Here is a 72,089-nt window from a genome sequence, read left to right on the forward strand (position 1 = left end):
ACAGAACTTATTAAAATAAGTTGAAAATAGCTTGTAGATTTATCCTAGATTACTCTCATAATGTTTTTTAAAAGTTATAGAAATGTTTATGCTATAACTTTAATTCAAACATAAATAAATTTTATTAAATATCTAAACTTTACATTCCATCTCATCCTCTGTAATACACTAGGCTAATAATATTCATTGTTTTATCCAAATGGAAAAAAGAAAACTAAAATAGGATTGATTTATGACCGTTAAAGTCAGACCTTCGAGAAACCATGGCTAACATTAAATGTGGGAACTTTTCATCAAATGAGTATCTTCCACCACATCTCAAATTTACCCTTTTGTATTTTTAGTTCTAATTGATATTGCATCTTAATTTTGTAACTTTTTCCTCTTACCACAAATTACAAATTTGAAATTACTATTTTTAGCTTTTATAAAATAAATAAATTTTAGTTTTATTACATATGCAAAACTCCTTGATTTTTATGTTCATAATATCTGAAAGTTTTATTTATGGTGGATAATTGATATATGTGAAAAATAAGTATTTTAATATTTATTTATAAATGGGTGAAGTACATGTATTATATTATCGGGGGTATTAATAGATATTCAAACTCGCAAAAGGTTAAAATTAGAATTCAATTTATACTTTATTAAATTAAATTTAACTAAAATTAAAATTTAATTATATTTTATTAGATTAAATTTAATTAAAGTTAAAATTTATTTTATATTTTATATTTTTTGTAATTTTATTTTAAAAATTTATAAATTATATTTTTTTAAAATATTTGCAGGTATTCACAAATATTATAGATTCAAGTATTTTTTAAACGGATATCCAAGGATCACGAGATGGATAACGAAATGATTTTTGTTTTTGTTGCGGATCGAATAACAAATAGATACTATCTATACTCAACCGGATTCATTGTCATCATTACTCATGCTAGATATCATTATTATCACATGATTAAAATAAAATAAAGTAAAAAAATATATAAGAGATTACATCAAACTTATATAAAAAAAATTACACTTCACACAAATACCAATAATATCTATAAAAAAAAACTAAATAAAAACATAGGTGGAAAAAATTAAACCACCTATTTGTTCTTTATCATTATTTCCTTCATGAAATTATTTCAAACTTTGAACTTCATGTTTCCAAAAAAAATTCAAACACCAAACAGTATGAGATTAAAGCTCACTAATCAAATTTCTCATCATATTAAAAGATTTATTATTACTTAATACTTTCACAATTCAAGAAAGTCCTTAAAAAGAAGGATTTAAAATTAACTTTTTCTAGTTTACTCCTAGCAAATTTTCTTAAAATCTTCGATTTCATCAAGTCCTTCAATCTATTTAAAAATTAATTTCAATTCTTCTACCTAACTAGCTTACTATGCCATGTAATTAAATTAAGTAACTTAATTAAAATATAAACTAAATTATTGAATAGAAAATTAATAAAAGAAATTGTGAGGGTTGTGTATATTTTTTCAGTAATTGATGTCAAAATATCAAAGTAAAAGAGAACATATTATATGATACAATTTCTTTGTTTGAAAAAGCTTGCTTGTATTCTGAACCTCTCATTTTTTTTAAATAGGTTACATAACATATATTTACACGAGAGATTGGAGAGATATGCAATAAAGAGAGATTATACGAGATTCTCTGTTTACAAGTCACAAAATCCTAACCACTGTCTAAAAGATATAAAATAATCTATTAAAGACACAATAAAAGAAAAAGTTGCTTGTATTCTACAACCCTCCATTCTTAAATAAATGACATAACATATATTTACATGAGATGTTCCAAAAGATATTCAATAAAAGAAGTTATTATTAAAAAAAATTCTATTTACAAAAAGTAATCGTGGGATATTCCTAACAAATATTATAAAATAATCAATTAAAAACATAATAAATTATATTTATGCACATCAACAATTGATTTATCATTGTTCATTTTAGACTGTATCCACATTCCATAGTTTAACGATCTAAAGAATACATAATTTGCATTTCTTTCACAATCCATGAAGGTGCAGGAAAGAATCTAGGGTGGAGGAAGAAATAGCCCATACCAAGTATTGAAGAATTAATTTGGGCCGAATCCATTGAGATCCAAATATTTTTACAAAGTAACTGTAATACCATGTGTTTTTTTTTATTCACAATTGTACAGATCTTAATAAATGTTAAATGCTGACAAAGAGTTCACAAATTTTAGGATTATCATATTAACAACTTATTTTTAATAATTTTTTAACAATAGACTATGTATCACTATTTTATTGGTTTATATATTTAAAACAGACCAATCACAGATTATCGTATAATTCGTTGAAGAAAAGTTGTCGAAAAAAATATTAAAAATACTTTTTCCCAAATTTTAAACACAAAAGAGAGGCATTGCTACATCCCTATTGAAGTTTTCTGTGTAACCTTGGCATCGAATTGAAGAACTTTGTCACCAGCTCTTCCTTTACACCTTTTAATGTTTTGGATCAAACCCATTAAGACTTTTAACTTAGCATTAATAACCTCACCTATGGCTATCATAATAATGGCATCTACAGCAACTTGCCCAACTGCGCCAAAAGCTCTCTTGACAACAACATTTAATAATTAAAAAAGTTAAGATATCATTTCGAATAATATCAGTACCACAAAAGGGTTTTTGATTTTCAATTGATGAAAATCAATTGTTTGGGATAGTTAGTTGAATTGGTGAAAGTCCAAACATCATTTATAACAGACCAACAAAGTCCTTCTGTAAGAGATAAGAGGCTCTCTCGCTTTCAGTCTGCATCGTCACAGTTTTTTGAGTATACGATAGGTTAATGGATAATAGTTCCCTTATTAATAACTAGGCAATTTCATTCAAACTCCATCCAATTAAAATAGTGACTCATATATACTCAAACAATATCTATATAAGCTAGCAAGTGGATCTTCTATATATAATTCATTGTGTTGCATAATGGCACCTAACTTGATACATGTTTTTGTATTGAACTTTTGAAAGAGTTTTCAAATTCTGCTTAGCAGTTGAGGCAGAAAGTAATTAAAGCATGGAACAATGTTGCATTGACTATAAGTAAAAGTCATCCATGAACTTTGACATCAATCATATGATCATCCTATGAGAAACAAAGAAACTAAGCAAGGAGGCAGCAGCAGCCATGTGCCCAATGAGGAATTAAAAGTATAGAATCTCAAGCCAGGAATAATAAAATGAGAGAAAGAAACTGAAAGCAGTTGTAAAATCTTAAAGACGAACTTAGAACTACCCTTATTAATCCTAAGCATAGAAAGACCTCACTGATAGAATCATAACATATTCAGCTTCAGTTGAGAGTTGCAGGATATCTGTTGATGCAGTCAAGCCAAGGGTTCCTTGAAGGCTTGGTGACTCTACGCATGGAACGCCACACGACACTGTTGCACTTGAAGCCAGACCCAAAAGCAAGTTGCCAAACACGGTCTCCTCTTCTCACACTCTCTTTTGCTTCCATGTAAGCCAGCTCATACCAAATGCTGCTGCTAGAGGTGTTGCCAAAGCGCTGCAGTGTCATCCTTGATGCCTCCATGTTCTTGTCGCTCAGCTCCAAGTTCCTCTGAAGCTCATCAAGAATGGTCTTGCTTGCAGCATGCACACAGAAGTGCTCAAAAGCCAGTTTGTAGTCAGGAATGTATGGCTTCTTCATTGATGGAGAACTCCCATCAGTTTTGCTCCCAAATAGGTGCCTCCACACAAGGGTCCCAAAGAACAGAAGCTGCTCAGAAAATGGTAGCACCAAGGGTCCTAGTGTGGTGATGTTGGTCTTTAGAGCATCACCACCAATCTCAATCAAGTCTTTGCTGATCTTTAGTCCCTTCAGTTTCTGCTCATCTTCTTCTTGGTATACACACCTAATTATGTGACAGACATTTATTATCAGTCACCAAATAAGAAATGCTGCTTTTCTTTCATCAATGGTTATTCGTTGCCAACAATAGAAATAGGATGAGAAACTTGGCATGTTCCATTTTCGTTAAAGTGGATTTTCCTTGTGGGACACTTTTTTTGAAGGATGGGTCCAATGTCTTTCCTGAGTTATTAGCTTGACGGTTGGAGGATGGAACTAAAATGTCAACCCTCTTTAAACATACACTAATGTTTTTGGAGATATTTTTGCTCAACCTTGTTCAACATTTTCTTAAGTAATAGCCACTAGTTTTGTCAAGTTGCAATCTGCTTTTTCAGTCAGAATTGGTGTACTGGGATGATGTTGAACTTAATATGGGATGCAAACTACTTAATTTTCTACTAGTAAGTCCACTATAAAGAGTTATCTAGAATTGGTCAACATAAACAGAATATCTGATGACAAAGGAGGATTAAATCCACAAATTTGATGTGATGTTTGACTGATATATTTTTCACTATTGCATTTTTTTGACACCAGATTACGTTACAGGACCTTGTGATGTGAAAAGTATTATAGAAGCTCTTAAAAGTCCAAATTTAGACGGCAAAGTCTTAATGATATATATATCCCAACAACCTTATGTCTCTGTAATTTTGGTTAAATGCATTTTCTATTCACGGGTCCACATCGAAAGTTTGAGTATTTCCTAAAGATTCAACTTAATAAAATAAATTATCTTATCTTGGAAGGGGATATATATATGGCTCTACATGCTTGTGTTTTTAAAGAAAAAAATTAAATTGAAATGTGTTCATAAATTGTGTAATGACATGCATTTTTTGAAGACAAAAAATCTGCAAAAATGTTGTTTTTACAAAGTTAATTAAGAAGAAGAAAGAAAAACAAAACTTGAAATGTAAACAAACAAATGATAATGTAAAAGAAGGCTTATGTTATCTTACTTTTCATTTCACAGGATTTTGTTTGGTTACATAAAAAATAATATAATTAAGAACAGTAAAATTTAAGTCAGTAAATAATATCTTAAAATTGGAAAAACAGAAGTCAGCGATCAGTAATTCCTGCATAGTCTAACGTATGGAGAAAACTCAGCCAACATAACAAACCTAATAGTTCAAAACTATTCCACTCTCTTCAGTATAATTTGTTTAAAGAGATATTCATTTCTATATTTCAATTCACGCAAATCTTTGAAAGCAAAAGGAGAATGAAAATCAGAAGAGTAAGAAGGTGAACCTGAAGCTACGGTCATCAGCACCCTTATGTGTTCGAACAATATGCTCAAGACGGTACTTGGCTCGGCTGTAGTCCCGGCGGCGGTTGGAGAGCAAGACGGCGGAGCAACCCATGCGGAAAAAACAGTTAGGAATGAGCATGGACCTGTCCTTGCCCTGGTACCAGTTGTAGCCCACCATCTCAGTGCTGACCACCACCGCGTAGTTATTAGGGTTTGCTTGCAGAATATCCTTAGCCAAGTCAACGGCTATGACCCCAGCACTGCACCCCATTCCTCCGAGGTTGTAGCTGAGGATGTTCCCCCGCATCTTGTAGTGGTTGATGATCATGGCTGACAGCGACGGAGTGGGGTTGAAGATGCTGCAGTTGACAACCAGAACGCCCACATCCTTGGGTCGGACACGGGTTTTCTCGAAGAGCTCGTCCAGGGCTCCGAACATGACCATGGAGGCCTCTGCACGACCCTCCTTCATGGTGGCGGTGTTCTCGGAGGAGGCCATGACGGCTTTGGGGATGTAGGTTTCATCTCCGATGCCGGAGGACATTAACATCCTCTTTTGGAATTGAAGACTCTCTTCGTCGAACTTCCCTGATTTTCTGGCCACTTCCATCAACTCCTCCCTTGACACCTGCCATGCCATGCAACGTATAATCATCTACTTCATCTTTTTCACTTGGATGCAACTGAATACCATTTTTTTCTAATATTTTCTTTTTCCATCAAAAATCCAGTTTTATTTTGATAAAACTATGCACTTCATTAAAGATTTTCAAATAAAAGTATTTATTATTAAGGTATATTATCTTCAACATGTACAAGATTCTTTCTTAAAAATTAAATTGTCTTATTTTAAGGTATCTCTCCACAAATTATCTCTTACATTAATTGTTTTTCTTGAGCACAGTACCCTTGATTGTTTTGTATTTCTTATAGTCAATAAGCAATAAATGTTTTAAATTGTTAAGATGATATTAATTTTTTTTCTTGTTAGTATTTTTGGAAATGACTAACAAAAGTTAATTACTTGTTTTTGCCACTTCAAACTTTTGATCTTTATCCTTTTTATTTTTAGTTTCAACATATTGATTGTTTCACACTTTTTAAATTGTACACTTGTACTTAGTTAAGTGATTAAGACTGTTTTTCAGCTGAGTATGGGTACTTTGTGTTTCAAGTTACTTTTGTAGAATATAAAATTATTTCATGAAAAGATAAATCAAATGGTTAGAAATTTGAAATAATATGCAAAATTATTAAAGAGATAAATTAAACATTTTTTAATTTACGTTAAAAATCTAAATTTTCAAATGGAAATGAGAAGGGTGATGAGATCACCAATCATATATTAAACTTTCCAAATAAATTTATTGTTATTTAACTAACTTTGTAATTGATGTTATTAGTTAATAAGTGCCTTTAATACATACACATTAGAGAGGGAGAAACTAGTAAAGATTTTCCTTTGAAAAAGAAAGAAATCTGAAAAACAAAAAGTAATAAAGGCGATTCAATGGTAACTAATCATTTCCCATAAGAAGTTGAGTTCAACTCCTCTTTAGTTATGTAAGTAGTTTTATACGAGTTGTTTAATTTTTGAAGTATTAATAAACCTCTAAGATCCAACTTATATAACTTTTTTATATGCAAAAATAAAATAAAAATAACATTACTACTAGTCATCGGAATAGTATATATCATTTAAAACTGTCAAACGACCAAGTACCAAAGTATTTAGATAAACTTTGTTATTATTAAAGTTATGATTAAAATCATAAATATTCTTAAAAAAGCTAAACAAACATTTCTGGAAAATTTTAAATTCAAATTTAAAAACTATATAATAGTTTTGAAAACCTAAGACAATTAAAGTGGTAATTATTTCTTCACCTACCTAAAAAAAAGTAATAATCTCTTGTTATTTTTGTAATGAATTATAATTAAACTCCTATAATTTTGTTTTATAAGACCATTGAGTTTGAATAAAATAAACATTTATTGTAATGAGATAAACGAAAATTGAACAGGGTGCAGAAGAATTTAAGGTGGCCAATGAGCAGTGTGTTTAGATAAACGAAAAAGAAGATGGATGGACCAATGATGGTGAAAATTCTTGTGGGTATAATCAAGCATTTATGAATGAGTGTTTTATATTTATATGATAATACAGTGAAGGAAAGGAAAAACATACCTTGAGTTCATCATCTGGTTTAAAGCATGCAAAATCAATGAGGTAAATGGGTCGAGGGCGTGACATGAAGTAAACAGACAAAGTGAAGACGAAGACCCCAAAGGAAGCAAGAACAGTGGCAAGGTCGTAACGCGCATCTTCCCAAAGCTTCTTCCAAAGGTCTTCTTTGCTGAGGCTTCCAACCTCAGCACTGAAGACCACCAGAAGAACAGGTATGGTCAACAAGTATATGCCATGGTTTATCAGATAATGGTAACCCAATTTAACGTACTTGAGGTTAACGGACTGAAGAAAATCCGGCAAACGCCTCCTAACCCTGACGGAGAAGGTCAAGGACCCAGCGTTTGGCCCAGAAGACTCAATCCCACGGTTCACAATCTCCGCCGAGAACAGATCACGTTCACTGGCCATGATCGATGAACAATGATCTATGATGATGATGATGATACTGTGAGTATATATATATGTATATACTCACAATTTATGTGGGATTGTGATTGTGTAGATGTTTTATATTTATAGTAGGAAAATGGATGATACACGAGGTGGGTGAAAAAGAGTTAATGCTAACACCTAATTGATGTTTGTGTAGTTGAGACTTTTCAACAGCCTTAATTTCTTCATTTAATGTAAGTGGGTGTCTGAGTTACATTACAGTCCTGATAACCAGAGGCTTTTTTCCTTCTTTCTTTCCATCTTCCTCTTGTGCAAGGAACAATAACAAAATCAAAACGGAAATTTTCTAACATTTATGTCAATCAACTTGTTTCTCTACTCTGTTCTGAACAATCAATGTTAGATCTAATTGGTCACACCAGCTGGCCCTCCACGTGTACACATCTTCCTCACCTCGTCACTTACCTTTATGCAAATACAAAGATGTTGACAACACCTTCACTCTCTTTCCATCAAAAATTTATCACAGTAACTTATAAATCACATCTTATACTCTTACTTCTATGTTTTTTCAGTACTTCTTCATCATTTCCACCATTTTTGTTTTCTTCTTGCTCTCTGCTTAAAGTACAATCAAATTTATAACTAGACGTTCACATTTTCTTTAACCTAATTTCTCATCATCTTTTAAATATAACACCTAATACTCTGTTGCTTTTTAAATTTATTACATTCAAAATATAATAAGAGTAATTTTAACTATATAAATATATATATTTACAGTTGTGACAGAAATTTAAATGTGCCAACGCTAACCTAGCGTATGGTGGTGATGCAGGGGGCGTTAATGGCGCCAGCAAGAGAATGATATGAAAGTCACGGTTGAGATGGGAAGTTAATAACGTGTGTGATGGATTTATTGGCAGTTGGTATATACTTCAATGACAGAGGTTTATATATATATATATATATATATATATATATATATATATATGAAGAATAATATATTTTCTTTTTCCTTTTAGCAATCATGCATAATAACATTAAAACAAGTTGATCAAAGTATTTTAAAGATTGAAAAGTCTTTAATTCTTTAGCTTTGTTCGAATGCGTGCTTTATTCATTTAATTAAGCTAAAATTAGGTTACGTGTGATATTTATTTTAAGTCAATCAAATTAACTTTTTTTCTTAAATAAGCTTTAAAAAATACTTTTAAGAACATAACTAATATATTAAAACTTAATCTTGTCAATTGTAAAAGTGATCAATCGGTACGTGTCTAAGTCGTTATAATAAGAAATAATTAATTATTTGAAATTGATCTCAAATATATAATCATTTACATAATAATTGTTTTGAAATTGATTATATTTATTAAAATATAGTTTTGTATAGCAAGTTTTTTATATATTTAAAAAATAAGCAGTTATGAAGTTGTTGGGTTATTTTGAGAAAGAATATACCGGAAAATTAATTATTAAGAGAGAGTTTATGGTTTTCTTCTTCACATGTTACTTAATTTTTTTATTTTTATTATTTTTATTCAACGTAAGATTTTTTATTCACTCAATTAATACTCATCTGAACTAATAGTACTAAGATAAATTATTGATTTTGATACTAATTTTTAGAGTCTCTTTGAGAGAAAAATACATAGAAGATTCATTATCAATAAACCTTAAACAAAACACATGTAAAATATTATGACACTGTATTTAACCTAAAATCTTACAAAAGTAAATTTTTAAATTCTTTTAATTAAACATTACTCTACTTTTTTTATTTCTATTCTATAAGACACAAAATCATGCTTAAATACCTAATATATATATATATATATATATATATATATATATATATATATATATATATATATATATATATATATATATATATAACATGTTTTTGCTAAGAATTTTGACTTGAATTTTTTTTATATAGAAAATATGGCATAAACCTTATAAAAAATATATATCACTACCTATATGATATGTTTCATTAACCTTTTTTATAACTTTGTTTCAAACTTTCTATACGTTTAGGTTGCATATCCTAATACAATAAATTTGAGTATATGGTGTTGTAATAATTAAATGTGTCACCACTGAAGTATGAATGTAATCCAATATTCAGGATATTGGAATAATTCTATTAAGTTTGAGATTAAACGTAAATTTAAATAGATTCAAATCAATACAAAGTTTTGTGTGTGAATATTTTCTTAACTTGTTATTTTATTTAATTTTTTTATATTGATTTGGTTTGATTCTACTTGCTACTATTAATTAATTTGTTTTGTCGATGTATTTAATCATACAAATGATTTAAATATAAATTTAGTGCACAACCTATATTTTTAATAATAATAATAATAATAATAATAATAAGGACGTTTCTAAAATAACACAAAGAATAAGAAGAGAAAAGGTACATAAATGTAGAAATGCAAAGAAGAAATCTTTATTATTATCACTGCAAGTATTCAAAAGGAAAGGTTTATAAACAGACATTATTTTATATATGTAGTAAAGAGAAAAGCTTTAAAATATTTAAATATATTTCCTTAAAGTATCACGTGGAGATAAATATTTAATTTAAAAAAGAAAAAAACAGTGATGAAAAATATAGAGGGCAAAAACAAGACACAGAAGATAACTGTATCCCGACAAGACAACATGAGAGGCTGTCTTTAGAGTGATCTGTAACCTAAAATAATAACGCCTCTTTAAGATCTGTGCAGAGCAGAAATTTATTGTGCTTTCTGCATCTCATCTAACTTCTCTTCTCTTCTCTTCACGCCTATTTTTTATTTTCATTCAATCTAAACTTTTTCATCCAACAAAGATTTCAGCTTTATTAATTGGAAAATTTTTTTTAACAATATTTTTTTAACAACTTTTTACAACGTATACGTGACAGTTTGTAATTGATCTGTTTTAAATATTTTTTAAACATAAATTCAAATAGACCAATAAAATCATAACATGTATCCCATTATCAAAAAATGTTATCAAAATATTATTATCCTTATTAATTTATTGTTTTTTCGTTAAAACACAGGAATCCGTGAGTTTTAACCAAAACCCATACAAGTTGCGTCAACTTTTTCTCTTTAACAGCTTAAAGAACAACTGTCAAGAGAGGACAATAATATTTTCCCAACATTTTTTCAATAATATTTTAATATTATTTACGTATTTAATTTAAAATTATATTATAATCAATAATAATAATCATAAATATTAATATAAACTAATGATCAACATTAAAATATTATTAAAAAAATTTATTGTTAAAATATCATTATACATCTATGGTAAATATATATCAATACATTTCCGACAAGGCTGTCATTAACGGATAAATTGGATATTAAAATGAAATAACTACTCTATTTATGAACTGCTAAGTAAGTATTTCAAAAATCAATATACCCATTTCATAACAAGTAATGTATTATCCATGGATAAATGTATCTAACACAGCCTTGAAAATAATAATTAATGCTTACACATGCTTTTTGTCCTAATTCTGCGGCATTGAAGATATTTTTTAAAGATCTATGGAAAAAATCAATTAACTACACACATTGTATTATAATATGTATGTATGTATGATATAAGGGACAAGACACTTATCAAGTTCCTCGTTGACTTTAGTATTCTCCGTATTTATATAAGAGCAAAGTATTATTCTCCATGAAGGTTATGTCTCACAAAGACAACAAAAAAATAAAGATGATTTATATCATTACAATAAAATTTTAAAAAAAATTATTATTTTTAGTCATAAAAAATGATTAATCATTGTTATAATGACTAATTTAAATATTAATTTGTGAATTAATTTTAATTTTTTATTTATAATACAAATTATTTTAATTACTAGTAATTTTTAATTTATAAATTAATCATTATAATAATTAATTTTTTTATTAAAATTAATCATTATTCAATTTTTTTTTCTTATAGTACGTAAAAAACACTAGCAAAATAAAACTGATTTATATATATAAAACATTGATAGAAAAATAAAGAATATCAAACTTTATTAAGTTAAAACATTTAATTTTTATACAACTTTTCTTGCGTGACTTCTTAGAAAAGTTGTATTACTTAATTGTTTTTAATTTAATGATATCCAATATATTTAACTTTTTTTTTCTCTTAATAGATTTTAACCTTTTTAATGAGTTTGATAAAAAATGATTTTAAATATATTTAAACTTTGTAAGGATGATTTATAAGACGGGTTTTACATTCATTTATATACTAAGTTTTATTTTTAATCAATGTCAATATATTCTTTCACATTAAAACATATGTATTTGAAATGACATAGATGATCGATTCAATAATAAATAAAACAATATACCTATAACAAATAATTTTTTTTAATAAAAATAGATTTTAATAATTTTAATATCATCATAAAAATTAAAATTAAAATTTAACTCAATTCTATCATGTAATAAATTAAAATTTACATTTAGTTACTTATGTAACATAAATTCCCCTTAATATTTAAAATATTTTTTAATTCTTAACTTCAAAATCTTCATTTCAATCATTCAATTATTATATTTTGTAAATTATTATAAAAATAAAACTAAACTTTTTTTTTCATTAAAAAAAATGTCAAGGTAAATATTTTATAAATATTATTAAGAATTATAATCTCATATTAAAACATGAGTAGGGTAAGAAAATGGGTTCACTTAAACTGTTTGTATCGATTTGTTATTAACTATTAAAATTAAGACGAAATAGATTAACTTGTTATAACAACATGAATTAAAAATTTTAATATGTCTTTGAGACCATCAACCTTGTTTTTAACTTTTATTTCTTAAAAATTTATATTATATTATATTATATATATATATATATATATATATATAATTATGCATTTGCTCTAATTATTTATTGTCAAGTAATCAAATCAACACAACAACTATAACAACTATATTTAATTAAGTACACTACACCAACTTGTTAAATTAATGTGCCATTCGTTATCCTGTCCTTTTAATAATTTTCTTTTAAGAAAATTCCTTCCTACATTTTTTAGATTGAAAGTTTACTTTTATTTTCTTAGGTCGCATCAACTAATTTATGCAAATAAATGAGAAAGTTAAGATAAATAAAGTAAATATTTTTTTTATTCTAAAAAAGTATATAAAACAAATCCATTTCTCTTTTTTTTTTTCCAAATATTTTTCTTAAAGAGCACAAAAGGTCAAGAGAAAACTAATTTGAGTATAAAATCTTAAGTTATATAATTGAGAATACTTGTTGTTGATTTTTTATTTAGATATAATTATTTTCATATTTATTGATGATTGAAATATTTGATTGATTGTGACATTATTAAATGTTTAAATAAAGTTAGAGAATTTGAACTAATTGGATCAAAATATGTTTAATTTGAATTGAAATTATGTTTGTAAATACGATTTCAGTTAAAAAAAACTGAATTCATGTATTTAAATGTATTGATATGAATATTTTTTTTTTTAAATGACCCATTTCAATAAATAAATAAATGACCAGTTTCACGAGGCAGACCACATACTAGAAAGAACATAATCTTAACAAGAATATTCATGGTTTGAATTGAAGCGTTGCTAACAGCTGAAGTAAGCCCAGTAATAGCGTTGTTGGGCCTTGGCCTTTAATTGTTGCGTCAGGACCCTTGTTCTTACCAATTTCTATATATATTGTCTAATTTAAAATGATTTTGAAATTTTGGGTAAAATATACAAATTAATACAATAAGCTAAAATTATTAATGCTGTGATTTATTTAAGTATTCAGAATATTGAATTTATAGAAAATTCAACGAAAAAAAAATGAATGAAACGTAAAATTAAGTTTTAAAATAAACAATTAGTGAAAATTTGGCTCAATGTATGCAATCTTGTTGAGTTGTATGTACTCTTAAAATCTTTAATTTCACTTTTTTCTAATTAATGTTACTTTTGGCTCAATCTAATGTTTTTGACATCTCTAGATTGAAGTAAAGAGTTTACAAAGACATTTTGGATATTTAAAATTTTGTAGTTAATATAAATTAAAATTGAATCATAAATCTAAAATGTCATAGATATTTATCCATTCAAAATCTGAATAAATTGTATTTAGTTTTGGGACTTTTCCATAAAATACATCATCATAATTCATAATGCAATAAAAATAATTTATATAAATATTTTTCAACCAAAATATATGTTATAAATGCAAATATATCAAATTATAATAAAAATGACTAAAATAAAATGCATGTAAAAAAGAAGAAAGAAACACAATTACAAATGAGATTTTGTGTAAGCCTATTTAAATGTGGAAACTTAGTTTGGAAACAAACTTTGATTGATTCAAATGTGTAAACTTCAAAACCATTCTATTATAATGTTCAACAATATTAATAATAGACATTTGCAACAATTTCCCGTGCAAAAGTCCTCTAACATCCTGTTTTTTCTTCTTCTAGAATCGATACAATTCAATTTTTTACATTTTTTTCTATATAAGACTGCATCTCTTGCATTAAGTAATAATATACTTTCTTTATTTTATCCTTATTATTCTCATTTCCATGCTTAAATTAGATAATATTTAATGTTATTACTATTCATTTATCAAGGTTGTTAATAATGAAGATAGCAAAGAGCGAGAAACAAAATATAAAGATTTCATTAACAGAAAAATTCTTCCAAATAAGTAAGTCTTAATACTTTTTTTTTTTTTAAATGAGAAGTTAACTTCATTCATTTTAATTTTTTGAAATTTTATTTTAACACACTCGAGATAAATAAGCATGATCTTTGACAAAGTTAAATTATAATTTTTTTTTTCAGAACATACAATACAATTTTTAAAAATTTAACCAACCAACTTTTCTTCCTTTTTTTTCACGTTATTAACTAATTGTATGTTTGTTGCAGTTTCCAACCCATATAATCTATGGTAAAATTACTTCAAAACACTTAAATTTTATCATTTTTTAAAATATAAATACTTTGTTTCAAAACACAGCATAAGAAGAAACAAGACTTAATTAGTCGAATAATTCCTACTTTGTTGATCTTTTTTTAAAAAAAAAAATTAATGTTTTCTAACTTTTGAAAAAATATCTCTCAATTAAGTCATTTGTTTTAAGTTACTATAATGTCATGTGTTCATTTTATGGTTTTTTATTTTTTATTTTAATTTTGTTCAATAAAATTTAATACTTTTTATAAAAAATTTGTTTTCACGTATCAAATTTATGATATCATGTAAAAATAACTTGTTACATGTTAATATAAGTGTCATTATCTTAATTTCAATTTAGTTTCTATATTTGTGTCACGATAACAAATGTAAGTTATTTTTATTCAACAAAATTTTAGAAATTAACTAACAGGATTTAAAAACATGTATATACTTTATGAAATGCAATTTGATTATAAAATTAGAAATATAAAATGGTATTTATAAAGAGTAATTTTTACAAAGTCCATGACACGATTAAGTGGCACTTAATGAGAAGGTCGGTGAAGAGAAGTATAAAGAAAAGGAAAATGTAGTATGTATTATATAATAGAGAAATGTATGATTAATGACTTCAAATCATGCATGGGAACTCAAAGTCTGTTTTTCGACACACTATTTAGTTAATAATGTTGAGTTATTGGAAGAATCACGTGGTCGGATATATGCATGTCACAGTCCTAGATTATAAAAGTCAATTGTTACCAGAAATATTCTCTATCTCAACATAAAAATTTAAATAATTATTTTTAAAATCTACCTTTTAGATTTGAAATTAAATTGTCCCAAAAGTAACTCAAAAGAAAAAACAGGTTATTAAATGGTAATCATTAAATTCATATTATCCAACTATTTTTGTTTCATATTGTGAAAGGAAAATAAAATTTTAACACCATTTTTTGACACCATTTTGACACAGCAAAGGTATCAAAATGTGGTTGGACGATTTCAAATTAAAAAAAAAACTTTGGTTTTTTTCTTCCAAACATACCCCTGTCTCAACTTTTTTAATTTGAAATCGTCCAATCACATTTTGACACGTGTGCAATGTCAAAATAGTATCAAAAAAATGGTGTTAAAATATCATTTTCTATTGTGAAATTTTCTTCCTTTCCGAGTGAAATCTCGCAACTTGAATTCATGTTTTCTCACCGCGTGCTTACCTTTTGACTTAGTTTTCCCTATGCCATGCATAACTGCTCTGATTTTTAAAAACATTTCTTTATCTATAATATTTTAATATTTATTTATACAAAAAAACCTCACATATTTTCAATATTTCCGTCTTACTAATTATTTTCATAGAATTAATCACTCTTAATAGAGTCATATATGAAGGCTAGATACATTTTCATGCATAGACTCGTACGGAACTATCACTATTAATGTGCTACTACAATTTACAATGAGCATATAATAAAAGGCATTGTAGCTTATACTAAGGACCTCCAATGTTGATAAAAACGTTCCACACTCTTGTAAGTAAGTAAGTAATAATAATAATAATATTATGATTGAATTTTGTTAGTTAATAGTAATAATTGTAATATGATTGAGTTTTTGTTGCTTATTCATTCAAATAATTTATAATTTCGTTTGATATTATTATTAAAAATTAGAAAGTTGCTTTAGTTAAGTGACTAATACCTATTAGATTTAGTGATGTTTGTTAAGTTAGGTAAGATTTGTAAATACATTAATCTATTATAAAAGAAGATCATATTGAGTTAAGTTAAATTCTTACATTTTTTTTTATATCTAATTTATTTTACTCTTGAGCGGTTTTAATTAAGTTTAACAAATTAGATCAATATTTTGAATTTTTTTATATGTTAATAAATTAAATCGCAATAAATTTGTCTAAACTAATTTAAAATACAGAAAAAAAACATGATACAATTTGTATATAACACACGAACATAAAAGCGAGTTTCGAATTAAATCTTAAATAGTCCGTATTAAAGTCATATTAAATCTTAAATATATTATATTAAAGAAGAAAAAAAAAGATAAGTTAAAAAATAACTTTACTAGATGAAAAAGGTAACTAAATACTAGAATAGTTATACTTTGACACATTTTTTACTTTAACATTCAAGTTACACACAAGAGGTTTCACTGATAAACTTTTTCGACAAATCAAATTACATAATTTTAAAAATTACTGACATTTTATTGTGTCAAATAAACGTAACTGATACAATGAACATAACTGACACGTGTCAGTCATTGTACTACCATCTCTCTATATATATATATAAACCGAGCAGTCCGAAAAATATTCTTACATTTTTACTTTATATATATATATATATATATATATATATATATATTCAGTTTTATAAATATTAAATAAAATTATTTAAAAATATTTTTAAATAAAAACTTGGAATACTTTTCTAGCATGAAACATAATTCAAAATACAGTTAAATGTTAAAACATATACAAATAAAATTAAACTACCCGAAAACAAAATCAAATAATTAATACGTTTAAATAATTGATAACATCCAGACTAACATTTCTAATTTTACACAAATAGTCATCACATAATTACATGTGAATAATACAAATTAAAAGTTAATTAATGTGACCTATAAACTTTAATTTGTTAATGAATGTATACGCTAAATTTTATAAAAATATTATGATACGTGAACACTGTAATGTGTTGCATGGTCTGATATTTCTTTAATGTTTTGTTTCGTACGACGTTATTTATGTATTATATTTACATTAATTTATTTTCTCTTATATATGTGAAAGCATAAGATAACATATGACTATAGATGTGATGTTATAAGAAGCAAATTGGTGACATGGCAAGATGATTCGGAATAATGTTATTTATGTGAAAGTAACAAAAGAGCTAATAAATAAGAAGAAATAAAGGATATGTATGATGATGATTTATTTTTGGAGGTCGCTTTTGATGCAACACATGTTTTCTTACCGCGTGCGTATCTTTTGACTTCCTTTTCTCGCCATTATCTTGTACTAAACTTTCAATGTTTTTCTGGGACCATACAGAAGCAACACTTCTAAAACCATACAATAGTTTCTGCATACTACTTTCTGCTACGTGGACTGCATCCTACTTCTAAAGTTCATTATTTATTTTGGTCTAATAAGTTTTTAATTTCTTAACTTTCAGTTGAATTGAAAATAGTTTCTTTTCATAACTTGATTTAGTTCTCTAATATTAATGTTACTATAGAATTATAACTGATCGATTGGACACAAGGACGAACTGGATAAAAAGAATTAAACAGTTGACATGCAAGAAAGCATCGTTTAATCCTGACAATAGTTGAGTTTCACTTTATTCACATTTGAATTACTATATATCTATATAGAGAGATTTTGATTTAAACATCGTATATTCTGCATGTCACTCTTCACACCGATCGGTTACACAGAACAACGGAACGAACGTTGGATGGACACAAGAATTTAAGAGTTATTTTCGTCCTGTTTCAGCATAAACAATTAGTATAATTGTCATGTATGAATGCATGTATTCTCATGGTAAACCTTCCACGTTAATAAATTCTTATCTAATTCTTGCAATCATATCAATATATTTAGTTACTATATGCAGACATCGAACGAGATTGATTTTAAGATTTGGTTAGTTGATTCCACAGCTTCATCAGTACTATAAAATATTAGTTGCTTTGTTTTATCTTCAGCTATATATATATAATCCTTAGTACTGGTTTTCTTGGGTGATTTAGTATTCTTTAATGATACCTGTGATATAATATACTATGCTGATATATAAACATGAAATTATAACATATACGAGTTGAAGAGAGATCAAGAAAAGTTGTGGACGAAAAATATGAAGAAATTTTGATGAAAAAAATCCTATTCAGTGAGCAAAATGATTGCTAGCTACAGGTATAGGTATAGGATTAGGTGGGGTAGGTTATGATGTGAGACATATTAATTTTCAGAATCAAATAAAGATATAGATTAAAGCAGTGTCTAGAAACTCTTTGACACATGAACAACTTTGTGAAATATTGATTGGGTGGTTTGAAATGTGCAATAAGAATTATGTAGTAATCATGCAATAAATGGTGAAATGAAGACATGTATAAAACATGCAATAAGAATTAGGAAAAAGTTGTTAAATAAACTTTTTTTTATAACTTTTTTACGTACGTTTATCTAATAGTCTGTAATAGGTCTGTTTTAAATTGTTTTTAAATATAAATTTAAACAAGACCAATAAAATAATAATATATATTTTATTGTAAAAAAATTATTAAAAATAGTTGTCAAAATATCAACATTGTAAAAATTATACTAATCATGATTGCATAGAAGTGGAATTACAAACCTAAGTCCACGTTTGTGTCAGTTTGTTTATGTTACTTTATTCTGGGGAACTTTTTTGGGTGGCCATAGATATTTCCGGTAGTGTTTTTTGACATGTTGGCACCAAAACATGAAGATTAACAGCATAAGGTTCAACACAGTTCTCTTGTCTCGATCAATCAAACTTAACAAATCATGAATTTAGCGAATTTGTATCCAATGATAACAAGAGTCAGTGATGAAAGGAACTATAGAAAAAGCGGCGTCAAATTTTTTCTTAGTTCTAAAATAGAAAAAAACGGATATGTGGCAGATGAACAAAATAAGAAAGATATATATACTTCCAATTTTATTTAATATATAAGTATAATATATTTAGTGACTTTTATAAATGACTGTCTTAACATTAGCACAAATGATTTTTTTTATTGGTTAAAAAATGTATTTTTTTTTACATTAGCCATACATGCCTATGATTTAATCCATTTCCGGAAAATAAACTTTACGTAACATGTAAATTTCATTAATAGTGTAATGCTATTTTGATAAGCATACCATATAAAATTTTAATTAATTAAAATCCTACATTTGATATGATTTATAACTTACTATTAATTTTATTCTATAAATTTAATTAATTAATGAGGTTATATTAATTGATTTGAACTGTATATTTGATTATGATATAAAAATCTCAAGTAATGCTCACAAAATATTGAACAGACTAAATCAAAAACTCATTTCTTCTAAAGTATGTTATCGCTTAACCACATTGTCAAAAAAAAAAAACAAAAAAACACTTAACCACAGATAACTAATGTCAGTGAACGAATTTTGCATTTTCTTTTTCACACAAGAGTTCTTTATTTTATTATATTATATTATCTTGCTATTTTTCATGTTGGGTTAATCGAACGAGTCAATTGTATCTCCGAAATCTTAGAATGTCCAATTTTGATTTAGTTTATATTAATTTAAGTAAACGATCCATTTATTCACTTTATGGTCGGTTCAAGATTTTCTAACAAAATGTCAGTCTTATTTTAAGAAACCCTATGGTTTCAACGTATATGATCATTAGAAGTTAGGGGTAAAAACATTTCGGTATTTGATAATGATATAAAATAAATAAATTTCAAGAACTTTTTTCATATAACTTCTGTACGAATTGAAAATTATAATTTTTCTAATATTACTTCTATATAATTTTTATATTAGTTATAAGATTTTTAATAAAATATTAAGTGTAACTAACTATTAAGAAGAAGTCATTAAAAATATGTTTTTTCTTTATTAAGGAATAATATAATAAATATAGTAAAATTGTATGGATTGTTCTAACTGTTTAAGAAAAATTGTATACAACTATTTTTTCATAAAATATATAAATGATCTAAAACAAGGAACCGTATCAAAATTAGATTTAGATAAAAAAAATACATTATCAACGCAAAACATTTGTGAATAAATAAAATCTTCATTATCAATGAAAAATTCGTTGGTAAAATGAATAAAAAAATTTCTACCCAAATTTGGTTTTACTGTCAATATATTTTCATTTTTTTTATATAAAAAACACCACAATAAAATGCGAAAATAGAATACGAAAATAGCCATTAAAATCACTGACGATCTTCTTGTTTTCCTTCTACTGTGTCCGTGTTTCAACCTTTCTGACGAGTTCCTCTTCACACCTCTCTAGCGATTGCGAATATCATTGATGTCTTTCTTTCTTCTCTCTTTTTCTCTCAGATATAAGAACACGATAACAAATTAGAGTGGTGGCTTCATTCTCTATGCAAAAACATATCTAAGATCGTCTTTCTTTTTTGTGATTTCCATTCTCTTCGAGTGATGGTTCCTAATGGTTTTCATTTACCTAAATAAACTAGTTAGATTTGTTGATGTAGTGGTTATTAATGGTTCGTTGGCCGTAGAACTCACAAAAGAAAAAAAATAAAAAAAATGAAGAAAGAAGAGAAAAAGAAGATGATCAAAATGGCAATAATTACTGACAAATTATATCGACAATTTTTTTCGTCAGTAATTATCCATCGATAATTACCGGTGAATTTTACCGATAGATCAGAATTTGTCCATAAAATTTATCGACAATATTTATCGACGATTTTTTAATGTGGATAAATCATCAATAATTTTGATTTACTAACGAATTTTATGCATTAGAAACAAATTTTAGCCATCAATAATATTAATTGTTTTTTATAATGTATCAATTTTAAATGTAAATAACATGTAAGTATTATAAGACCCTTATATAAAAGAAAAAAGAAAATGTTAAAAATAATATGATATAGTATTACCTCTAACAAGTAAAGTATGACGATCTTAATTTATTCTAATATGTTTTACTCATCACATAATTGTAGATCGATTCACATATATCTAAACTAAATTATAAAAAATTAACAAAGTTTATTGTTATTTTTTTTAATCTCAATTTAAATATATTATAAAAGTAAAAATTTATGGTAAATATAACAGTTAAAATAACTTTTAAATTAATTGTTTATTATAAATATAAATTCATACTTCTAGAAAAATTTTATTAGCAAAATAATAAATCAAATATTCAAAATACAAAATATGCTACACAATAATTAGAGATTAAACAAAAATAAATAAAACCAACCCATACAAACCATGAGTTATGTTATTAATAAATTTAAATATTCAGTTAGTATGTTACAAGTTTTTTATCTATTAGAAATAAAGGAAATTTACAATATATAAATAAATAGATATCAGTTTTATAAATTAAATTAAATTTCAATTTCAATTTTTGGTAACCAACCCATACCCCATATGTCTCATATTGTTATCTCTAATTTCTTTTCACTCCAATTCAGAAAAGTTTATTAGTATTTTGGACACTATATAAGTTTTTCTATTGTGTCCCTTAAAAAATGTTAACAATTATTAAGAACTTTTACAGTCAATATGTCTTGATTTCATGATTATCTCTCACACATAAAAAACTTTATTACACGATCTCATGCACAATTACATCATAAGGGACTCATTATTCATATAGCCAGAGAATATCATGCTTTTAGAACAAATAGCATTCATCAACGCATTATTGTTTACTCAGTCTTGCTGCATTGAAACTGATTTAAGAAATTTTTTTGAAGTGATTTAGATGAAAATAACATATATTTTTTTCTTTATGCAAATTTATGCAACGTTAAGTGAATTTTAGGATAAATTAAACTATCATTTCTGTATTATTAACTATCATCATCATTAAAAGAGTAATTTCCATGATGACAAAGAAATAATATACCATACAATGATTATGGATTAAAGCGGTGTGATATGACATTTCTTAAATTAGTTATATTAAAAAAAATGTAAAAAAGTGTTCTTTTATGCATATTTAATCGAATATAAAACATACAACTTTAGTTTTAGAAACCCCACTATACTGTACGTCCACTTTTTAAGTTTACTGAAAACCAACATAGAAATTTTACTAGTTTTTAAATCCACTACATCTATATCAATTACATAACTAAGTATAATGAATGCTACATGCATATGTATAAGCTAAAAACACACCCATGTGAATGATATATAGTATTAAGCAATTTGTACAAATGTGAAAAGAAGAAAATGTGAGATGATTATTCCAAAGCAAAGATGTAAAATCTGTTTCAAGTATAATTTAAGGTCTTGTTTTGTTTTGTTTTAGAAGTAAATGGGTTTATGTTTAGTAAGTTTTGGTAATTATAGGAAAATCTTCTTTTAACAACACTTTTTTAATAACTTTTTGATAACGTATATATGACAACTTGTGATTGGTTCGTTTTAAATATTTTTTAAACATAAATTCAAATAGACCAATAAAATGATGACACGTATTCTATTATAAAAAAATTGTCAAAAAGTATTGTCAAAATATGATTATCGTTTTTTAAAGGAAGGGATCAAATAATGTTACGAGGAGCACTTTCCGAAAGTGGAGCCATAAAAAAGATAGATCATGAAAAGGACCAGAGAAGTCTACATATCTCGTGCGAAACCATTTATTTATTTTGATAAAACAACAATTGACTCCTTCTATCTTTTCGACAACTTAGAATTACCAACATGTCCTTATCTTTTTTGAACCGACCAATATATAATTCACAATGCCAAATTAAGAATATCTATATGCTATATCATCAACAACTGATTTGTAATTGTCATGCATTTTCAGTCACTTTCTTCATTTAAAATCCCAACCAACATCATTCCATGCATGACCTAGAATTTTTAATGAAGTTCAAGTTCAGTATCATCATCAAAATAACTACTATCTTGTGTATCCTATAAAGGAAGTAGAAGATGGATTGTCGCCGCCATAGATATAGTGTTTGCAGAGATAATGGATAGATAAAGTGCAGAGAAACAATATTTAGAAACAGTGTGTGATTAAGTGTGAAGTGTGTGGTGTCCACCAACAAGAGACATGAGCTCAAAACGAAACAATTTGTTTGTCAGCGTCGTACTCCACAATATCCACCACGTGCTTTTTCTTATTATTATTATTATTATTGTTTATTACTGGATTAGAGGTGTAGAATAAAGCAATTAAGGTGGCCCTACCGCGTTGTCTGATGATGATGATACCTTGATGTTCTGGGTGTTACCCATCATCTCCATGCCTCTCACACTCCTTTTACGCTCCTTCCCATCAACACGTTTTCATGTTTAGACCTTCAAAATCAAATCAACCCCACGCACTGCACAACCTAAGTATATACATATACATATATAAGACCACTTCCTCGTCCTCCTTTGCCGCCGCCAATTCCACTTCACATGAACATGGAGAAGCATGCGATGTCTGGTGGTGGAGATTGTAAGAGTGGCGAAAAGTTATACAAAGGTGCGAGGAAGAGAAAGTGGGGGAAATGGGTTTCTGAAATCAGACTCCCCAATAGCCGAAAACGCATATGGTTAGGGTCTTATGATTCTCCTGAAAAAGCAGCACGAGCCTTCGATGCTGCCCTTTTCTGTCTACGTGGTCGCCGTGCCAATTTCAACTTCCCCAACACTCCTTGCAACATGGACACCAATGTGCCTCTGCCTGTGCCTGCTCTCCAATCTCTTACTCCACACGAGATTCAAGAGGTTGCTGCTAAGTTTGCAAACGAGGACCCATTACTACTAAAACCTCTTGCACAAGAATCTCATGCTGATGCTGCTGCTGCTGCTGCTGCTGGGAATTCTTCATCATTTCGAGGGAATTTGTGTAAATCTGACGGCACAGTAGAGAGTAGTTCTATTACCTGCACGCCCACCACCACTACCTTATGTTCTACTATGCATGAATGTGATGGATTGGTGCAGGTGGATCATGGGGACATGGATTGGACATTTTTGAAAGAGTTTGATTACTCCAACGAAGTTTTCCCTGTTGGATCCGACTATGATCTCTACTCTGAGCTACACAAGATGCACTCAACTTCAGGTGAGTTATTGTATTCCACTCCACCCCCACCTCCTTTTGAGGGTTACCAAGAATTGACCGAAGCTGAAGAAGATCCTTTTTCTCACCAGTCATTCCTTTGGAATTGGAACTTTTGATATCACTCTCCCTACCTTGCTGCCGGACAATCATAAATAAACATCCTTAGTCTTTGTATATATATTATATAAGAAGTTATGTGATGTTTCTAAATAACAATAGCAGGGACAGGAATAGGACACGACACATGCTTTGTCAGACCATATATCCCTTGTCATAATTAAGTATATATGCTTATCTATGTGGCTGGAGACTGGGTTTTTCTTGTGTAATCTGTTCCATAGATTGTCACAGGCTACCTAGCATCCATCCACAGATGTTGTCTTGCATGTTTCTCCTTGGCAATAAGTATTTATACTTTATAGGATGTTTTTTTGTATACTGATATATACAAGTATATATTTATACCTAAGTATACACATGCGATTCATCTGTGATCTATTCTGCCTCTCATCTTCATATTTCTCTGTAAAATTAAATCTTAGAGGATTTGTAGTGCTTAATTTTGCTGTACACAAGTGTATATATAACAGTAAAGTAGTTGATATTAGTTTGTGTTCTGAGCAAAAGTATTTGAGGATATATAAAGGGAAGGCAGCTTAAGAACATTGGGACAATTCATATGTTCTTCACTGCTAGGGATTTCTCTACAATGTAATCTTATTGGGTCTGTCTTTTTTCTATTTATAGGTAAATTTTCATTTAAATTTCATAAATGGCATTTCAGGTAACTGCTGAAAACATATATATTCAACTTTTTGAAAGATAAATGGTAGTTCCCACACATATTTCATCTTTAATTTGGTACACATCTTGAATTATATTCTTATAAGGGTTTATATAATTGTGTTGTATTCTCTTAAAAAATATACATGTATAAAATTAGGGTTTCCATATTAGAGGTCTGACAGAAAATGTTTGTAAGTTACATGTGGGAGTACAAATAGTTATTATTTTTCTTTAATAATTTGTTACAAATCATATTTTATTTTACAAAATTTGTAAGTTACATATTGATTTGTTACAGATCAATAATATGCAAAGAAGAATATTAAGATTGATTGGTTATTGCTTGAGATGCAATCTTTGAATAGGTTTGTGGAGAAACAAAGGTTTATAAGGTTTATCATAAATATATAATGATTGAATTCAAGAGGGTAGCCCTAATCTTGAAAAGTTGTTAACTCTGTAATTAGAATTTTATTTTGATAAAATGAACAGAATATTTGCTTCTGTGTTTAGATACAAACTAATTAACTACAATGTTCTCACTGATTTTTATCAATTGGTAGCCTTAATTGTAATGAACTGTGTCATGAAAGGGTATGTTAGTTTTTACCATCAAGTTGAATTGTCTTTTTAATGAATTAGTAAGATTAAGCCAGTTAAATTGGGTTCATTTTTTTTATCAACAATTCCTGATTTATTACTGATTTAATTATAAATATGATAATACTGTCTTCATTGAGAGGAGAAAAAAGAAGAAGGAAAGTTTATGACATTATGATACTACATAACAAGATTAAATTCTCTGAATATTGTGTTTTATATGTGTAAAAAATAAATAAACACCATTATTTATAACAAGAAATAAACAAACCGTAGACAAATATGAAATTTTACTAAAATAGTGTAATTTAAGTTCTAATTTATCAAGTGGACATATTTTTAAAAACAATTACTTATATAAAAATACAAGTTAAAAATAAATATAAAAAAAACACATTATTTCAGCTTGTAATATTTTTTAAAATGGTTTGTTTTTAAAATATTTTTTATGATTATTTGTGATTTATTTGTGTGAATGGGTGTGTTCTTTTTTTTTTTAATTCATTTTGTAAAAATTACTTGAATATAATGTTGCAATTTTTACTTTTATTTATTTCACAAGAATTTTATATAAAATAACTTAGTTAGTTAATGAAATTAATTTGTTAATTGAATATAATTGAAGAAAAATCAAATCAATAATGATGAATTTAAGTCTTTATTGTCACAAAATAAATTCATGAAAATAAAATTTAAAGAACATCAACAAAAATATTGAATAATAACAATAAAAACAGTTATTTACAAAAACTAATGTCATAACATGACCTTCTTAATTTTCTTTTATATATTCTGTATGTTCTATATTCCAGAGAGAGATAAGGTGAATGCAAACTGATGTTAAATTTGTGATTAAACATTATTGTAAGCAATAAACTTTCCATGGCAATTAATTCCCAATAACTGATCTCTCATTTTGATTATTTTTTAAATTATGAAGCAATCTTGTTAGTTTTCATAGTAAAGGACGGAGAAAAAGATTTATAATTTTTTCTCGTAATAAATTTTCAATTTTATTTAATTATTTTGAATATTCTTATGTAATGTTGTTGTTTTGGAAGAAAAAAAGTAGTTAGTATAATCGTTTTAATAAATTAATGATATATATCATTAACAATTATTGACAAAAATATGCTCAGACAAATCACAAAAATGTAACAAGTCATTGTAATATTATTATCACAATAAAAATATATTAAATTAAAAAAGAAACAAAAGGACGTTAAAAGTATTATTAAATAAATGAAAAATTGGTTCTTATAAAAGTATTTGAATTCGTACAAAGCCGTACGAATGGTAGGAAAAGCCGGTGGTCAATGACAGACTCGTGTTAACTGCGCAGAGTCTTCTTCTTTCCTTTTTCAATGGTTCTCACAAATTTTCTTTTCATCAATAACTTCATAATATTTTTAACGGTTAAACATTGTCTTAAATTTTAATGAATATTGGAATTAGTTTTTTTTTTTTTTAAATTTGGTTTAATTTAGTCTCTAACTTTATAAATATATAAATTTAGTATTTTTAATCAAATTTTATTAACTTTATTTGATGTTTCGAATGCGTTTCTCAGTTAATATTGAAATAAAAATGTGTCAAATAGTGTAAACAATTCAAATATTATCATGAAACGTGTTTCAAACATCAAATAAATATAACAAACTTTAGTTAAAAGGACTAGATTCATACATTTCTAAAGTTGGGAGACTAAATTAGAGCAAAGTTTTGAAAAGGGACTAATTCCAATTTTCACTGAAAATTAAGGGACCAAAAACATATTTAACCCTATTTTTAAACTGAAAATAAATAATTAATGTTTTCTATTATAAGAATATTAAATTGATTTGAGATTTAGGTCAGTCAGATCTTATTTTATATGAATTTCATAATACTACATTATTTTATATGATTAAAAAGTTTATTTTAATACAAAGGTCTTATTAATATTTTTATTATTTTGTTATTATTCAAAGTTTAAAGTATAATTTTTGTGAATTTTTTTTAGAATATTATACATTGTATAGGACATTTTTATTCCTCACATAATCAAACAATTCATTTTTATTACTTAATATAAATTATCCAATCAAATATATTATTTGAGAAGGAATGTATAACTGAAATATGAGTTGGTATTCCAAATCAAATTATACACGTTAGATTATTTCTTGGGCGACCCAATAATTTCTCTTTCTGAGAGAGAACTCTAAAATTTCTTGCAATCACGAAAAAATTATTTAAAAAAAATTATCATATTTATGATATAAAAAAAAAAAACTCATTTTGATGCTATTCAAACATTCTTTAAAGGGAAATATGTGACATGAAGTAGTAACATGTGTGTATTGATAATTAACATTTAAATTTATGTGTTTAAAATTTTGAGTGAAGTAGATTTGTTGTTTTGTTCTTCATGAGTTCTTCGAGGATATTTAAGTTTGACCTCTTCCTTTTTTCCATTAATTCTCATGAAATTTCAACGGTCAAATATTGGGTGTTTTCCCTTTCTAGGTGATATGGAATGTTAAGAACACTAATTGATAGAATAAAAATTGCATAGTGGACTTTGAACAATTTCCCATACAAAAGTTGACACGAAATTGCTAATGTAACATGTTTCACAAGTTTATGCTTTTTGTTTTGTTACTGCAAAATAATTATAAAACTTTTCACACTGGTAATCTTCCAAGCCAAGAATGTCACCATATATAGAGTAGGAATGAATCATAATAAATATATGTATGGTACAAAGTCTACCATAATATTCTTTAATTATTACAAATAATTGGTTTTATAATAACTCACCTTATTTTTATACAAGACATTTATTCTTTATTTAATGTCTTATTATACCTTTCTTTATTTAATGTCTTAAGGGATTCGTAAATGAATAGGTAAAGATTTAAGTATATTGAATCGTATAGATTTATTATATAAGTATTTAATATTATAAAAAATATAAATTTTAAATTTGTAAAGACAAATAATAAAAAAATTAATTTAATAATGAAGGTTTAATGGAGATGGAGATAGATAATTAAAAAGAACCATGTATTTCAAGTATATAAAATAGTATAAAAAAATGTGTAGTTTACTTTAAGAGATTCTGATGAAACACAAAGAAGTTTAAATGAATAGTGTGAAGAAGCTTTTATGACATTGTCTTCTCAAATAACTTAAAGATGTTTGTTAAAAAAAAAGTGATAATAATAATATTTGTAATATGATTTATTTAGTGAGGTCCTTTGTTGTTTGTTTAAGAGAAATTTACGTAATTCAATTCATTGTGAATAATGAAAAAATTGTGTTAAATTCTTAATCCTTCTATTACACTTATAATTCTGGTTGGATATTTTTTTGGAAAAGGTCGGTATACGTGTTTATAAAATTATTGTACTTTGCTGTGTTTGATTAGATTGCTCCGAAAGTATATTTATTAGTTTCATTCAAAACTCTTATTTCTAAAGTGACATGTTCTTTTAATTACTATTAAATCTTAGTCCTTAGCTAACCAAGATTAAAAAAATAAATCTTAAGTACAATGAAAAGAAAAAAAAAATTCATACAATGAATAAATACCCTTTAATTAAGGAAGAAAATTGTAATTTAAAGGAAAATGTTTTTTTAATAATTTTTTTTATAATTATTTTATAACCGTTTATGTAGTAATTCATGATTCATCTGATTTAAATATACGAACCAATAAAATAATAATTTATAATTTATTGTCAAAAAGTTATTAAAAAAAATTATCAATCATGATGATTTTTAAAAGCAAATAATAGTCACATTATTTGAGTTTTGTTATATTTAGAAGTGAATATGACACTTATACACCAATAAATTGTGAAGGCAAATCAATATCTAGGTTTTCATAGATAAAAAAAGTTGCATGCTAAACTAAAATCATAGAATGCTCTCATATGTTTTTTGTTAAAAGAAATACTCGAAGGTTCATGTTTTAGAAAACGACAAAGATATCTAGAACACTTTTACAATCATGTATGATAATTCTATCAAGATTAGAGGTAACAATTCTAATCTCCTTATTTGCAAACATGATCACTTTAATATGGAAAAACACAAAGACATACACAATATGTTCATTCGCTTTTGAATTAGATAAAATGAGTTAAAAGCTTGTTAATAAACAATATGGTAATTTTAATCGTATTGATAAGTGTTAAGAACTTTGTCTAGTATATGAAAACCACAAATAGAAACTTTAAAAGCCTTAACATATCTAAATACTATGTCTGGAAGCAAACCATAATCTAAAAGTACACAAGTTAGAGTTGTAAAATTAGAGATTCATTAAAGCAAAGTCATTCTCCTTTAAGGCTTCTAAAGTTGAATCATTAAAATAAGGACTTTTAAATGATAAAGACGGAGAAGACTAAGAAAAAGAAACAACATTTCTCATCTTACAATAGTTCCTCCAAAAATGAAGAAGAGTAGGAGATTCAAAGAATAAAGTGTTTACGAAAAACAAAATCCCTCATAACAAAGTGGTAAAATGAAAATGAACTAGAATCAAAGACAAACAACATTTATTTCATATTAAGCAGAGTCTAACTACTCATCAAAGAAATTTGATACATGGTAGATTTTTCATGTTGATACTATAACATTTGAGTCTACCATAAGTTTCTTTCAAACGTCATTTCTCTCTTTAAATCTTTTCAAAATAATAAATAAAAGTTTTTTGTCAAAAAAGATTGAGTATATTAAAGTTGAGTTTATTAATGCTATATTCAAAGAAAATTTGTTAGATGTAATGAAAAATTGAATTATAAGCTTAATTGGTTAAAAGAGAAATTCACTAAACTCACTTTAAACTTTTGAAAGAAAGTGAAAATGTGTCTCTTATTTTCAAAATTAAAACTTTAAGAAAGAAAGTCAAAATGAGTCAAAAAGAAATCTTAATGACAAAACTAAGGGTTGTAAAATGGATCGAGTTCATCAATTCTCCAAAATGGGACGACTTGTTGAAATTTTTAACTTACTAACTTTTTTTGGTTTATCTCATCTAGTATGTCAAATTGGTTGTTTAGCCCTTCTTGATTGGTTTGCTTGTTTAATTTTTTTATTAAAAACAAAAAGAAATTAAAATACTGGGTTTTTTATATTATAGTTTTTAAAGATGTGTAAATATATAATACTTTTGTAATTTAAATTATTAATCCTTACAAATTAAGTTTTTAATTATTAATTATAATAGAATAATTTAAAATGTAAATGTAATAATTATTTTAATTTATCTAATTAAAAATATTAATTAATCAATTAAAAGTTTAAAAAATGTTTATATTATCATTTAATATATATATATATATATATATATATATATATATATATATATATTGCTAAATGGATTCATGTGATTTGATGAAGCATGACAGCAAATCGTGGAATATTTTTCGATAAAATTTACGGGGAAATTGAAAATGCTTAGGAGTGAAAATGAAGAAATGTCTACACTACTTGGATTGAATCAGATACAATTTGAAGGGTTTTGTAGGTTCATTGATCGGGGCTTAACAGAAGGGCTTTTTAAGTTTCCAAAAATTGAGGATACAGATCAAGAAATTGAATTTCAATTATTTTTCGAAACATATCAATTATTAGAACCCTTGATAAACGAAAAAGATGTTGTGTATATATATATATATATATATATATATATATATATATATATATATGTATGTATGTATGGGATTTGCTAACTTGCGTACGCTTGTTTTTCAGTTGGTACATTTTAGCAATGTGTACCGAGTTTCAGTAGACAAAAATACTCTTATATATCATGAATTCTAAGTTTTAAGGTTAAGGGTATTTTAATAATTTTCATTCTCAAAATTAAAAAAATAAAAAAAGAAACCCCAAACCCTTACCCACCTCTCTCTTTCCTCTCAACCTTTCTCTTTCATCTCTTCCACTCCAAACTTCTCGCTGTCATCCCTACTCTAGTCCGAATTGAAAAAAATCAGAAACACTTGTCTTATTTTAATAATTTTCATTCTTAAAATTAAACAAAGAAACCCCAAACCTTATTCACCTCTTTCATTCCTCTCAACCCTTTCTCCTTCATCTCTCTCACTCAAACATTTTCTCTGTCATCTCGTACTAGCCCTAACTAAAATAACACTAATTATTAAATAAAATGGTTAGAGAAAAAAAAATACTTACATAAATAAAAATATTAAAACACCTAATTTTTTCTTTATATAATTTTAAATAAAATTTCAAGATTTAGAATTTTTATTGTTTGATTTTATCGTTGAGAATTTTATTATATTTTGATTTGTTTTTTCTTTAGTAAAGGAAAACAAGTTAATGAATTTCTACCAAAAAAATTAAATGGCCACGGAGCAATGTTACGTAGTAGTCTCAAAATGTAAAGGAAGGATGCTCATAAGTCTTGGTGCAAGTTGTGCCCGTCAGCTGTAATATATAGTGAAGATAATGAAATTAAAGAGATTTTGAATGAACTTTTTCGGAAGGTGAATATGTCAATGACTCAACTCTTTACAAAAGTAAATCGTTTAATAATAAGTGTTTTTTTAGTTAGGGCTAGTGCAGAGATGACAGAGAAAATGTTTGAGTGAGAGAGATGAAGGAGAAAGGGTTGAGAGGAATGAAGAAGAGGAGTAAGGGTTTGGAGTTTCTTTTTTTAGTTTTGAGAATGAAAATTATCAAAATAAGGCAAGTGTTTATGATTTTTTTCTATTGGAGCTAGAGTAGGGATGATAGAGGAAAAGTTGGAGTGAAAGAGATGAAAAAGAAATGATTGAGAGGAAAGAGAGAGGTGGGTAAGAGTTTGGAAGTTTATTTTTTATTTTTTTAATTTTGAAAATAAAAATTATTAAAATACCGTTAACCTTAAACCATAGAATTCATGATATAAGAGTATTTTTGTCTAGTGAAACCCAGTACACATTGCTAAAATGTATCAACTAAAAAACAGACGTATGCAAGACATACGCAAGTTAGCAAACCCATATATATATATATATATATATATATATATATATATATATATATATATATATATATATATATATAAATTAAAAACTAGAAAAAATAATACAGACTAACTCGTCTTACAACAAAATTAGTTATAGTTTTTAATGTATTTTTTATTGACGGACGACTCAACTCATTTTTGTGAATCATGGAGAGATCCAAAGTTTCACCATCCTAGACAAAACTTTATTATACAAATAGGATTTTACAAATAAGTGATACCATAGTTTAACTCAACCAAGTTTACTCTTTAGCAAACTTAAAATTAAGTTTGGTTTAACACACCACATGCTCATTGGATAAAACCCACCAATTTACTTAATGTTAAAATGTTATAATCTTTTTAAATTATTTCTTCTTCTAATATGAATATTGAAATCAAATTTTAAATTACTAAAATAACCATAAAATAAATCATCACATTTATACACATAGACGATAACACACACATATATTATATTGAACATTAAATGACAATTTTAAATAACGTTCGAATAAAATTTAAATAATCTAAAATTAATTCAGCATGCTATTAACGTGAAGAGCACTTTCTTTGAACAACAATAACTTCTGTGTAAGAATTTCACAAGTCACAACCCTGTTCAGGAAAATCAGTGGGTTGCTTAGCTTCTGAATTAAAAGGGAAAAATAAATAGGTAAATTACACTTATTCTATGTGAATAGGAAATTGCAATCACTTCAGATTTAGATCACATTTGACATAAACCTCGAGACTACTGGATATAAGTATGATGAACAGTTCTACTGAGTATTGACACTTTGTCATCTTTCACTAGTTAATCTTTTGGCAAAGTAAAAAATCAAGTGTACCTCTAAAAATTGATCTAGCGTGCTGGTTTCCAAAAATTTATTTATATAAAACTCAAGCACACTGAGGTCTTCCTTAAATGCAGGAAAGGCATGGCAAAATTCATTAAACCTTTACTTAACTTCCTCATACAGACCACATTGCAACAGAAGACTAAACCCTTTTGGTTAACATATCAAGATAACAATAGAGAAATCATTGCATCAGAAGATTCTGGTCCATCGTTATTCACACTTGGTATAATGTTGCTAGGAGATACAAGTTTTACAAACTCTTTGAGTTCTGTAAAGCTGCTATGCTCACTGTAAGGTACTTCATACCTGATAAACAAGGAAAGCTTCGATTAGTTAATAGTTGTAAAAATTTAAGAAACGACAGCCTGATCTACTAACTACCATTGTGCACGGCCACTAAATAGTGCAGTGAATATAACTCAAAAATGTACTTATGAGACCAGCGCTTTAGTAAAACAAACTCTATTGTCCAAAGGAAGAAAAAGAAAAATCTTATGTTTTATAAGGACGTAATCCATGTATATGATTCAAGATTCTGACCAGAAGTATTTAATAAAACAAGTAATGAAGGAAATTAAAGTGTTACCTTATAATAGTACCCTGCTGCCATCTTCTTCCGGGAGACTTCTTTTTACCTTTGCCAAACGTCCAACCAGTGGGGGAGAAAGCAACTATAAGATTGTACCGATCCTAATTAAAGAAAAGGCATCCGATGATTAGAAACGTGGAGCTAAAATGTTAAAAGACAAATGCAATTCAGTATAAGTATCCCCCTCTAAAGCTGTACAACCTAGCCACCAATATATTCGATCATGGAACAGCTCTCAAAAAAATATTATAGATAAAAAAAGTGTGAAAAAAAATACTACTCCTTGTTCCGTCCTATTTATAATATTCTTTTAAAAAATCTGTTGTCTCATTCTATAACATATCTTTATAGTTGAATGATGTATTAATTATTCTTCTTAAAATAACGTTATTCAATCGACATGTTTTTACCAAAAGAAATTCATAAATGAACGACAGTTACTCTCTCTAATGTGGTTTGAGAATGTTAGTACTCACAGAAACCAAAGTTTCGTTGGCAAATGTAATTTTGAAAACATAATACACATTGCAATCAAATTTATCATTTGTAACTAATTTAATTAATTTTTATATGTGTCAATTAATAGAAAGGGTCTTATGATTAGTGACGGAGAGAGTGCGTACATCAAGATACGTTCCTTTTACATTGAAAAAAATACCACAAAGTTAAGCATATAGTCCCTCTGCGAGAAAAACAAGCAGTAGCACTCACCTTATATTGACTTGATATTTGCTTCAATCTTTTGAAGCTTGCGAGCGTCCACATAGGGGCAACATGAATGTTGCTTTCATGTTCATTTGAAGTGAACCACTGCATATCCTCCTCCTTAAATTCCAAACAATTTAAAAGACGCAATTTTGCCGCAGTCACGTGAACCTTTTTACTAAGCGCGCGAGCAACCTCCAAGAATATCCTTTCTTTTCCTAAAAGAACAGGCGAAAATAGGGACGGGAGGAGAAAATCGAAAATTTTCTTATTTTTCCTCATCAATTTCTTAGTAATGGGGCAATACTACCACAGAAACACAACTCTATGGAAACCTACCTATGGTATAGCTGCCGATCAGGAAAAGAGTCTTGGGATTAAAAGTTTCTGCTTGAATGGCATCAATGACGAATTGTATTACAGCCTCTTGTTTCGGAAAGTCATACTGCAATGAAACAGAGTACAAATATTGAAAGGAACTATTAGAGTCAAAGGAAAAAGTATATTACGTTATGAACTCGTTTTAACAAACTGAATTCAGTGACTTATAAACTATGTGCAAAGATTTTTAAGAGAAATGGATGTCCTCGTGTTTTTGGAGAAAAGACTTTGGAAAGGGAAAAAAAATCGTGCATTTTGTCACTTTTTCATTTAGTTTAGACTGGATTATACTCAGTCTTTTATCCTTACATTCAATTTGGTCATTTATTTTCAAAATAATTAAATTTAATCGTTTATGTTTTTTAGAATAAGTCAGAATATCATTCCATTAGTTTATAATTAATTTACTTGCGAACAGTTTAAACATTAAAGATTTAGAACTGTAAAAATACACCCATTTTAAAAATATTTTCAGAAAGCAGTGGAGGATTTTAACCACCACTATAATTAAAAAAACTCTACGGTTGCATACTCGATCGTCTGATAAGAATAAAGTATTACCAACCTATTTCTGTAGTAAATTGTTAAGACCGTCTCTGTCAAACATGCTTGTAAGTTAGTATTACTTTATTCAAATAACAAGCGATATCAGGCATACTATTACTCATTAACTCAAACACGTTAGTTTCTTTGGATAACTTTCTAAAGTTTTCACGTTGAACTTTTTTCCTTAAAGCAACTTTATCTAACTAAAAATGAACCAAACTGAACATTGTATGGAAAGCTAACATTACTGGAAAAGATTAAAATCCAAGAAACATTCTCCTATATTTCAAAAGCTTCTTCAAGAAGCTAGCAAATATAAGTGATTATTTCTCCCAAACACCTGAATCAAATTGCATCAAATTGGCAGATTCATGTAATTTTGCAAATGACTCCATCATTCACATCGGACTAACCTGTGGATTGCAGTATGTTGTATCAAGAATTAGAGTATTGATAGGACACATCTTGAGTAAAGGATTAATTGTCATTTCGTCACTAAACCGGAAATCACCCGTGTGCAGCACAGCCTAAATGGAAAACATCAAGTCATTAATCAATTTCAACATAACAATGTGAAATATAAAAAAGCTCATAAGTAAATCCAAGCCACACCTTACCATTAGGAGGTTGAAAGAGAATGATTATGGAACCTGGACAGTGGTTGGCATCAAAGCAAGTCACATCAACACCGGCTATTTCCATCTTTTGGTTCAGAGGCAAAACATGTAATTTATCATATGAAATTCCAATGTTCGTATTTACTAATCTAGCCGTAATGGAGGAGCAATAAATCTTTCCATGATTGAATGACTTGGTAAGACCTTGATAATCTGCAATTTAACGTGATCACAAATGAGAACCAACAGCCAAGGCGTCACTTGGAAAATTTTGACTCTGATGGAAAGGATCCACTTAAAAGGACTGGCACACCATGAACTCCATTAATTATTTGGTAGTTTAAACAAATGTCTCCAATTTAACGTGATCTGAAACTAATTTTTCTTTTCGGATACAAACACCAAAACACCCAAATGCAGTTTGGAAGAAAATATAATCCACAATTTTATAGCACAATAATGCATTTCCACGTTTAAGCACCAAAACTACTTCGTTACTACATTGTTTTCCATGATGAACATCTTCAATCTCCCACTGTGAATATGATTTCCACAGTAAAGTAATTGCATATCCAAATTTTATGACTAAAGTCAAGCATTATATAGAGAAAACAAACCAAAACAATCACTCAAACTTACTAAGCTGACTATTTGTTGGAGATCCGTGTGCCAACTGTTACATCGAATCTACCAAGAGCTAAGAATACGAGGTCCTACTAAATAGGATCACATCTCTGTGTGTGTGTACATAAAATACATATATACATAAACACGTTTGGATCATGAAAACAGTGTGACTCAACAAGACTGAAATTGTTTTATGATAAAGATTAAAAGGAAACATGCAGAAGTAGACTTACGGTCCAAGTGAAAGTGTGTGAGAAACCAGTGGGAACAATCTCCTCTGAGATATTTGAAAGCATCCTGCATGTAATAATGTATTTGTCAGACAGTCGGACCTACATCAAGACTTGATAGAGCGATAATGGTGATAGAATAGCAGAAGTTTCTTGGATGTTAACGTTTATAATTTATTGGCACGAATATTGCATACATATTTTGCTCATTTTCTTTAATTTTCTTTTCCTAGTTCAGAAGGTCAACATTAAACGTGATTGATGTGTATGCTCAATTTGAAAATAGTCGTCCAAGTGGCCAATAAGCATTTGAATTGATATTGAAACCATTTACCAAGCAGCACACTTGATGTAAAAAACAAGGATTTTTCCTTTTTTAGGTAATTTAGAAAAGACTTTCCTTCTTGCTAAGATATTTCCAGAGTCGTAAATGGATACATGAAGGCAATATACACTAAATCAAGTCAAATACAAATTTATCATTTAAACTAAATATTTACCACTCGGAAAGGCGTTCCTTGTACAGAACACCATTTGGGAACATCACGGAGCTTTCTATTTGTTGTCACATTTTTTGATTTGTGCTTACGACCAGAGTCCAAGTCACTGTTTTTCATTTCCTTTTGTTCTCCAGGAGAAGCAGAAACTTTCTTTTCTTTGGAAGCAAACCCCGAAAAATATTCAGTAATTAATTTGTTTGCTGCTGGTTTAATAGAGCCGTCAGTTTTTCTTTCAGATTTGTCACGCTTTAATTTGACTTTCTGGTTTCTAATCCTTACAGGCTCCGCCAACGAACCCCTTTGTTTCTCATTTGCAGTGGCATCTCCTTTTCTTAGTTCACACAGGGCATGCACAATCTTTTTTCTTGGCCCAAATGCAGTGATACCCATGCTTAAGAGATCCTGCAGATACAGAAATAAATGAGGAAAAATATTGGCCAACATTAATCCTCAACAACAAAGTAAATAGACAAACACTTAACACAAGCAAACCGTAGTATATTTGGGATAGCGAAAAACAAAAGCAAAGATATCCTTATATTTCCAATGACAGCCTCATTAAGATAAGCGGTCTTGATGAACACTCTAGATCACCAAAATTGCAAGTAACTACATTTCCCATCAGTGGGGGAGAGGAGAATAACAACTACAAATTCCAATTGTTTACGTAAAGCTGAAAATTAAACAAACAATTCTTCAAAGCATAAATGAAAAACAATGAACTAATAAAACCCATAAATAAATTCAAGCAACATATGCGGCAGAGGTTATGAACCTAAAACTACTGGAATGAATGAGACCAATTAAATGACATAAGTAAACCTCTTCTGTGAGCCATTGCAAGGTGTTCCAATCAACTTCTTCCCTAACGAAAATCACTTCATACTTTCCCAAACCGAGCCCGTGAAGCCAATCAACAACAGAAGCGACTTTTGGCACATGTGGAGCACCCATATCGTCTTCTGGAACCGCAACCTGCACAGCATTTTCACAACTTATAATTGAATTAAAATTATAAAGTTCCCGACTTCAATCACCATGAATGGTGTTACTGTTGTGCAAAGGGTGTGAATCTCACGTTATCGCTTTTGTCAAGACAATTATTGGTATGAAGATGTCTCTGTTCCTCAGTCAAATTCGAAATATCAACATCACAAAGGGGACACCGAACGGAACTATCTACTTCCTCCAACTCGTCGCACAAATTCATCAACAGACCAAGCTCCGAATCAGAATCTGCATCTGTAGCGTTAAGCTCGCCGGTTCTCGAAACCAACAGCTTCGACTCTATCGAGTTGTGAAGATAATTCCCCTTCTGTTTCAGCTCCGATAAAGACGCGGAAGAAGAATCACTATCGTCTTGTTCAGATTGTTGAACGCTGCAAACCGAAATGCAATCTAGGGAGGAAGGAATGAAATCCAAGCTGCAGTTCAGAATTTCGCAGCCCTCGCTGGGTCGGGCGTTCTCCTTGCCACTGCCACGAAGCGCCGTCGTTTTGCGTTTTGGTTTCTTCAATGGCCGTTGATTGTTGTCGACGGAAGCGAGCTCGTGAAAAGCCATTGCCGTTTGAGTAAGAGGGATCTCAAATTCATCTTTCTCGTCCCAATTCATTGTGGAAATAATCTCTTCTCTACTCTGCGCCAGGACTTGAAGCAAATAAGATACGCATTTCAAATTTTTAAGCGGGAATGAGTGATATGAAATGTATTTTGTTCTTGGGCCAAGCCCATGGTCGCCTAGCGCGGGCCCAGACCCAAGCCCATTTTTTTTTCGCGTTTTTTCACATGTGAGAAAGACAAGCCTTCACTGCTTTATTATTTCCTCCACACTGTATGAATCTGTGAGCTTTTTGTTTAACAATGGCAGCGGAAGACAAGTGGTGCGTGGTGACCGGAGGCAGGGGTTTCGCCGCCCGGCATTTGGTGGAAATGTTAATCCGGCACAACGAATACTCCGTCCGCATCGCCGATTTGGAAGACAGCATTGTTCTCGAGCCCGCTGAACAGTTGGGGCTTCTCGGCCAGGCCTTGCACTCTGGCCGGGCCCAATACGTCTCTCTCGATCTTCGCAACAAGGCTCAAGTGCTAAAAGGTGATGAACCTCTTCTGTTCTCTCTCAATTGTAGCAACAATTTTGTGTCGCGCGCGCACTCGCTAATGTTGGTTTTACGAGTAGTGCAGCATTAGAAGGAGTTGAAGTTGTGTTCCACATGGCTGCTCCAAACTCTTCCATTAACAACTACCAGCTTCATTATTCCGTCAATGTGCAAGGTGAACCTCACTCTTCTGCTTGTTTGCTTGTTCAAAGTTTGAATCTGACTGAGATTTTTCCTATGCAAGGGACAAAGAATGTCATCGATGCTTGCGTGGAGCAGAAGGTCAAGCGACTCATTTACACCAGCTCTCCCAGCGTTGTTTTCGATGGCGTTCATGGGATTCATAATGGTGACGAAACAATGCCTTATACACCTTCGGTATACACTCTAGCAACTTTTCTTTTACTTAATTCACAAATTACCATGCGTTTCTCCTCATGGAGCTTGAGAAAGATAGATAATGGATAGTGTGACAACCGGGGCTATATGTTTGTTATAAGACTAGTTCGAGGTGGTCCTAAGCGTAATTCTATTTGTTTGTTTCAGCCTAATGATCATTACTCAGCTACGAAAGCCGAGGGTGAAACATTGGTTATTAAAGCTAATGGGACTAATGGGCTCTTAACGTGCTGCATACGCCCTAGCAGCATTTTTGGGCCCGGTGACAGACTGTTGGTGCCTACGCTAGTTGATACTGCCAGAAAAGGGAAATCTAAGGTAGATGTTGTTTACCATCCTAATGGTATATATTTTAGTGCCTGTATATCTGACATCATTTCTAAGGCAGGAAATGTGTCTATTACAGTTGAGTTCAATGAAATAATTTAACCTCTTGTTTGACGGTTTTTTTTAGCCTATTGACTTGTTTTAGTGTGTAACCAATTGGGCTGACACTCGAGGTTATTATTTGCTGTGCATATTTGGAGTCTTAGTAAATACATGGTACTTTTTACTGTATAAGTTACTAATTCAGTACTAATGAAAATGTAATATTGAATTTTTTTTATTATCCTTAGGAACATCTTGAATATTCAGAGACTAGCCCAGATTGAATGAAATTGGACTCAGACTGCTAACTAAAACATTTTTCTTTATAGCTTAATGGTTGCAAAGCAATTAACTACTTATTAGCAGAAACTGCCTTCATCCTATCATTCATTCTCTTATTTATATTTCCCTTTTGACCAGTTCCTTATTGGCGATGGGAATAACATTTATGATTTCACGTATGTTGGAAATGTGGCTCATGCCCATATATGTGCAGAACGGGCTCTGGCTTCAGAAGGGCCAGTTTCAGAAAAAGCTGCTGGAGAGGTACCACTGAGATTTTGTTATGATTTAGTAACTTCTTAATATTTGTGTTTGTAAATGAAGATTAAAAAGTAGATTTAGAGAGATGATGATGATGTGTTTGAAGCTTTAGGGTATAGTCTCTTCATTTGGGAAAATGAGGAAACATGAAAGAATGTTTGTTGAGAAAGACTTGCCAGAGACCTTTGTTAAATTAAGAATGAATCATTTGCATTCTCATATTAAAGGGGAGGGAAAAATTATTGATTGCAAGTTAGGAAACTTAGCAATTACTGTAGTATTTTACTGCTAACGGATATTTGTTTTATAGGCATATTTCATAACAAATATGGAGCCTATGAAATTTTGGGAATTCGTGTCAGTGGTATTGGATAGTCTTGGATATGAAAGGTAGTTTCTACATACCGTCACCATTAGTTATTTCTTGTTAAGTAACCCCTTCTCTTCTTTTTTTTTTTGAGATTCTCCCATAGTGTAACCAAGGATTCAAACCAATATTTCATGCAATTTTTTAAGATTTGTTTTTACTAATAATTTATGAAAATACCAATTTGAATCTCAGAAAAGGAGTATTTATAATCTTAGATGACCAGTAGTCAAATCGTAATCAAACACCTAGTCTATCTATGGAAAATTTACCTATATTTAAAAATTGAGTAACATAAACTATCTTGAACTGTGGACACTGGGTTGGTCTAGTGGTTGGGATCGTAGGTTCTAACCCCAATGCAACTATCGTGTTAAAAGAAAAAAAAAATACATCTATTTACTCTGTGTCTCCCCTGCGGAATTCATAGTAAAAGGGAACGTGGTGGCAGTTTCAATTTTCAGATTATGAATAAAATTCTTATGTGATTACACTCAGTTAACACTTTTACATCCTTTTCTGTTAGGTTTCTGGGTTTGAAACCTAACTTAGACAACCCACTCACACACTCTCAGCAAGGAAATGAATGGTAAAAGAATGAATATATGTATTCACATCAACAAATGTATGGTACGATCAGTAACCGAGAGCCTAACCTCCCTCCATAGGCCAAAGTCTTGTCTTTAGACAAAGAATACAAAAATCAATCATGCCCCTTGGATAGAATACACACGCTATTTATAAAGTTTCTCTTCTCCTTCCCACTAACTAACTAACTGTCAAACGCCTCTTCCCTCCTAACTGCCCTCTCATTTCCTCTTCCATCTATCCTCTTACCTTATATCCTATCATTACACCCTGCTGCAAAACAACCTTGTCCTCAAGGTTGGTACAGTAATGCTTGTTCCCATGGCTCATCTTCATCATAGGAAGAGACCCCACGGGCAACTATCCTACAATTCAAGCTGGAGGTTTGGGTGGTGGCAATCCCTCCTCCAATGACTTCCATTCTTCTTGGATTCTATTAGCTTCCAGCATTCTGGTCACCTCTTTTCCAGAATCGTAAGCCTTGAGAAAACGGTCTTCGATGTCTTTCAATGCTTCATGCCGCTCTCTCCCTTCAGTGGGTGTATCAAAAACTGCAAGCCCCCTTTTCTGCGTGCTGGCCCTCCTCCTCACAGAATCCATTGTTCTCTCTAGGGCATTGATTCTTCCATCTGCCCTTCCTTCCAAAGCATTCATTCTTCCTTCCCTCACGCTTCTCTCCCCACGATCCAACACTCTTTTCCTAAGGATATGCGGTAGTCCTACCTTGTTTGGATCTGGCAGTACTCGCCTATTCGGTTCCAGCAATTTTCTCACGTTCGGTTTCGGCCATCCTCTCCCGTTCGGCTCGGGAAGTCCTCTCTCGTTAGGTTCCGACCGTCTTCTCCCGTTCGGCTCCAACAGTCCTCTACCGTTCGGTTCTGGCAGTCCTCTCATGTTCACATCCGGCAGTCCTCGCTCGTTCGGTTCCGGCAGTTCTCTCACATTCGGTTCCGACCGTCCTCTCATGCCCGGTTCGGCCAATCCTCTCCCGTTAGGTTCCAATAGTCCTCTCTCGTTTGGATCCGACAGTCCTCTACATTCGGTTCCGGCTGTCCTCTCTCGTTTGGCTCGGTAATTCCTCTCCCGTTAGGTTTCAGCTGTCCTCTCACGTTCGGTTCCAGCAGTCCTCTATCGTTCAGTTCCGGCAGTCCTCTCACGTTCGGATCCAGCTGTCCTCTCCCATTCGGGGCTTGGACGTATTCTTCCGCAGTCCCCGACTACTTACTGGCTGCTACCCTTTCAACGATGGTACCCCCATTCCGTTTTCCAAATCTCACCACTGCCGCCCCCTTCTAAACTTCCCAAGAACGATTCTTGGCTTTCTCCTTCCAGGCTCTGAACTAGTAGCCAGCGCTCCCTCCATACTGATGTCGACTAGGCGCACCTTTTCCTCCTCTGTCACACCTTGCCACTCGAAGAACTTCTCCGTCTTAGAGATCCACCCCAACGGATCAAACCCTTCGAAAGTGGGTAGTTCTACCCTTTTTACCCAATTAGGTTGGCTGTCTCCTCAGTCTTCATCCCTTTCCTGCTCTGAGCTCTCCCTTCCCCTTCTTCGATTCTTGTTAACAAAATGTTGATCTTCATCTCCAGACCCTGGAATGCCTTTCAATCCTTTTTCCGGGTTCCACACCCTTCCGCCAAGAACTCGCAAGAGTTCTTTGGTTTCTTGTCGCATTTCTTGCATATTTCTTCTCCATTCTGCCATGCTCATTTTTAGCTCTGTCTTGCTCATTTTCTGTTCGTTGGTCCTTCTCTCCAAGGAATTGTCTCATCCTTCCATTCTTCAACCCTTTCTTGATCACTTCTTGATCCCTTCTTGACGTCTATCCGGTAGGTCGGACCAATTTGTTAGTTTCCTGGGTTTGAAACCTAACTTAGACAACCCACTCACACACTCTCAGCAAGGAAATCAATGGTAAAAGAATGAATATATGTATTCACATCAACAAATGTATGGTAGGATCAGTATTTGAGAGCTTGACCTCCCTCCACAGGCCAAAGTCCTATCTTTGCACAAAGAATACAAAAATCAATCATGCCCCCTCTACAGAACACACCCTATTTATAAAGTTTCTCTTCCCCTTCCCACTAACTAACTAACTATCAAGCGCCTCTTCCCTCCTAATTGCCCTCTCATTTCCTCTTCCTTCTATCCTCTTACCTTATATCCTATCATTTTCATATGTTTGTTTTCACAGTATGAAAGTTGCAAATTTTGGTTGTCCTTTATCATCAGGAGCTCAAGTTGCTGTCAATTAGGGATGTTGGATTATGGGATTTTTTGTCTTGCTATCCTAACCAGTGGTTATTATTTTGTTATCTATTTTATCCTTAAGTATGACTTCTATATGTTAATTAGAATATTGGCCTCGGTTATTAATCAATCATTCCTAAGTTTTATAATTTCTTGCATTTACATTTGAAACAAATAAGGAATACAATTATGCCTTTTCATTCAGATAAACAAACATGAACATTACAGGGGCATTGTCAAAGCTATTTTCTTGTTATCTGAGTCATGCTATCTTTTGCAGGCCAAGAATAAAGATCCCTAGCGTTGTTATCTTGCCCATTGCGCATTTGGTAGAGTGGATATATAGGCTGCTTGGCCCATATGGGATGCCAGTGCCTCAGTTAACTCCTTCAAGGATAAGACTCGTGACCTGCAGCAGAACTTTTGATTGCTCAAAAGCAAAGGATCGCCTTGGCTATGCCCCCATCGTAAAAATGCAGGTCTCTGATATTTATGAAAAGTAATAATATATTTTAGCATCTATTATTGACATTCATCTTGTTCATGCTGAGAAGTTGGCTAACTTCATGCCCCCAAAATCACTGACAATGCCAAGTTAGGATTATATAATATATTATGAAAACAAGTATGAGATGCTATTCTTAAATAAATGATATTTCAGTGGTGTACTAAGGTTATTAACATCTATTGCTGTGAATATATACATAATCATACTTGCCTGGGTGTTTCTCCCATACTAATGATAACGTATTTTTTCTTGCAGGAGGGCCTAAAGAGGACAATTGAATCATATGCACACTTGAAGGCAGAAAATCAACCTAAAACTAAAAGAGAAGGTCCCTCAAAAGCTTCCAAATATCTTGGAAGTGGAAGAGGTGTGAATAATCAATTCTATGTACTAACTTCTTTGTTGGACAATCTGGACTTCCTTGTATAGGAGAATTAATCTGTTAATCTAACTAACTGCCATATATAAATAGAAACATGGCTGCTGATAAAATAAATAAATAGAAACATGGCTACTGCTCTTCCATTACTGTATCACGTGGTTGGTTGACTTTGATTGTCTCATGAATCTGATTAGATTATGATCAAGAACATTTTCGTAGACATTAAATACATAACATTTATTTTCCACAGGTAAATCGTCATAGATAGAGCAGGAAGTTGTTGTTTGTGCTCACAATCACATCATCATGTACTACGTATTATCCATATGTTTCAATCTTGGTAGTTTCTTTTTTTAATTTGGTATAAAGGGGGACTGTGTCTGATGTGCTAGTTCTAAGAAGCCTGAAACAGCAATTGAACCCAAGTTCAAATTTTGGTGTTAATATTTCTAACGTAGTTGATTATAAAAATTGACTGCTTGTTGTCTATTTACGTGATCAATGTTGTTAGATCTCTTCTACCTCCTATGCAAACACTATAGTGTAACCGATTTGTGCTGGGAGTAATTTTACAGCTTACATTTATTTATCTGCAAGTTGTGATTGATCTGCTAATTTGCAGTTGCTGACACGTTGCTTTGGAAGGATAAAAAGCAAACTCTCATCACATTGTTTGTCTTCATTGCAATATACTTCAATTTCATTGCATCAGAAAATACCATCATTAGTGCTCTGACAAAGCTTCTATTGTTTGCATCGATCTTTTTATTCATCCATGGCATTCTACCTGCAAAAATGTAAGTATACTATGTACTATTGAATATTTCTGTTGCCAATTAACACTGTATGGTACTATTAACTTGTCCAATGATTTATTATTATTATGATAACCCTTAAGTCAATCCAGTTCTTAGAAGCATTGAAGTTTTTTATGTGAAAAAATAAATGGAACTATTGCTATATTTTATGCTTGTGCAGGTTGGGATATACTGTTGAGAAAATGCCCAAGTCATGGTTTCACTTGTCAGAAGATAGGTCACATAAATTTGCTCTCTCAGTGGCCTCATCATGGAATATTGCTGTTAATGTTTTGAAGTCCCTTGCAGAAGGGAATGATTGGGTACTGTTATTAAAGGTATCTGCACCGCATTACCTATATTTTCTTTGCCATTGCTTGCTACTGTGATTATGATGTATAGGATGCATCGATTTTGAAAATCCTATCCCTTTAATATATTATTATTATTCATATAATAAAATGTGCATGGTAATAAAAATATCATTTTCTTTAATATATTTATTTTTAAATTAAAAAGTATTCGTGCTGTATGTCGGTAAACTTGTCAGTGAATTTGTGAAACACTATAGGTGAAACCCATAATTTTGGAACCTTCATTTCAAAATTTCCATGTAAAATTTTTGCATAAAATCAAGTTTTCTGTTTACAAAAAGGAAAAATTTACCTAGTATAAGCTTCTTACGTATCAGAAATGCTGACACATCTTTCCTTTGATGATCAATAGGTTGTTCTCTCTCTGTTCATTCTTAGCTTCCTTGGAGCCTTTTCACTTCAGAACTTGTATACTATAGGTCCTCTCTCGTCCTCTCTCTTTCTCTTTCGTGCGTGCACACACACACATGCATGTGGCGACATGAATTTGCCTGTGCCGAAAATATGTTCTATGCTTGCCTCTATTTAATTGAATCTTTTTCTGCAACCAGTAAAATTGTGACTGGAGGTTTATATATATTACTTGAATTCACAATAGATTTGTGACATTGATGAATTTTGAGTCATGTTTGATTACTTTCTCATTAAAAAAATATCATGTGCAATCAACATTCAGATGTCTGACTTAGTATTCCTGAGGGTGACAGGTTGCATGTTACACCTCACTGTTTTTTCTATTGATTTGTGTTGTTTGAATCCAGAGCCCTGAAGAGAATGATACAAGTTTTGCCTTTTCTTCTTTTTTTTTGGGGTGAGGAATGATAATAATTTTTTTTTCTTTTTGTGGGTTACAGGAGTTACGTTTGCATTTATAGCTTTCTACGTATACGAACAGAAGGAGGAAGACATTGATGGCATATTTATAAAAACACATTCTTTTAGTTGCAAATTGAAATCTGATCTCACCAAAAAGTTTCTTTCTTCAAAGAAGATTGATTGATAAGCTTTTTTTCCTTAGATAGTTGCACGTTAAATGTTCGACTGAGTTTCGTGTATGATTATTTTATAATTGTAATTTAATTTTATATTTGACCAACTTGCAAAAATTTGCTTCTTGGAAAACTCTTGCTTTCGACGTGTTTGTTGGACACTCATGTAACTGATGGAATTTCAAATTTGCAGCGGTTTTCTTTCCTTCTTTTTCTTTTCTCGTTTTCGTTCTATACCTTTTCAACTAAAAGATTTTTGCAACTGATGATGGACAGTGAGTATTTATACGCCTGAAATATATTTACAACGGAATTTTGGGATTGGACTCAGCGTAAGCAGGGGAGCACCTCACTTTATAGAGGAAATTCCTAATGATGTGCCATTCAAAAATAAATGGTTGAAGATATTTCTTCCTACTTTCGTTAAAAAAGTTAGGCTTAAATTCTTAATTGGTCTCTATTTTAAGAAGGAATTTTCAGTTTAGTACTCATTTTTAAAAGTGTATACATTGGGTTATCATGTTTTGCAATTTGTGTGAATTTAGTTCATTTGAACCATCAATTTGGCTTAAAAATTGTAAGTGGACAAGTCATTTTGAGTTGGAGCATGTTTATTAACTGTTTGAACGTTTGGACACTTTCTAATTGGTGTTACAAACTTGTTTGAAGTGTCATTAATTCACTAAATTGACACAAATTGCAAAACATCAATGTATACAATTTTAAAAGCACTGAAAATTCTCTCTTAACATAGGGATCAATTAAGGATTTAAGTCAAAAAATTATAATAAAAAGGTATAAGTCATCCATGCACTTCTTTTTTTAATATTTTCCGGATGTTCCGAAATATATTTCTGGATTTAAAAATACTTAATCTGGTAAGTACTTTTACATGGACAATTTGGATAACAGAACATCATAATTTTGAGACAAATGAAAGTAAATATAGAAGAAATCTTTTGTATGATAAAACTAAATGCATGGTTATGGATGAAACAAATTTATGTTAACTTTTCTTGAAGACTAAATTGTATAATTAGTAAAAATGGTAAGTGAAATATTTTTTTTAATGTATTTGTATTTAATTAACTATGATTATTTATTAATTTAAGTATTGAACATGAACATTGATTGATTAAAGATAATTTAAAAGTAAATAAAATTACTAAAAAGTTATAAAATATTCAAGTAAAGAGGTTGGATTTTATGACTTAAACTCTTAACAATCATCTGCACGATATATCTTTAACGTACTCAAGTATTAATATAATAAGAATAGAAACCTTAATTTCTTGAAGACAAGTTTTAAATCTGATGTGAAAATACTTATCCCTTAAATTGTTCAAACACAATATTTGTATTAAGAAAATATGTGTAAAATGACCAAGAGTTTTGGTTTATATGTAGAACCAAACTTCTTGGTTGTTTTATTCATGCATAGATTTCAAAAAAAAAATTCAATAATTAGACACCACCCAAAAAGTATAGATACTCCATCATACATGTGAATAATGAAGATAAAATATAAAATCAATGAAATATATTTTATTACATAGAAAAAGATATGTAAGAAATTTAGGTATATCACATTCAACCCTAATGAAGTGGGGTTTAACTACTTCTATATGTTTATAACACAAGAGGGGATTAAAATGGTAGAATGGACGAAGAAAGATGGATTCTTTGAACCCTAGAAATACCTCAACCCATATCATGAGTCTAAGTTGCATTCCCACACCGAAAACTCTTCTTTTCTTCAACTCTCAACATTTTAATATAATTAGGCGAAAGACTCCAAACAACAATTCTCTATTCTTTTCCAATCTTCAATTTTCCTACAAAATAATTCACATATAAATCTCGCATATTTTCATGAAATCAACACAAAACACATCATATAAAGATAGATAAGAAGTTTTAATAGGGATGAATAATATATAATCATCCCACTTATGAATTGTCCAAAGTAAAACTTTCATGTTCTCATTGGTATCAATGTCCTTTTCTTTTCTTAAAATCTCTGTGATTTTAGGTTAAACATTAAAGGTTCTTTTATCTCCTAATGTATCTTTGCCAAATACTACCATTTATATGCATAAGGATAAAATTGCCATATCATATGAATCACGACGATGTTGTACTGCGATACAATGTTGTTTTCTAACTATTCCTAAGATAGTTAGTTGTAATAGGCACAGGGATTGAGTGTCAATGGCTACTTAGGAAATTTTATTATATTTTGAAAGTGGGTGTGATTTACTACATTATATGTAGGTATCAAATATGTGGTTATAGTGAGGCAATGTGACACTTCACATTTGAGTTATATCAAGGAAACACGGGTAGGGGTTATAAAGGTGCAATGACGATGTTAGTGCTTTTATAACTTGTTGTATGAAGCAAATAAGCGAAGTTCATAAAAAATGAAACTGACAATACATAGAAGCAATATTGTCTAGGACGAATAAAATGTTTTCACCATATTAATCCAGGACAAACCTATGAGGATATAATGATTATATATGAAAATAATAAATAAATAGAGTAGACGCAATATAAGTCATAATTAACTTGATGAATATGTATCCAACTTATGGAGGTTGTTTAATGTTAAATGTTTGGCAAATGTACTAATAGTTACTCAAGTAATAAAATATCATCTGTTGGGATTGAATTCCTTGAATATTAGATTACAATTTATGTAATTTTGAGCAACTGAAAATTAGATAGAATAACTGGAAATTAGATAGAATGCAAACGTATAAATATAACAAAAACTCCAAAAATATAAAAAATTTAAGAGAATTTTATTTCATTCCTTTTCATATAGAATTTGACTCCTTTCAATTGATGCAAGAAATATAATTATCCACTTAGTTTATTAAGAGTTGTTTATTCTTAATCTCTTAGATAGGTAAACTTATTCATTAAATTCTAACTCCAATCCCTTATATTAATTATAATTTAATAGAATCATGAAGAATAATGATAATCTCAATTGCAAACTAATTAGATATATCAAATTTTTTAATTGTGACAACAACTTAATCTATTATATTCACATTTACAAACAACCTTCAATCTTTTCATTGCGAAATTACTTAGAGAATCAGTAAATAGAATATTCAGACAATTAAAATTAACTAAATATCAATTGTTAAGGTTTAAAAACTATAACCAAAGGATTAAATTTTTTTTTTCTTATATTTATATTTGATAAAGTATATTCTATATACTTAAAATGGAAATGTGAGTCTTTATTTTCTAGACAAACATTTAAGAGTAAAGGTTAATATGTTTAGTTGTTAAACTTTGATTGCGAAATTGAAATTTGTTTTTGATTGAAATTATAATATATTTTGGTTTTCAAACTTTAAAAATGAATAAATATAATTTTTTAAAACTAATTATGTTAAATTTTGTTTGACTATCAAACATATATCTCAACACACATTAAAAGAAAAAAGTGTTAATTAGTGTAAATAACTCAAATATTAATCCATTAAAACAAGAATATATTATACAGTGTAAACAACTTAAAATGATATATAATATGAAATGAATTTTATACGTAAAAAAACATATGATATAAATTACTTTTATTGTAATAGCCAAAACAATCTATTATAACTTTACTTTCTTTTTTACAAAATATTTCATCAAGTAGGAGATCCTTTGTTTTCTTTTATTATTTAGTATTTGTTGTTCAAATAGAGAATTTCATTCTTATGGTCACCTTTAAGTACCATACGATACTCTGTAACCTTTGCATGGATATGGAACAAAACTTGTATTTGATTCTAAATTTCTCCAAACATTATTTTTACAGCAACGACAGTTTATATGAAACTTAATCAACATTAGTATCAAATTTTATTAATAGTAAATATTACAATATTAATAGTAAAGATTATAATATTAAATTTTATGACTAGTATTATAAAAGGAGTTAAAAATTGTATTCCTTTTCTTTATTATGACAAGAAAAATACAATATTACGTTTTATTATATTTATTGAAAAATGTTATTCGATTTTAAAAAAATATATTCATAAAAGATTGTTACAAAATAAATAAATTTTACAATTTTAGCATATATGTATATATTATAAATAAGGGTTAAATATGTTTTTAGTCCCTATACTTTAGGACGATTTTGGTTTTAGTCCCTCTTTCAAACTATAGTACAATTTAGTCCTTCAACTTTAGAAAACTCTAGTTTTAGTCCTTTTTACCAAATTTTTTAAATTTTATTTGCTGTTTCAAACACGTTACATTATAGCATTTGGATTGTTTACACTGTTTGACACTGCTCCAATGTTAATTGAGAAACGCGTTTGAAACAGTAAATAAAGTTAAAAAAATTTGGTAAAAAGGACTAAAACCAGAGAGAGTTTTCTAAAGTTGAAGTACTAAATTGTACTATAGTTTGAAAAAGGGACTAAAACCAAAATCGCCCCAAAGTATATTTAACCCTATAAATAATAAAAATTAAATTTTGAAAAATAGTTGTAAAATTTAAAAATAAAATATTAAATTTAGATACATTAGTAATAGTGAAATTAATAATAAAATTTAGAAATATATATAAATACTTATATATATATATATATATATATATATATATATATTTTTTTTTTTTTTCTTTTTTTTATTTTTATAATTTTCACTCCAATTTAAAAAGTATAATCAGAAAAAAGGCATCTAAAGTATAAAATGTTCCAATTTAATCCAGAGGGGAAAAAGTATCTGCGCCGCACCTGTGTCAAACTGGAGGAGAGAACCCTAGAAACCAAACTCTGCTCTTCATACTCTGCCTCCGTAAGGCTGAGACCATTGTTGCTACAATCATGGCGGATGTCATGATAATGAAGGAGATCGAGGACACAGCACTGCGTTTGGGCGTGGATCTCTCCACTCTTGATCTCGACTCCATTCGTCTTCCTCCCGGTGAAACTTGCGGAATTGTCAGGTGTCTATTTCGTATTTTCCAATTTATATTTGTTCTGGCCGCTGAACTGAAACCCTAGATAGCGTTGTTCTTACGCTTTTTTCTGTTTTTTTGCATCGTTTAGTGATGACGAGGAAGTTTACCAGGAAGATAATCTCGAGTTCGAGTCCGGATTTGGCAACATCGTTGTCGTCGACAACCTTCCTGTTGTTCCGAGGGAGAAGTTTGAAAAGCTCGAAGGAGTGGTTCGTAAAATTTATAGTCAGATTGGTGTCCTCAAAGAGGATGGCCTCTGGATGCCAGTTGATCCTGAAACTGATAAAACCCTAGGGTATTGCTTCGTTGAGTACAATACTCCCCAGGTATATTCGCTCTTTCTTCAATGTACCTGAACAAATTGACATTTAAAAGATTTGTTGTATTGAGTCTTTTTGTTGTTGGGAATGCCAGAGTTGATTGTGCTTTTGAAAGTTTTTCAATGGATATTGAATTGACTTTTTTTATTTTTACATTGGACTTTTTTTAGGAAGCAGAGCTTGCTAAAGAGAAGACGAACGGATACAAATTGGATCGTGCACATATTTTTTGCGTGAGCATGTTTGATGATTTCGATAAGTTTATGAAGGTGCCCAACGAATGGGCTCCGCCGGAAACTAAGCCGTATGCTCCAGGGGTAATGCTTATATATACTTTTCTTCTATTTGCCTCTTATGATGCATGCTATCATGCCTAGACTTTAATGTATCCATGCATAAATTACTGTTTGTGACAGTCACGGTCCTGACTTTTCAATTAACAATTATGGCCTTTTGATACGATGATAATAGGATTATTGAGGCTTTTTGAGCAATTTCATGTAAAAAACTATGTATATGTTATCCATGTTTGCACTGCCTCACTTTTAATTTGGTTCTGTGCATAATTAGGTGGATTTGTGAATACAATTGCTGTACGTGTCGTATGGTTTAAAGTTTGTGCATTATCTGTTTGTATATAGCTATTATCTTGTAGCTTTCACACTTGAACTTCGTGGCTTACTGATATTTCTGGTGCTCTTTGTTTGTGGCATCTCTTTTAGGAAAATCTTCAACACTGGCTCACTGATTCAAAGGCCAGGGACCAGTTTGTGATTCGCGCCGGTTCAGATACTGAGGTTTTGTGGAATGATGCAAGGCATTTGAAGCCTGATCCTGTTTATAAGCGTGCTGTGAGTAAAAATTTTATTTCAGTATCGTGTACTATAAAATATTTATAGTGCCTATCTTTACATGATTGTGGATTGATGTAGTTTTGGACCGAAAGTTTTGTCCAATGGTCTCCTCTGGGTACATACTTGGCCACTGTTCACAGACAGGGGGCAGCTGTATGGGGGGGTTCTTCAAGCTTTAACAGGCTTATGCGATATGCACATCCTCAGGTTTTCTTTGAGATTTATTCTGTGTAATTGTTTGCTTTTTTATGTTGGGTTCCTTTGATTTTTGCCAACGATTATTCATATTAATATTAAACACAGGTAAAACTTATTGATTTTTCACCTGGGGAAAAGTATCTGGTAACTTATAGTAGCCATGAACCAAGCAATCCTCGAGATGCCAATGTGAGTGCTTCCTTTTTTATTTTTTTTTTTTTTTTAGTATTCAGACACCCTTCCTAACTCTAACTTGTTTTGTAGAGGGTTGTGATTAATATATTTGATGTGAGAACTGGCAAAGTGATGAGGGACTTTAAAGGCAGTGCCGATGATTTTGCTGTTGGAGGGGCTGGGGGTGTCACAGGAGTTTCATGGCCTGTTTTCAAGTACTATTTTATTCATGTTTTTTTGTCTGTCTAATGCGACTATATAAGCATCTGCCTGGTTTCTAATTCAGTAATTCATTGGTATCACTGTCTTTACAGATGGAGTGGTGGAAGAGATGATAAATACTTTGCAAGGATGGGAAAAAATGTGCTCTCTGTGTATGAGACAGAGACATTTTCTCTTGTTGACAAGAAGTCCCTGAAGGTTGAGAATATAATGGATTTCTGCTGGTCTCCAACTGATCCAATTATTGCTCTCTTTGTTCCTGAGATGGGGGGTGGTAACCAGCCTGCGAGGGTAAGTTTGTGCGTACTTTAATGGCCATATTATTTATGAACCGTTTTATATTTGTGTTCTTTTTTACATATTTATAGGTAAGTCTGATCCAAATCCCCAGCAAGGAAGAACTCAGGCAGAAAAACCTTTTCAGTGTCAGTGACTGCAAGATCTATTGGCAAAGCAATGGAGACTACCTTGCTGTTAATGTTGAACGCTATACAAAAACAAAAAAAAGCACATACACAGGCTTTGAGCTTTTTCGTATAAAAGAGAGAGACATACCGATTGAAGTATTGGAGCTTGAGAATAAGAATGATAAGATCATTGCATTTGCCTGGGAGCCAAAAGGCCATAGGTTTGCGGTTATTCATGGTGATAACCCTAAACCTGATGTAAGCATTTACTCCATGCGTACTGGTCAGAATAGCCGAGTTTCAAAGCTCACTACTCTGAAAGGCAAGCAAGCAAATGCTCTGTTTTGGTCACCTGCAGGTCGCTACATTGTACTGGCTGGGCTGAAAGGATTCAATGGGCAGTTAGAATTTTACAATGTTGATGAACTTGAAACCATGGCTACTGCTGAACATTTTATGGCAACAGATATTGAATGGGATCCAACTGGAAGGTATATGGTTCATCTAAATGCTTAATGATATTGCTGATGAAGGCAGTTCAAATATTAATCTTGTGTAAAATCTGATTAAAATTTTATTTACCTTAGGCACTAATTAAGTTTTCCATTTCTGGGTTTGCTGAAGAGTACTTTTCATTCGGTTGTTGATTGTTACTAGCTTTTGCTTTTTCTTTGCACTGCAGGTATGTTGCAACTGCCGTGACATCAGTTCATGAAATGGAAAATGGTTTCAATATATGGTCTTTCAATGGCAAGCATCTATATCGGATTCTGAAGGATCACTTCTTTCAGGTACTGTATCATCTGCACTGTTATGCATTTTTTTTGGCAATTATCCCCCTATTAAATAGTGTACATGGAAGAATTATGTTTGAATGTACAATGTTGAATCTATGTTTTGGTAGTATGATTGTGATAAAAGAATTTACATATCTTTGAAATTGTTACAATAATCTTACTGCTAATCTGCATGTTGTATGACGCTGATTACCCTGTGTATAAATCAATCGCCTCTAATTTGTTTTCTTTTATCTTATAGTTCTTGTGGAGACCAAGGCCACCATCTTTCTTGAGCCCTGAGAAAGAGGAAGAGATTGCCAAGAACTTGAAGAAGTACAGCAAGAAATATGAGGCAGAAGATCAAGATGTTTCACTGCTGCTGAGTGAACAAGAACGTGAGAAGAGAAGAATGTTGAAGGAAGATTGGGACAAGTGGGTCAATGAATGGAAGCGAATCCACGAAGAAGAGAGCTTACATCGACAGAAGCTCAGGGATGGGGAAGCCAGTGATGAAGAGGAAGAATATGAGGCAAAGGACATTGAAGTTGAGGAAGTCATTGACGTAAAAGAAGAGGTCCTTCATATTGAGTACGGTCAAGAGTGAGTTTTATAGCTTGACTTGGACCAGAACATTTTATTCTCTTTGTCGAGGTTTAGTTGGGCATTTGTGAAACCCATTTTTGTAGTCTTTCATTAGTTTTTTAATGTAGAAGGAATTCCTTTTACTTCCAAATTTATGTGAAAGACAATTTTACTGCCTCCTTGTGGCGAAATTGTTCACTCATTCCTCGTTCTCTGCTCTAACAAATGCATGAAGAAATATATGTTGATATATATATATATATATATATATATATATATATATTATATAAATGCATGGAGAAATATATTTTTATTTATTTTATTATTGTTGTTGATGTTGTTACTCTTGTAAGTAGGTTTGTGAATATACATGTGATTGAACATTATTTAAAGTTTGTGCTTGATGTTTTGATGTGATTACACTTGAAGTGTGTTTTGGTGTAATTAATTTGAGTATATTACCCAGCATTTAAGATAAGTTTTTCTAAATGTTTGTTAATTTATTGTTAACGAGTTTTAACTACATATTCTGAATAATTGTTTGATTAGAATTGTTTTAGGAAGTGTGTGAATTGAGTTTCTAATCTGAATGAGTTATTGTTAGAGTTTCTAATATGAAATGCGATCTAAATACATTTAGTTTTTCTAAATGAAGAATATCTCTTCATATATTATTGATTATTGAAAAGATGGTAATCATCTTTTGCTAGATTAGGCATTTTCTCTGGGTTTTTAATACTAGAAATTACATTGTTAGATATGATGCTCGAGTCCTTTAATATTTTAAAATGTTTGAGTAATAATACAATAGTTGAAGTTTTAATAAAATAAAATATTAAAATTAAGGGAAAGTTCTTTTACAAGAAAAAGTTGAAAGCATACCTGTTTACAAATAATCAAAATAATCATGATGTGAGTGTCCTATGAGAGTGGATGGTGTCCAACATTAAAAGTAGTACCCTTAAGGTACTTGAGAATATGCTTCACAACTTATCAATGCTTATTCCGAAGATTGTTCATGTACTCGCCTACTCATGGTGTTGTTCATTATTTACGATGAGAAACCTTTCAATTTCCAGATGTTGGGAAACCTAATCAAACTAGAACTTCTTTTAGATTTCTAATTTAGGAAGGACACTTGATAAGATTTTATGTTCCTGCTTTGTTCATAAGATGAACAAATTTAGAATAACTTAACTCCTACTTCACTTCATCATGACCTACAAACACTCATTTATTCACTGTAGACTCATATAAACGATAGTATGTAGGACTCCAAAATGCCTTCAGATTGATTCAGCAAGAAGCATGATGTGTTGATAGCCTCAACCCATAATGAAACGATGTGCTTCTTACTCTTCCAATAAGGTTCAATTCCTCCTTTTCATTACTGTATTCTACTACAAAATTTGTTAGTATTGTTCATTCTTAATCTTAAACACTTAACCCTCTTATCGATATGGTTTAGCATGGGCATCGTTCAATGCTTCAAGTGATCAAAAGCCTCAAATTTTTATTTCATTACTAAAACCTGACGAACATTGTACAACGTCCTTATCACTTCATCATACACATTTACAATTTCTCTTTATCCAAGAAGTCCATATAATAAAGAAATTTACAGTTTATTATTATTTTCCAAAACTATCTTTCTTCGGCTTCATATGTATTATTCCTTTTATGTAACAATTGATTTCTTATTGTATATAAATGAAATCTATTTACAAATTATTTTCAAATGAATGCTCTCAAATAAAATTGATTATAAATTATTATGACAAATAATCAGTTATAAAATTATCAATTAGTAAAATACTTTAATTTTTAAACAGTTTTCTAAACCTTACTCGCTCGCACGTGAATACTACATGTGCTGGTTAAAGACAACCACATGTTTTTTAATAATAAAATATTATATTTAAATAATAACATTAATAATGATGGTAATGATAATAAGTGTAAATAAAATTTTATAGTAAAAATAATAATATATTTAATCATATAGTAATCATATGAGAAAATAAAATTTTCAATTCTCCAAAAAATGGTCTAAGTCATGGACTTGTCTATTGAGAAGTGTGATTCGTCACCCTTTATGTTAGTAAAATTAAACTGTTTTTTTTTTATGGCCAACATTCTGTTTTGAAAAATTCATACAATCTTCTGTAGGCCAGCAAATTGCAGGAGTCTACTCGAAAGCATCAAGAGTTAAAATATAGAAATGAAGCTACTGTAACATTGGACAGAAAAGTGCCTATTGGATAACCATTCAATCACCAACAATCCTATATTACCATATTTTTAATTTAAACAACAACTACTTAAATGCTAATTCTTGTTTAACAAATCTCACTTATAACTCTATAGTTTCTACTAAGTGGTTGGAGCCAAAAATTCAATAACTTTTCTAACATATTAATCCTGTACAAAGTCAATAAGAATTTTGCATTAATTATGATCTCCTAAGAAAATATATAAAAAATATTTTCATCTTATTTATCACATTACAAATTCTTATTTAACAAGTTCTATTTATTTTCTGGTTTCGCATTACACATATTTCCTTATTTTTTTTCCCAAATCAAAATTATAATTTTCTTACCACCATTATTCTCCAAAGTTCATCATGCATACTTTAGTGGGGGCTAACACCTTAGTCGACTCCATTGTCTCACACCCACCTTTTTCTTTTTCCATTATTTATTCTTTTTTTTTTCAATTCTCTTGCAACCATCCATTGATATTAGGCCACTATTAGCTAGTTTTTGGCAACACACATGTGGTGGAGTACTATGTTTACACTCCATCTATGCCACAACTATATATACTTATATATATATATAGAGAGAGAGAGGGGGTGAATTAATTTAGTTAAATAAATAAGTTCACGGAATCTCTTACAATGTTGTGATCCAGAAAAATCCATTCCCATGAGTTGAAGTTGAATCACAAGATCAACTCACTTTTTTTTTTTTTTTTGGTTTGTGTTTACTTTTATGACATCTTGCAGTATAAAATTCATATATTTTAACCTAAACTAATGTATTATAATGTACTGGATGAAACGTGTCTAAATAGATACGACCAGACGTCTCCCTAAGGACGTCCGATCACCATTCTTGAATTAGAACAAGATTAAGAAAAGACGTAATTAAAATTACTGGATCAGTATTATGTCCATAATAAAAACTATAAATAGATGTCAAAGCTATGAGGTAGGTGATTCACATTTAGTGTATATTTATTACTATTATAAAACTTATTGAGTGAACTATGTAGCGTCAGAGAACCTTTGACAGGTACCTGACCGATATTTATTTGAAGATTTGAAGAGATATCTGATGACAAGGTCAAACGACATTCGTAAAGAGAAGAGAATAAAATGTGAGACCAGACAACCAAAAAAATAAATTATAAAGATATCAACGCTAACTCGAATTCACAACCGAAACAATAATCTTATTACCACAAAAGAAGCATGGATTTGAGTTGTAGAAAACATGAAGTCAACTATATATATAAATATGATTGTTTATGGTTTGTGTGATGCAGGACGAATGGTTTAGAAAACGTTATCCCGACCTAGGTGTTTGTAGATTAATAAAACAAACATATAGAGTTGTAGATTTTAACGTTGGCACAGGGGCCGAGTTTGGAAAGGTAATGGTATGGGTGGGAAGAAGACGAGGGTGAAGTCAAGCCACGAGAAAATTTCCAACTTGAACCAAACTACCTTTTTTTGCACTATCTCCAGTGACCACTGTTGAGGGTGGTCCTCTTTCCTGCCTCTTCTTCCACACTGTCCTTTACTACGTGACAAAGACGCATCATCTGTGCAAAGAGGATTTCATGCACAACCTTCCTCATTATTCATATACTCAACCATTTTCCTACATTACAAACTTAGCTTCCCATCCTCACAATTTTTAAACAATATAACATAACTGTTGTTTCAGTAAATCCAATACTTTCACATGTTTAGAAATGGAGATACCGAGAAATTTAACGTTTTCTTTTTCATCTTCTAAAGTGTTTTTACTTATGAAATCATTAAATTTTTATATATCTAGTTTAATACAATCGTGATTATAATTACACATTGAAATATTAAGTGTGAATAGTATTTCTCACAAGTTATAACTCATGACATCATGGATTGTTTGAAAATTCAGAAAATGTTGTATTTGTGCTGTCAATTCAGTAATTAATGTCTGAAAGCACTGCAACAAATTCAACCACCAATAATGTTTACAAGCCCAAAAGGGTTGAGTTATGATTGCTGACAAAAATAAACAAAGGCAGATAGAAAAATAATAAATATAATAAGTCACCACTTCAATAAAAAATTAATAATTGATAGTTATTTTTATTTTATTGAAAGTAAAATCTAAAGAAGAAAAGGAAAAAAGTTACACCTGGCAAGAAAAATGTGTTATAATCTGTCTTAATGTATATTAATAATAATAATAATGTGTTATTTAGAAGAAAAAACAAGAGCAATTTTTCTGAGAAGGTTTATATAAATGGCGGAAAGAGTAAAAGAAAAAAATGTCTTCATATTGTAATACATTATTATTTAATTTGTAAAACTATTAAAATTTCAATAAATTATTGACATTAAATGTTGTTAATTATTAAGATATAATATGATATAGTAATAAAGTTATATTAAAATAAAAACTTAATAATAAAAATTATTTTTAATGTGATAGGATAACCTAATAATAATAAGATAATGATGGCATGACATTGACAATAAATAATACTTAATTTGCGAAATTATTAAATGACATTAGTTTAAATTTTAAAATTATTACAAATTTTAAATAATGCACGAAAAGTGTTAGTTATCCATCAAATTGTAGATACGTGATGAATTAAATTATATTACCATCACAAATTAGGTCATTGTTTATATTAAGAGATGTTACTTAAACAACAAACTATAGGATAATTTTAAAACTATGACAGAAATTTGAAATATAATAAATAAGACGACTAATAATTATATTATATAAATTATTGCATGTGTACCATATCTCTTAATAATAACGTAATATACATTTACCAGTTCTTTTAGGGTAATGAAATATTTTTGGGTAGGTATCATAGCAAAATATCATATGATTAAATGCGTAGATCCACAAATTAAGAATCAATAATTTCATTTATTGAGATGTTAAGGTTAGTTTCTTTCCATGCATATGGGGATTTGGCTTCGTCTAAATATTTATAAAAATTAACAATAATAAATCGATAATTAAATGATTCATATTTTAATAAATATACTTTTGATACATTGCATAAATTTTAATAAATATAAATGTAAGACAAAATAATTCATTAAACATAATCAAATTGATATATATATATATATATATATATATATTTAAGAAAAAACTATTCAATTGAATCATGCAATAGTAGGCATGTGTTTTATTAATGTAATTTCATCATTTTCTGAGTACAGTTATCTTTACAGAAAACATGGTTTCATACAAAAAAAAATGTTATGTTATTTTATTTTCTATCCTTTTTAAAACATTTCTAGAACTAGTTTTCTTAAATATAACAATTAGATTAAAGAATTCTAAAAACATATCAAATATGGAAAAAAAAATCTAGATTGTATACTAAAATTGTTTTCAAATATATTTATAAATTTTCAATTTATATACAGATAATGTTTAATATTAAACACATTCACTTTCAAACAAGTCCTCTAAAAACCTGTTGTGTATGTTAAAGAATCATTAGATGCAATTTTAAAATAATATATACACTTCAAGTAGCAAAAAAAAAAAAATAAAGAATCTTTCGAACTTTTATCTAAAAAAAAACAAAGTCTTAATCTTATCCTACAAAACTCAATAACAAAAAATAAAATATTGAGGAGATATCTTATTTTAAAATTACCAAAAAGAAAAATAAATAAATCACTTTCAAATAAAAAAAGAAAAGAAAAGAAGAGATATATTAGAAAGAAGAAAAGAAAAATACACATTAATAATGTAAAACATTTGTAAACTCTTGTCAAATTATAAATTATCAATTACCATACTTTTATATATTTATACTTCTACAATAATTATTATAAGAGTCACACTGAGTATATTTTCTATGGACAAATACTTAAAACTATAATATATAACTGTTATGTTGGCTCTAAAAGAATAAGTTTATAAAAGTATAACAGTAAATTATTTAAAGTTTAAAGACTATTAACAAACTTATTATGTCTTTCCATTACTTATTTTGTTAATATTTTTTCGAGAATTATCAATAGTTTATACAGTGACACAGATTTGTTGATTTATTTTAAAATCATATTCACCTTTGCTTTTCATGGATTGAAAATGTAACTTTTTTAGAATAATGTGATAAACATTTTTATTTATTTGAGAAATAGTATAAAATAAAATAATTGTAAAGTATATTTGTAAAGAAAATCAAATATAAGAAAAATTAGTATCACATGTAAAAAACTATATATATTAAAGTATATTTTTCATTTTTAAAGTTGAAATATGTAAAAATAAAGATGTAAATGTAATTGGGGCATTTGGAGGATGAGGACATTGAATTTGAAAAGAAGGTTTGGCCGGCGTGTTGGTGAGACAGGTACACACAACACAAGAGAACAGAACAGAACACGGACCACACAGCACTGTCTTGTGTTGTGATGAGCAAAGAGCATGAACCCTACCCAACGACACGGTCCTTAGTTGAAGAGTTTAACCACAACCCAGGTGAGCTATGTCTCTTTCCTATTCCTCACATCTATCTTTAACTCACATTTCCTAAACCTTGCGCTCACTTTAAGAAATGGGAATCCTCCAAACTTTTTCAAAACAAAAGCCTGTTCTCTCTTCTCTCTCTCTCTCTCTCTCTCTTTTCATTTCAATTTGGGTTGAGTTAAGATGAGACTTGAGAGGGGTGTGTGAGTGTGATTCCAGTTACTGCTTTGACCCGCTTTTTCTTCCATATCTCTCTCTCATCCCACTATTTCCTTCAGACATCACATGCATTTGCAATTTACAAAAGCAGGGTTTTTTCCTTTTTAAAAAAAGTACTATAACAAGTAGCAACTATAATGCTATGGGGGGCACTCTTTCCTGCGCCTACTCACGCAGATAAAGAAGATTCATAATTCTGACTGTGACTCCTCGTCAGAGATAACAGAGCACCACATTCAAAAAAATTCCCTTTTCTTATTGTCCCATCTCTGCTCTGCACACACACACAGACACTGTAAAACAAAAACGAACACATCTTCAAAATCCATTCTCTGTCCCCAACTCCACAACAACAGCAACCCCTTTACTCAAGATTCCGTTTTTTTTTTCTATCTCAAAGCCTTTTTCATCTTGTACAAAATTTCAATTTTGGAACTGTTTCTTCCCTTCACGTGATCTGGGTTTACTCCATATAAAGTTCAACTCTTCCCGGACTCGACTCTTTTTTCCCCTTTTATTAATTCGCCCTTTCATTGTCTGTATTGAATTATCGGAAACCCGTGTCATGAATTTTGATGCCTTGCGGGTTTTCAATTTTCAATTGCTGAATGATGGATATATAGTTTCTTTTGTTTTTGGAATTTGTGTGTAATAAAAATCTTGTGGCTGTTATGGGTGGTGATGGTAGAGTTGAAGTTGTGAGTGGCAAGGGGTGTTCGAGGCTGTTTTCATCTTCACTTCCTTCGTTCAGAGGTTTGCAACCATTGGAGCCAATGTCTCCTGTTTCGTCCTCTGTGCAAGTGCCATCATCAACTTCTCCTTTTGCCGGTCTCGTCATATGCGTCACTGGTTTATCTAAAGGTGTGAGTTCATTCATTTATTATTCAGCTTTTCACCTTTGGTTGGTTGGATTTTGTTTTATTTTTCTGGCTTGACACTCTCCACTGCTTTTTCTTTTCTTTGTTTCTCTAACCTTTTTGTTTCGATCAACCGATTACCAAGCCATTGGCTTGATTCGGCATAAGTGTTTAAATAACATCTTATTTTGCGAAAGAATGAACCTTATTCTTTCCATCGAGACGGTATCAACGGGTGAATAGTGGTTATCTTTTTTTGTCAATATAAGATGTCAAATGAAACATATTTGGACTTCTGTAATCTGCCGTTCCTGTTTTATCTTTCACAGTGAGCAAATGTAACAAAGGGTTGAGAAACAAAAGGGGGTCTGTTTTGTACTCTATTTGGTTGGTAATAATCAGTGCATGTTTTCATGAAATCTATCTTCACCTGTTCTCTTATGTTGTCTTCTCTTTTTGGCATGAAACTTTTCATGTAATTGGCTGAAAAGGTGTAGTTTTAGTTATCAGTCGAAATGATAGTAGATATTTTGTCACGTCTTTGTTTCTCTTCTCTCTCTTTCCGTGACTAGTTAAAGAGATATTCAGTTGTGTTGTTTTCTTTCGGTTGGTGATTTTGCAGAAGCAAGGAATCAGGTCATGGAGGCTACAGAGAGATTAGGTGGCCTGTATAGCCCTAATTTGCATCCTCAATGTACCCATTTGGTGGTTCAGATATCCTTTTCTGGCATAAATTATACGATTTTTCCTACATTGTGATAGCAATAGCATGATGCTGTAGTACGAATATTCAATGCTCATTTACATTCTGTTCACATTCAGAAAATATTTTCTTTACTTTCTCGGTTGTGTCAGAACAAAGTGTTGTACCTTATCAATTTCTCTTCTTTATTTAAATTTACTTGTACTGAGTTCAGAAAGATGTTATGTAATTTATTTATGTTTAGTGGATCTACCATATAACATGATCACAATGATTGCTTGTGGCCCTTTATCATAGCATTGGAATTCATCCAACGTTTTGTGTTGATTGGTTCATTGCCATCATGAAATCTTTAACGTGTAGTACAGTTTTGGTGGACGTAAGTTTGGGCATGCACTGAAGCATGGAGCAAAAAATGGGCTTTTTATTGTCACACTGGGTTGGTTTGTGGATAGCGTCAGGAAAAATGGTGATTGCCTTTAACTGTTTTCAATTTGAAATGTTTTATATTTTGGTTGGCTTTCTTGGTGATTATGATTCATCCCTCATGCTGTAGAGTCAAACAATACAGGAACGTGGCAACTTTCATATTTTGCATCTTTAGACCCCTTGTCAGATTGTACTCTCATAGTCTACTGGTATTTAACAAACTACACATTCTTGTAGTGATTGCAGTCAGCAGCGCAGTTTTTTGGTGATTATCTGGCTACACACTTCTTCTCATTCAGAGAATGAGTGGTTGGTTAAGCTTAAATTGATATATATTCCTTTTTATTTAATTTATTTTTTATTTCAAAGAATCCATTGGTTTTGTCATAGCAATAGCATCTAGCTGCACTTGATCAAAATATCATAAAAAATGCAGTAAGGAGCACTCATCTGTGTTGTCTAAGTTCATAGAGATTTTTCACTTTTTCTGACTAATTTTATTTTCATCTTCTTTAGCTCTATCTGGATTGATTTTAATAATTAAGTAGCGTGGTTGAACTGTTGTAACTCGAATGATGTATGAATTTAAATTATGCATGTTTATATTTTTAGTTGTTATAATTAAGTACATTATTGTATCTGCTGCAGTGAGGTTGAGCGAATCACATTATAGAGTGAAGAGTTATGGGGATAACAATGTGCTCATGGAAGACTTTAGGCCGCTTTCTGAGTATACAAATGCTGATAATCATTGTCTTCCGGCGAGAATCCACCAAGTGAAGAAAGCTAATAATGTTGAGGAACTTCAAAGATTCTCTGTGAGAGAGTCTATCAGAAATTCGGACTCAGCTTTGTCTGGTTGCTCCATCTATGTTGATCCAGGCATTTCATCCGAGTTGAGGAACAAGGTAAAATTGTGTTTGAGAACAAATACCTAGATATTTTGTGATCATACTATCCTAGCTATATTGGAAGTCTTTCACATGATATGGAGTCTGTTGCACAATAGTCATTATCACTTCCTTGTTTTGGTTAAGCTAGCGTCTGATTCCAGTGCTCTTTTCCTGGACGTTTATATGCTTTGCATTGTTTGGTAGGTTATTGAGTCTGCTTCAAGAGAAGGTGCTAATTTGGTGGAACAATGGTTTGTTGGCTGCAATGTTAGTCATGTAGTAACTGAAGGGACATCAATCCAAAGATACCTTGGATACTGTAATAACCTCATTACAGTAAGTCCTCCTACATTGTTTTCTAATATTTATCTAATCATAAGAAAGACCGTTTGAAGGGATATAACTTTCTGAAGTTCAAACTGTTTGCTTGTCCTTTTATTTTACCTTTTCATTCTATAGCTGCACAACTCGTGAAAAACATTAATAAGCTATTTAATTGTCATACACTACGTAGGCTTCTGCAGTAATATTTAAATCACAACGAAGTTCTTTGCTATGATATGTTTCAGCCTCTGTGGATAATCAAAACAGCTAAGGAGAAATATGTGCGAAGGCTTGTTCACATGTCTGTTGATTTGGCAAAGCAAGTTGGCCTGATGCTTGAAGACGTTAATAGTGGCATTTCAGGAAAGGTAATTTCTCAATATATCTTTACAGTTTTTAAATTCATTTTTTCTTATTTTTTGTGGTGCTTTGAAGTTTAGTAAAACATTTTCAATCTAGTTTTTTAAACATTGCTATTAGGTGTTAGAACCTTGGTTTTCTCCCTTGTGAAACTATAACATGAATTTTATTGAAGTGCAGGAAGTAATAAAGCAAAAAGCCACTGACTATCCTCTAGACAGTGAAAGTGAAGTCGGCTATGAAGAAAGACAACAAATTGTGAACTCTGCAAAAATTGGAGTCAGAAATCGCCGTGGCCGTCGAATGCAGGTCATCCTTTGATTCACTTCTGTTTATTCTGTGAGCTTGCTCTGGATTCCTAGCTGTCTGTCTTCCTAAAAATAATAGAAAGTCTTGTTCTATTATTTTTCCTCTTCCTAATATAGTTGTATGTTTTAAATGTTAAATTCACCTGAGTTTGTAGCTTTTAGTCCATTTAGGAATCATGTGATCCAAGATAATAATTTGGCACATGTTAGTTAAAACAAGTCTTAACACTAGAGATTTCAATTCTGTCATATGAAACTTGGGCATGACACATGAGAATGTTCAACCCCAGTACTATCCACCCTCTTTAATTTTTTATGCTTCTCAAAAAGGGCAAATTACATTGACACACCATGGGTTGTGAAAAAATAAAGTGATACAAAATTGAGTTGCATAAAAGAAACTCAATTGAATTGCACAAAAAAAAAATTGAATTGTTTTCTAAAAGCTTGAACTGAAATCTTATATTAGTTTAGTTTTAAAAAACTGAATTGTTTATATATAAAACTGTTTGAACTAAATTAGACTATTACTTATATGATTGGAAAATATAACTTGAAAATAAGATGTTCATTGTTAATACTTCAAATAATACAAGTAATTTAAGAAATTGAAAACCAATTTAGAATAGATTAATTTGGTTAAGTTCACTTTACTATGGTGTAATTTAAGAAAAGACAGCCTCATTTTGTTCTACTGTTTGATGTAATTGATGCTTTCGATTTATCGCTTATTTGTAGAAAAGGTTTGACTTCATAAAGCATCGGTATGAAACTTTGAAATCCCAATTAGGTTGGGACCCCAAAACTTCAACAATCATGTGCTTCTAGAGGATGCATTAAAAAGAAAGGAAAATATACATCCTATGGATTGATCACTTATTTGATTTGAACATAATTTTGCAGACTTGTCAGACTCCAATACGTCCTATAACACCCAACAACCTTCTAGACTCTATCTGCTGGTCTATATCTGACTCAACTTCAACTGCTTCCATCTACACAGACTCTTTTAGTGTTGAAGATCCTAGTGAAAATCACGCTTCAATATTTTTCGACGCAAAAGGGGATGGCAAGGATTCAGAAGCTTCATTTTCGAACTCTACTCGTCCTCTGACAGAAAGGTTGTTTATTAACTCCCTGTGACTTGTGTTACACCTTTTCCTTGCGTAGCAAGATATAATAAAATTAATGCTAGTCTTCCAATATTTTCTGAACATCTTCTGCAGTGAGAAATCCGAGTTGATATTCAAAAACCATTTCCTTACTATACTCTTCCCAATTGACCGTTTTTCCGAGATGGGTCCTTCATCGAGAACGTTTTTCAGCCATAATGGCTTTACGTGTCTTCAGGTGTTGGATCATATACATGCTTTTTATCAGGTATAGAGTTTATTCTTTTGTAATACATGCATCATCATCAGCTCTATCTAATAATATGGTTTCTGCTTCTATCTACTTTACGTTATGGTAGGAGAACATGTCAAGGCAGGAAATTGAAGTTGCAATTCATAGTGATTCAAGACATGCTGATAGGCTTCGATCAGTGTACTCAAGTAAGGAAACAATAGCACGTGGCCACGTAATGTTCAAAAGGGTTGAATTCTTGGGTAGTCGAACAAGTTTTGAAATGTTGAAGCGTGTAAGTGGGGAAAACAACTCCAACGTTTATGAGCTATTACTTAGGGCCTAAGGTGATATATCGTTTTACAGGAATTTCCCGTATTGGTATGAATAGCCAAAAATGGGAAATTTTAGCTTGTGAATATATCAATGATAGATTGGGAAATATAGTTGGTTGTTGATGGTAATCTTTTCATTGATACTTCATTGTTATTTTTGTTATATTAGTCATCGAGGAAAGGGAAAAAGGGTTTCTGGTATAAAGTGCGCACTTGGTCTTAAATATTTGGATTATAAGATCCATAGGATGAATGTTCTGAATGATATTTTATGTATACACTTTTCTGCTTTGTGCATTCAAATCAATGATAATAGGAATAGGATTTTAGTAATCATTTTGAGATAGGTTAAATTATAATGTTTTGCTTCAATCTGTCTATTGTTTTTACTGTAAAAATACAAATTTTCAATTTTACTGCATAAAAAATGTTCAAGATGAGAGCTGCTGAATTGTTCTAAAGGGAAAGTTACATTCACCATGTTTAAACAATTAATTTCTGCTGGAGACATTTCTCGATTTATAATATTACAAAATCATCTTGATGTTATTGGTCAAAACTGGAACATACAAGAAGTTCGGTCTATTACATAGGTGTCAATTCGGAGGGAGGGTGGAAGAGTTACCTTTTTATTTTAGTGACTTCATTGATAAAAGAAAATATCGGGTGAAGAAAACATCCTTTTGGAAATTTATTGACAATTTGATTGTATAGCTAGAAATTAAATAATTTTTTTAATCTTGATAGCATATATCACCTGAAAAGTAACAGTTTGATGATTAACTAGGGAGTTACATTTGCGTTCAATAATGAATAATTGTGGATATAATTTTTAAGGTGATTATTAACAAAATAAACAATTTTTTTGGTACATAATGTCTCCAAAGAAAAAATGTTGCATTGCATATTTATTACATGAATTGATTTTACAATATTCATAATTGTTCCTGCACCTTCCCATTTTATATTGAGATGCCACCAGAGTTTATGCATTTAACCTGACAAATCTTCCTCAGACACTGAATCATCAGAACCATGACCATCATTATCGGCCTCGTTCTTGAAGATGTCTTTTATTGGATCTCTAACAATGCAAGAATTCGTAGTTGAGTCCATAGAAAGTGTATTTGGGAAACTCTAGGTAGAAAGGTACTTAGACAGAATTTAGATTGATTGCAAGATAAATCCAATCCACTAGAAATATCACAAACTGACTTAGGAAATTCTTTTGAATATCTATTGTGAAAAGTATGCTAGATAAACATTTTTTTGAGAGGTATTAAAAAGGCTGAGAAAACCAATGTTTTCTGAATTATATGTAACCAGTTAATATTGAATCCAAAATTATATCATACAGACGGTAAAAACAAAGCATAAATCAAATTAAACGAATACATTATTTATATTTGAGTTTGTCAATCCTTTATTTTTGAATAATTATTTCATGTATTATAAAAATGGCACACACAAAGTAGCTTACAACAATAAATTATATTTCATACACCCATACTTCATAAGCTTACAGACCCAATTTCAGCATTGCTTATTTGTGCAACTTTATTCTTTCTTTCTCTTGCCCAGCACCCCGATATCAGATACATGTACATGCATTATTTTTTTGGTGGATACATGTAGATGCAATATCATAGCATCAAAGACATGCCTAACAGTTTTATTTCTAAATAAAAACTACAAACTTCCCCCAGAGAATGAAAGGAAAGGGAAGGAAAAGGACCACCTCGTTGTTTCCAATCCCAATCTTTTTCTACTTTGGGTCACAATACTAGCAACACAAATTTGCAACCCCAAAACATCAGTTCATGTTTTTTGGGGCCACAAAATTGTAGTACCAGCCCTTCTCTTATAATCTTTTCCCTTCCTTTCTCTTCCCCTTAACTAGAAAGGGGAGGATCAATTTCAACTTTTCCCAATTTTTGCAGCTCAAGAAGCATTTTAACTGCAGCAGAGTCAAAGGAGCTTTTCTTATCACTTCTAGCTTCTCCTTGGCACTCTATATTTCCATACTTGGGTATGCACAAGGTAACTTTCGACACAAAACAGTTCAGTCCCTTGCTTCCTTGCAGAGCTTCACAGGATTCAAATAGAGATCTGTTACAGAATAAAGACTAGTCAGATTCACGTGCCATGACATTACCAATTCTATTATCTGCACATCACATGTTTTGCTCCACACCATATAAAAACAATAATATCAGTTAGAGTATCCTTTTTTGCCATACCAAACCTATTATTTTTGAAACACTTGATCTTAAAGGTATAGGAATCAGTTCTGTTCACATATTATACATATAAGAATCCTTCATGTAATTCTACATATCAAAAATTCTGCAAGATTCAGCCAGCTCAAGCAGTTGAAAGGACAAATTAGTTCCTGGGCTCACCTATCTTTATATTCTGTTGAATCAAATGCAGGCACTGGCCACTGAAGTTTCTTACACACCTCAAATAGTGTGGTCCGTGGTCCTCCCTTTTTCGTTTTAATTGATAACTTAACTGTGTAACATGAATAAAAATTGAAGTTAATCCATAGGTAGTTAACAAATTAACTCTTTCAGCAGGAGAGTGATAAGATGTTTCACATAACCGATATAGCAGATATTTTTCCATTCTTCATAAAAAATTATAAGCATGAGTATATGGAGCCTGAGAAGAAGAAAATTGCATGATAGACAATGGAAATAAACACATCACACTTCAATTTGCTCTAATTTGTCTGCTTGTTCTAAAAAACTAAACATTTAACTACAAAGAAGGAAACGGAGAAAGTTTTCCAAAAGTGGACACTGCCACGGGGGTGACAAAACTTGATATTAAACGAGAAAAAGAAGTCAGTGCAAACCTGGAATTGGAGCACTAAAACCAAAGTCGTCACCAGAAGAGTATTTGAGAGGCAAAATACTTTCAGTTGGGTTTGTTTTATCAAATCTGTTCCTTTTATGTAACTCTGAGGAATGTTCTTCGTTAAGAGTAAAACAAGCACTAGAATCCATTTTGAGATGAGGTGAATCATTGATATGGACAGAATTATCCCTTTTTCCCTTGGACATGAAATTACAATATGAAATTCCCCGCTTCTGCAGGATTATGAGTATAAGCCAATTGGTCAATAAAACATACAAATTTGGATACCAGAAGAATGAAAAAAATCGAAAAATATTTTGAAAGCTGTGCAGGTAAGGTGGACAGGACAAAAGGTATCTAGAGAAATATTTCCGATGGTTCATTTTGTAGTAGTATTTAGTGCAAATGCAGACACTACTCACAGTATTTATTTTAACCCCATGTTATAAAGTATGGAATCCCATCTGT

General features: G+C 30.3%; 7 protein-coding genes across 13 annotated transcripts in view; 4 read left to right on the forward strand and 3 right to left on the reverse strand.

The window, feature by feature from the left end:
* Positions 1-3,078: 3,078 nt before the first annotated feature.
* On the reverse strand, positions 3,079-7,861 carry LOC106762302 (3-ketoacyl-CoA synthase 10). The gene is made up of 3 exons (XM_014646135.2): positions 7,375-7,861; positions 5,186-5,814; positions 3,079-3,929 (listed from the first exon to the last, which is right to left on the reverse strand). The coding sequence occupies exons 1-3, from the start codon at positions 7,783-7,785 to the stop codon at positions 3,365-3,367; spliced, it is 1,605 nt and encodes a 534-aa protein (XP_014501621.1). The 5' UTR covers positions 7,786-7,861; the 3' UTR covers positions 3,079-3,364.
* Positions 7,862-23,954: 16,093 nt separating this feature from the next.
* LOC106760431 (ethylene-responsive transcription factor ERF016-like) lies at positions 23,955-24,743 on the forward strand. The gene has a single exon (XM_014643862.2). The coding sequence runs from the start codon at positions 23,960-23,962 to the stop codon at positions 24,725-24,727; it is 768 nt and encodes a 255-aa protein (XP_014499348.2). The 5' UTR covers positions 23,955-23,959; the 3' UTR covers positions 24,728-24,743.
* Positions 24,744-33,798: 9,055 nt separating this feature from the next.
* Positions 33,799-39,768, reverse strand: LOC106761198 (DNA cross-link repair protein SNM1). Its single transcript, XM_014644722.2, has 10 exons — positions 39,137-39,768; positions 38,881-39,033; positions 38,059-38,460; positions 37,562-37,625; positions 36,697-36,914; positions 36,498-36,611; positions 35,497-35,602; positions 35,164-35,375; positions 34,450-34,553; positions 33,799-34,169 (listed from the first exon to the last, which is right to left on the reverse strand). Exons 1-10 carry the CDS (start codon positions 39,668-39,670, stop codon positions 34,025-34,027), a joined length of 2,052 nt encoding a protein of 683 aa, XP_014500208.1. The 5' UTR covers positions 39,671-39,768; the 3' UTR covers positions 33,799-34,024.
* A 95-nt stretch (positions 39,769-39,863) lies between these two features.
* LOC106760856 (3beta-hydroxysteroid-dehydrogenase/decarboxylase) lies at positions 39,864-47,942 on the forward strand. The gene is made up of 12 exons (XM_014644289.2): positions 39,864-40,150; positions 40,240-40,329; positions 40,399-40,532; positions 40,701-40,871; positions 41,343-41,468; positions 41,776-41,855; positions 44,958-45,156; positions 45,441-45,552; positions 46,190-46,364; positions 46,546-46,702; positions 47,091-47,157; positions 47,593-47,942. Exons 1-12 carry the CDS (start codon positions 39,919-39,921, stop codon positions 47,736-47,738), a joined length of 1,689 nt encoding a protein of 562 aa, XP_014499775.1. The 5' UTR covers positions 39,864-39,918; the 3' UTR covers positions 47,739-47,942.
* A 4,512-nt stretch (positions 47,943-52,454) lies between these two features.
* Positions 52,455-56,472, forward strand: LOC106761952 (eukaryotic translation initiation factor 3 subunit B). The gene is made up of 11 exons (XM_014645585.2): positions 52,455-52,699; positions 52,803-53,040; positions 53,205-53,351; positions 53,757-53,885; positions 53,967-54,095; positions 54,192-54,275; positions 54,351-54,475; positions 54,575-54,773; positions 54,851-55,380; positions 55,572-55,680; positions 55,928-56,472. The coding sequence occupies exons 1-11, from the start codon at positions 52,578-52,580 to the stop codon at positions 56,270-56,272; spliced, it is 2,157 nt and encodes a 718-aa protein (XP_014501071.1). The 5' UTR covers positions 52,455-52,577; the 3' UTR covers positions 56,273-56,472.
* Positions 56,473-62,835: 6,363 nt separating this feature from the next.
* On the forward strand, positions 62,836-69,103 carry LOC106761953. Of its 2 annotated transcripts, XM_014645587.2 has the most exons (11): positions 62,836-62,999; positions 63,895-64,067; positions 64,686-64,777; positions 65,133-65,235; positions 65,844-66,103; positions 66,293-66,424; positions 66,658-66,780; positions 66,953-67,081; positions 67,984-68,201; positions 68,307-68,460; positions 68,552-69,103. In XM_014645587.2, exons 2-11 carry the CDS (start codon positions 63,980-63,982, stop codon positions 68,768-68,770), a joined length of 1,518 nt encoding a protein of 505 aa, XP_014501073.1. In that variant the 5' UTR covers positions 62,836-62,999; positions 63,895-63,979; the 3' UTR covers positions 68,771-69,103. The 2 variants fall into 2 exon arrangements, with proteins under 2 accessions (XP_014501073.1, XP_014501072.1); XM_014645586.2 differs by lacking the exon at positions 62,836-62,999 and having other exon boundaries at positions 63,037-64,067.
* An 895-nt stretch (positions 69,104-69,998) lies between these two features.
* The window catches only part of LOC106762208 (endoribonuclease Dicer homolog 3a), a 21,984-nt gene continuing 19,893 nt past the window's right edge, over positions 69,999-72,089 (reverse strand). For 5 of the 6 annotated variants that reach the window (XM_014645981.2, XM_022780915.1, XM_014645980.2 and 2 more), the window contains 3 exons: positions 71,620-71,854; positions 71,162-71,273; positions 69,999-70,868 (listed from right to left, as the gene is read on the reverse strand). In XM_014645981.2, coding sequence (XP_014501467.1) covers positions 70,652-70,868; positions 71,162-71,273; positions 71,620-71,854 — 564 coding nt within the window. In that variant the 3' untranslated portion in view covers positions 69,999-70,651. The remainder of the gene's footprint in view (positions 70,869-71,161; positions 71,274-71,619; positions 71,855-72,089) is intronic. The other variant, XM_022780916.1, reaches the window with a different exon arrangement.

This window comes from Vigna radiata, chromosome 5 (genome assembly GCF_000741045.1).
Source record: "Vigna radiata var. radiata cultivar VC1973A chromosome 5, Vradiata_ver6, whole genome shotgun sequence".
NCBI classification, from domain to species: Eukaryota; Viridiplantae; Streptophyta; class Magnoliopsida; order Fabales; family Fabaceae; genus Vigna; species Vigna radiata.

What these genes read in the sequence shown, in the direction of transcription:
- LOC106762302 (XM_014646135.2), bottom strand. Translation starts at nt 7,785, where the DNA reads ATGGCCAGTGAACGTGATCTGTTCTCGGCGGAGATTGTGAACCGTGGG. An exon ending in AACCAGATGATGAACTCAAG is followed by an intron (nt 5,815 to 7,374) that starts GTATGTTTTTCC and finishes ATGGCATGGCAG; the next exon opens with GTGTCAAGGGAGGAGTTGAT. An exon ending in GCTGATGACCGTAGCTTCAG is followed by an intron (nt 3,930 to 5,185) that starts GTTCACCTTCTT and finishes TCACATAATTAG; the next exon opens with GTGTGTATACCAAGAAGAAG.
- LOC106760431 (XM_014643862.2), top strand. Translation starts at nt 23,960, where the DNA reads ATGAACATGGAGAAGCATGCGATGTCTGGTGGTGGAGATTGTAAGAGT.
- LOC106761953 (XM_014645586.2), top strand. Translation starts at nt 63,878, where the DNA reads ATGGGTGGTGATGGTAGAGTTGAAGTTGTGAGTGGCAAGGGGTGTTCG. An exon ending in ATAGTGGCATTTCAGGAAAG is followed by an intron (nt 66,781 to 66,952) that starts GTAATTTCTCAA and finishes ATTGAAGTGCAG; the next exon opens with GAAGTAATAAAGCAAAAAGC. An exon ending in ACTCGTCCTCTGACAGAAAG is followed by an intron (nt 68,202 to 68,306) that starts GTTGTTTATTAA and finishes CATCTTCTGCAG; the next exon opens with TGAGAAATCCGAGTTGATAT.
- LOC106760856 (XM_014644289.2), top strand. Translation starts at nt 39,919, where the DNA reads ATGGCAGCGGAAGACAAGTGGTGCGTGGTGACCGGAGGCAGGGGTTTC. An exon ending in CAATGCCTTATACACCTTCG is followed by an intron (nt 40,533 to 40,700) that starts GTATACACTCTA and finishes TGTTTGTTTCAG; the next exon opens with CCTAATGATCATTACTCAGC. An exon ending in GGCATTCTACCTGCAAAAAT is followed by an intron (nt 46,365 to 46,545) that starts GTAAGTATACTA and finishes ATGCTTGTGCAG; the next exon opens with GTTGGGATATACTGTTGAGA.
- LOC106761952 (XM_014645585.2), top strand. Translation starts at nt 52,578, where the DNA reads ATGGCGGATGTCATGATAATGAAGGAGATCGAGGACACAGCACTGCGT. An exon ending in TTGAGTACAATACTCCCCAG is followed by an intron (nt 53,041 to 53,204) that starts GTATATTCGCTC and finishes GACTTTTTTTAG; the next exon opens with GAAGCAGAGCTTGCTAAAGA. An exon ending in TGCGATATGCACATCCTCAG is followed by an intron (nt 54,096 to 54,191) that starts GTTTTCTTTGAG and finishes TATTAAACACAG; the next exon opens with GTAAAACTTATTGATTTTTC.
- LOC106761198 (XM_014644722.2), bottom strand. Translation starts at nt 39,670, where the DNA reads ATGAATTGGGACGAGAAAGATGAATTTGAGATCCCTCTTACTCAAACG. An exon ending in TTCAACCTCCTAATGGTAAG is followed by an intron (nt 36,612 to 36,696) that starts GTGTGGCTTGGA and finishes TTTTCCATTTAG; the next exon opens with GCTGTGCTGCACACGGGTGA. An exon ending in CAACATACTGCAATCCACAG is followed by an intron (nt 35,603 to 36,497) that starts GTTAGTCCGATG and finishes GTTTCATTGCAG; the next exon opens with TATGACTTTCCGAAACAAGA.